Genomic DNA, 72089 nt, shown 5'->3' with positions numbered 1-72089 from the left:
TGCCACATACCCTGCTGCTGCTGCTAATGTTTTTGCAGTGGCACCTTGACGTTCCCAGAGTTGGAAGTCTAGAAATGCGATGCACACTGTGTGTCTCACTGCTGTCTTTGGGAAAACCACTCTTAAGATTGTCTATAAGCGTGTTTCGATACTCCAGCATGCGTGTGTCCCTTTTCAGGGGATAAAACATCTGGCTATATTTACTCTTGTACCGTGAATCTAACAGAGTGGCAACCCAGTAGTCACCACTATTTCTAACCATAAAAATGCAGGCAAGACACTGCAGCAAGAAGTCTCTCATTTGTTGGGCAGTTCCATGAGGCCCAAGTTCATGGTTTGTTGGTAGCGGGGTAACACTGGGTTGCTTCTTCCATCCCCTCTTACCAACCACGAACAACAGAAAAGGAATCATTATCCTTTTCATTTCCTGGCTGTTGTGCATGTCCCCTGCATCTCTGGCCTCTGGTTCGACATCTTTGCCCCCTGAAGAACCGTGTTACGGGGAAACGCGTCGGGGCGTTAATGGGCAGCTAAGTGGTTTTTTGGGGGGCTAACCCCCCTTTTGTTTGCTGTCCATGGCATTATCTAACTCTGCTTATTAGACTATGCATTAGTATCAGCAGCCATTGCTGGCCATCAGTATTCACCTATTGTTTCAGCCATTAACATCTTACCTACCAGGCCTCAGCTGTTGTGAATTCTGTGGCTGAATTCACTCCTGTGGTCACAAGTGGTACTGCAGCTTCTGAGCTTCCTCCCTCAGGTGTTCTGGTGAGCTCGTTAACTGCTTCATTACTTAACTCCGCCTGATGCTGCTATCCTTGCTCCTTGTCAATGTTTCAGTGTTGGATCTGAGCTTCTCCTGATTGTTCCTGTGCCCTGCTGCTCTGTATAGCTAAGTGCTTTTTGCTTTTTTGTTGCTTTTTTTCTGTCCAGCTTGTCTTTTGTTTTGCTGGAAGCTCTGAGACGCAAAGGGTGTACCGCCGTGCCGTTAGTTCGGCACGGTGGGTTTTTTTTGCCCCCTTTGCGTGGTTTTGCTTTAGGGTTTTTTGTAGACTGCAAAGTTCGCTTTACTGTCCTCGCTCTGTCCTAGAATATCGGGCCCCACTTTGCTGAATCTATTTCATCCCTACGTTTTGTCTTTTCATCTTACTCACAGTCATTATATGTGGGGGGCTGCCTTTTCCTTTGGGGAATTTCTCTGGGGCAAGTCAGGCCTATTTTTCTATCTTCAGGCTAGCTAGTTTCTTAGGCTGTGCCGAGTTGCCTAGGTAGTTGTTAGGCACAATCCACAGCCGCTTTTAGTTGTGTTTAGGATAGGATCAGGTGTGCAGTCTACAGAGTTTCCATGTCTCAGAGCTCGTTCTTGTATTTTTGGGTATTTGTCAGATCACTGTGTGCGCTCTGATCGCTAAGCACACTGTGTTTCTGGATTGCCTTCATAACACCTGTCATTAGCAAACATAACAGTACAAGGAGCCTAACTAATGATTCTCAATAGAGGGAAAGAAAAAGTTCTGACATCATTTTTTTTTTTCTGCTCTGTGTTCACTTTTTTTTTTTTTCCCCTAGACATTTGGGTGATTCTGGACACAGGTGTGGACATGGATATTCAGGGTCTGTGCTCTTCAATGGATAATCTCGTTATAAATGTACAAAAAATTCAAGATACTATTGATCAGAAATCTATGTTAGAACCAAGAATTCCTATTCCTGATTTGTTTTTTGGAGATAGAACTAAGTTTCTAAGTTTCAAAAATAATTGTAAGCTATTTCTGGCCTTGAAACCTCATTCTTCTGGTAATCCTATTCAACAGGTTTTGATTATTATTTCTTTTTTGCGCGGCGACCCTCAAGACTGGGCATTTTCTCTTGCGCCAGGAGACCCTGCATTGAGTAGTGTCGATGCGTTTTTCCTGGCGCTCGGATTGCTGTACGATGAGCCTAATTCAGTGGATCAGGCTGAGAAAAATTTGCTGGCTTTGTGTCAGGGTCAGGATGATATAGAAGTATATTGTCAGAAATTTAGGAAATGGTCAGTACTCACTCAGTGGAATGAATCTGCGCTGGCAGCTTTGTTCAGAAAGGGTCTCTCTGAGGCTCTTAAGGATGTCATGGTGGGATTTCCTATGCCTGCTGGTTTGAATGAGTCTTTGTCTTTGGCCATTCAGATCGGTCGACGCTTGCGCGAGCGTAAATCTGTGCACCATTTGGCGGTACTGCCTGAGGTTAAACCTGAGCCTATGCAGTGCGATAGGACTATGACTAGAGTTGAATGGCAGGAATACAGACGTCTGAATGGTCTGTGTTTCTACTGTGGTGATTCCACTCATGCTATTTCTGATTGTCCTAAGCGCACTAAGCGGTCCGCTAGGTCTGCCGTCATTGGTACTGTACAGTCCAAATTCCTTCTGTCCATTACCTTGATATGCTCTTTGTCGTCGTTTTCTGTCATGGCGTTTGTGGATTCGGGCGCTGCCCTGAATCTGATGGATTTGGATTATGCTAAACGTTGTGGGTTTTTCTTGGAGCCTTTGCGGTGTCCTATTCCATTGAGAGGAATTGATGCTACACCTTTGGCCAAGAATAAACCTCAATACTGGGCCCAGCTGACCATGTGCATGGCTCCTGCATATCAGGAAGTTATTCGCTTTCTGGTGTTGCATAATCTGCATGATGTGGTCGTGTTGGGGTTGCCATGGCTACAAACCCATAATCCAGTATTAGATTGGAATTCCATGTCGGTATCCAGCTGGGGTTGTCAGGGGGTACATGGTGATGTTCCATTTTTGTCGATTTCGTCATCCACCCCTTCTGAGGTCCCAGAGTTCTTGTCTGATTATCAGGATGTATTTGAAGAGCCCAAGTCCGATGCTCTACCTCCGCATAGGGATTGTGATTGTGCTATCAATTTGATTCCTGGTAGTAAATTCCCTAAAGGTCGATTATTTAATTTATCCGTGCCCGAACACGCCGCTATGCGCAGTTATGTGAAGGAATCCCTGGAGAAGGGACATATTCGCCCATCGTCATCACCACTGGGAGCAGGGTTCTTCTTTGTAGCCAAGAAGGATGGTTCGCTGAGACCGTGTATTGATTACCGCCTTCTTAATAAGATCACTGTTAAATTTCAGTATCCCTTGCCATTGTTATCTGACTTGTTTGCTCGGATTAAGGGGGCTAGTTGGTTCACTAAGATAGATCTTCGTGGTGCGTATAATCTGGTGAGAATAAGGCAAGGAGATGAATGGAAAACTGCATTCAATACGCCCGAGGGTCATTTTGAGTATCTAGTGATGCCGTTCGGACTTGCCAATGCTCCATCTGTGTTTCAGTCTTTTATGCATGACATCTTCCGTGAGTATCTGGATAAATTCCTGATTGTTTACTTGGATGACATTTTGATCTTCTCAGATGATTGGGAGTCTCATGTGAAGCAGGTCAGAATGGTTTTTCAGGTCCTGCGTGCTAACTCTTTGTTTGTGAAGGGATCAAAGTGTCTCTTCGGTGTGCAGAAAGTTTCATTTTTGGGGTTCATCTTTACCCCTTCTACTATCGAGATGGATCCAGTTAAGGTCCAAGCCATCCAGGATTGGATTCAGCCGACATCTCTGAAAAGTCTGCAAAAGTTCCTGGGCTTTGCTAATTTTTATCGTCGCTTCATCTGTAATTTTTCTAGCATTGCCAAACCATTGACCGATTTGACCAAGAAGGGTGCTGATTTGGTTAATTGGTCTTCTGCTGCTGTGGAAGCTTTTCAGGAATTGAAGCGTCGTTTTTGTTCTGCCCCTGTGTTGTGTCAGCCAGATGTTTCTCTTCCGTTCCAGGTCGAGGTTGATGCTTCTGAGATTGGAGCAGGGGCGGTTTTGTCACAGAGAGGTTCTGATTGCTCAGTGATGAAACCATGTGCTTTCTTTTCCAGGAAGTTTTCGCCCGCTGAGCGTAATTATGATGTGGGCAATCGAGAGTTGCTGGCCATGAAGTGGGCATTCGAGGAGTGGCGTCATTGGCTTGAAGGAGCTAAGCATCGCGTGGTGGTATTGACTGATCATAAGAACTTGACTTATCTCGAGTCTGCCAAGCGCTTGAATCCTAGACAGGCCCGTTGGTCGTTATTTTTTGCCCGCTTCGACTGTGTGATTTCGTACCTTCCGGGCTCTAAAAATGTGAAGGCGGATGCTCTGTCTAGGAGTTTTGTGCCCGACTCTCCGGGTTTATCTGAGCCAGCGGGTATCCTCAAGGAAGGAGTCATTGTGTCTGCCATCTCCCCTGATTTGCGGCGGGTGCTGCAAAAATTTCAGGCGAATAAACCTGATCGTTGTCCAGCAGAGAAACTGTTCGTCCCTGATAGGTGGACTAATAAACTTATCTCTGAACTTCATTGTTCGGTGTTGGCTGGTCATCCTGGAATCTTTGGTACCAGAGAGTTAGTGGCTAGATCCTTCTGGTGGCCATCTCTGTCACGGGATGTACGTACTTTTGTGCAGTCCTGTGGGATTTGTGCTAGGGCTAAGCCCTGCTGTTCTCGTGCCAGTGGGTTGCTTTTGCCCTTGCCGGTCCCAAAGAGGCCTTGGACACATATTTCGATGGATTTCATTTCTGACCTTCCCGTTTCTCAAAAGATGTCAGTCATTTGGGTGGTCTGTGATCGCTTTTCTAAAATGGTCCATCTGGTGCCCTTGGCTAAATTGCCTTCCTCCTCTGATTTGGTACCTTTGTTCTTTCAGCATGTGGTTCGGTTGCATGGCATTCCTGAGAATATTGTTTCTGACAGAGGTTCCCAGTTTGTTTTAAGGTTTTGGCGAGCCTTTTGTGGTAGGATGGGCATTGACCTATCCTTGTCCTCGGCTTTCCATCCTCAGACTAATGGCCAGACCGAACGAACCAATCAGACCTTGGAAACATATCTGAGATGTTTTGTTTCTGCAGACCAGGATGATTGGGTGTCCTTTTTGCCGTTGGCTGAGTTCGCCCTTAATAATCGGGCCAGCTCGGCTACCTTGGTTTCTCCAATTCTGGGTTCCATCCTCGTTTCTCTTCAGGACAGGTTGAGTCTTCGGACTGTCCTGGTGTGGATTCTGTGGTGGATAGGTTGCAGCAGATCTGGACTCAGGTAGTGGACAATTTGATCTTGTCCCAGGAGAAAGCTCAACTTTTCGCTAATCGCAGACGCCGTGTGGGTCCCCGACTTCGTGTTGGGGATCTGGTTTGGTTATCTTCTCGTCATATTCCTATGAAGGTTTCCTCTCCTAAATTTAAACCTCGTTTTATTGGTCCGTATAGGATTTCTGAGGTTCTCAATCCTGTGTCTTTTCGTTTGACCCTCCCAGACTCCTTTTCCATACATAATGTATTCCATAGGTCGTTGTTGCGGAGATACGTGGCACCTATGGTTCCATCTGTTGAGCCTCCTGCCCAGGTTTTGGTGGAGGGGGAATTGGAGTATATTGTGGAGAAGATTTTGGATTCTCGTGTTTCTAGACGGAAACTCCAGTATCTGGTTAAATGGAAGGGTTATGCTCAGGAAGATAATTCCTGGGTTTTTGCCTCTGATGTTCATGCTTCCGATCTTGTTCGTGCCTTTCATGCGGCTCATCCTGGTCGGCCTGGGGGCTCTGGTGAGGGTTCGGTGACCCCTCCTCAAGGGGGGGGTACTGTTGTGAATTCTGTGGCTGAATTCACTCCTGTGGTCACAAGTGGTACTGCAGCTTCTGAGCTTCCTCCCTCAGGTGTTCTGGTGAGCTCGTTAACTGCTTCATTACTTAACTCCGCCTGATGCTGCTATCCTTGCTCCTTGTCAATGTTTCAGTGTTGGATCTGAGCTTCTCCTGATTGTTCCTGTGCCCTGCTGCTCTGTATAGCTAAGTGCTTTTTGCTTTTTTGTTGCTTTTTTTCTGTCCAGCTTGTCTTTTGTTTTGCTGGAAGCTCTGAGACGCAAAGGGTGTACCGCCGTGCCGTTAGTTCGGCACGGTGGGTTTTTTTTGCCCCCTTTGCGTGGTTTTGCTTTAGGGTTTTTTGTAGACTGCAAAGTTCGCTTTACTGTCCTCGCTCTGTCCTAGAATATCGGGCCCCACTTTGCTGAATCTATTTCATCCCTACGTTTTGTCTTTTCATCTTACTCACAGTCATTATATGTGGGGGGCTGCCTTTTCCTTTGGGGAATTTCTCTTGGGCAAGTCAGGCCTATTTTTCTATCTTCAGGCTAGCTAGTTTCTTAGGCTGTGCCGAGTTGCCTAGGTAGTTGTTAGGCGCAATCCACAGCCGCTTTTAGTTGTGTTTAAGATAGGATCAGGTGTGCAGTCTACAGAGTTTCCACGTCTCAGAGCTCGTTCTTGTATTTTTGGGTATTTGTCAGATCACTGTGTGCGCTCTGATCGCTAAGCACACTGTGTTTCTGGATTGCCTTCATAACACCTGTCATTAGCAAACATAACACTCAGCTGAGTGCACTTTACTATTATTTTTTCATTTTCTGTGCAGTGTTATTAACCCTCACTAGATTATTAAGGCTGGTTGTCATGTTGAATTATGCTAACCTCGTTGAATGTTGCTAAATCTATTGAAATTTAATACTGCTAATGGCCTTTTGAGATTTGCTGCTATGCACAGTTTTATCGTATATTGAACCAGGTCATCTGTTGGTATACTTCCCCCTTGCTATCACTTTCCCGTTTATTATGCACACAGCTCTGTTATTATGCTATATGCAGTAATATTGAAGCATAAACGTTATGAGCATATAGCTTGTTTTTGCTGATAATTTTTTTTTTTTTTCAGCATTTTTGACTGTGCTATACGGGACTTGAATACAGGGGGTTGTTATATATACTTTTTGTGCACCTTAGTTTTTCTTACCTTACGCTTTCTTTCATCTCTTTTATATGCTCATTGTTTTCCCACCTATAGTTTGCTAGTCATTTAACAGGGTGAGCAGGTGAGAGCCGCCGCGGAGTGGGGGCACCAAAAATTCTATCAGGGTGCCAACCTCCACTGATAGGAAGGGATAGCAGTTAAGCATAGGGTCATTGTATTAGGCTAGGTGCATTATTAGATCTTTTTGAGTATTTTTTTTGTGTTTCACTGGGTATTGGTATTTTTAAGGTTATCTAATTAAAAATTATATTTTTTAAGGGGACAATATGTTACACAGTGTGTTGGTAGCGGGGTAACACTGGGTTGCTTCTTCCCTCCCCTCTTACCAACAACAAACAACAGAAAAGGAATCATTATCCTCTTCATTTCCTGGCTGTTGTGCATTCATCATCTCTTCCTCCTCCTCCTCCTCAATTTTCTCCCTGTTTCCTGCATTTTTACTAACAGTCTGTCCGGTAATATGAGCCTCTCGATTGCTGTAATCCACCCTCTCATGGAACATACCTGTGCAAATACAGTCCAGAATTTAGAGATATTTCAAAACTGTGCAGAAGCGTGCAGAGGTCCTTCATCTGTGCCCACTCTGCATGCATGATTTGCACCACGTCTGTACTGCATTAGCCCAAGCTATGCAAAAGGACATACCACACCAGGGCTCATTGCTGCTGCCACAGTCACTGCAACATGTGCAGAGTGCAATTTCACCACGTCGGAACTTTGCAAATCAAATGGTTAACTGGTAGGTAGGGTTGAGCGAAACGGATCGTTCATTTTCAAAAGTCGCCGACTTTTGGCACAGTCGGGGTTTCACGAAACCCGACCTGACCCCTGTGTGGGGTCGGCCATGCGGTACGCGACTTTCGCACCAAAGTCGCGTTTCAATGACGCTAAAAGCGCCATTTCTCAGCCAATGAAGGTGGACGCAGAGTGTGGGCAGCGTGATGACATAGGTCCTGGTCCCCACCATCTTAGAGAAGGGCATTGCAGTGATTGGCTTGCTGTCTGCGGCTTCACAGGGGCTATAAAGGGGCGTTCCCGCCGACCGCCACCTTACTGCTGCTGATCTGAGCATAGGGAGAGGTTGCTGCCGCTTCGTCAGAAGCAGGGATAGTGTTAGGCAGGGTCCATTAACCACCAAACCGCTTGTGCTGTAGCGATTTCCACTGTCCAACACCACCTTTTGTTTGCAGAGACAGTGGAAGCTACATTTTTTTTCCTCAGCGCTGTAGCTTATTAGGCTGCCCTAGATGGCTCCCTGATAGCTGCATTGCTGTGTGTATGCCGCTGTGCAAACCAACTGCTTTTTTCAAAGCACAAATCCTGTTGTTCCTTCCTTTCTGCACAGCTATCTTTTTTGTTTGTCCACACTTTTGATTTAATTTGTGCAGCAGTCCACTCCTTCTTATTGCTGCCTGCCATACCTGGCTGAGATTACTGCAGGGAGATAGTAATTGTAGGACAGTCCCTTTTTTTTTTTTTTTTAATTCTCCCTAAAAAAATAAGTTGTGGGTGATTAAGATTGGCATTTCTGCTAGAGTGCCAGTCCTGAGTGTGCCATCTCTCTTAAATAGTGGGCCATAGAAAGCCTTGTGTTTTTTTTTTTAAATTTGGTATCTAAATTCACCCTGAAAAATAAAAAAAACAGTGGGAGATTAATATTGGCCTTTTTGCTTGTTTGCCAGTCCTGAGTGTGCCATCTCTCTTAAATAGTGGGCCATAGAAAGCCTATTTTATTTGTTTTTAATTTGGTATCTAAATTCTCCCTGAAAAAAAAAAACAGTGGGAGATTAATATTGGCCTTTCTGCTTGTTTGCCAGTCCTGAGTGTGCCATCTGTCTTAAATAGTGGGCCATAGAAAGCCTAGCGTTTTTTTTTTTAAATTTGGTATCTAAATTCTCCCTGAAAAAAAAAACAGTGGGAGATTAATATTGGCCTTTCGGCTTGTGTGCCAGTCCTGAGTGTGCCATCTCTCTTAAATAGTGGGCCATAGAAAGCCTCGTGTTTTTTTTTTAAATTTGGTATCTAAATTCTCCCTGAAAAAAAAAACAGTGGGAGATTAATATTGGCCTTTCTGCTTGTTTGCCAGTCCTGAGTGTGCCATCTGTCTTAAATAGTGGGCCATAGAAAGCCTAGTGTTTTTTTTTTTAAATTTGGTATCTAAATTCTCCCTGAAAAAAAAAACAGTGGGAGATTAATATTGGCCTTTCTGCTTGTGTGCCAGTCCTGAGTGTGCCATCTCTCTTAAATAGTGGGCCATAGAAAGCCTATTTTTTTTTTATTTGGTATCTAAATTCTCCCTGAAAAAAAAAACCAGTGGGAGATTAATATTGGCCTTTTTGCTTGTTTGACAGTCCTGAGTGTGCCATCTCTCTTAAATAGTGGGCCATAGAAAGCCTAGTGTTTTTTTTTTTAAATTTGGTATCTAAATTCTCCCTGAAAAATAAAAAAAACAGTGGGAGATTAATATTGGCCTTTCTGCTTGTGTGCCAGTCCTGAGTGTGCCATCTGTCTTAAATAGTGGGCCATAGAAAGCCCATGTTTTTTTTTTAATTTGGTATCTAAATTCTCCCTGAAAAAAAAAACATTGGGAGATTAATATTGGCCTTTCTGCTTGTTTGCCAGTCCTGAGTGTGCCATCTCTCTTAAATAGTGGGCCATAGAAAGCCTAGTTGTTTTTTTTTAAATTTGGTATCAAAATTCTCCCTGAAAAAAAAAGAAAACAGTGGGAGATTAATATTGGCCTTTCTGCTTGTTTGCCAGTCCTGAGTGTGCCATCTCTCTTAAATAGTGGGCCATAGAAAGCCTAGTTTTTTTTTAAAATTTGGTATCTAAATTCTCCCTGAAAAAAAAAACAGTGGGAGATTAATATTGGCCTTTCTGCTTGTTTGCCAGTCCTGAGTGTGCCATCTCTCTTAAATAGTGGGCCATAGAATGCCTAGTGTTTTTTTTTAAATTTGGTATCTATATTCTCCCTGAAAAATAAAAAAAAACAGTGGGAGATTAATATTGGCCTTTCTGCTTGTGTGCCAGTCCTGAGTGTGCCATCTGTCTTAAATAGTGGGCCATAGAAAGCCTATTTTTTTATTTGGTATCTAAATTCTCCCTGAAAAAAAAAAACAGTGGGAGATTAATATTGGCCTTTCTGCTTGTTTGCCAGTCCTGAGTGTGCCATCTGTCTTAAATAGAGGGCCATAGAAAGCCTAGTGTTTTATTTTTTTAAAATTTGGTATCTAAATTCTCCCTGAAAAATAAAAAAACAGTGGGAGATTAATATTGGCCTTTCTGCTTGTGTGCCAGTCCTGAGTGTGCCATCTCTCTTAAATAGTGGGCTGTTGTGAATTCTGTTGTCAAGCTCCCTCCTGTGGTCATGAATGGTACTTCGGCTGGTTCTGCCCATGGGCTTCCTCTGTTGGGTGTGAGTGGGGCTGCGGTTCTGAGTTTCCTTCCACAGGTGACGAGGTTAATTCGTTAGCTGGCTGCTCTATTTAACTCCACTTAGATCATTGCTCCATGCCACCTGTCAATGTTCCAGTATTGGTCTAGTTCACTCCTGGATCGTTCTTGTGACCTGTCTTCCCAGCAGAAGCTAAGTTCCTGTTTGTTTTTCTTTAGTTTGCTATTTTTCTGTCCAGCTTGCTATTTTGATTTTTGTCTTGCTTGCTGGAAGCTCTGGGACGCAGAGGGAGCGCCTCCGCACCGTGAGTCGGTGCGGAGGGTCTTTTGCGCCCTCTGCGTAGTCTTTTTGTAGTTTTTTGTGCTGACCGCAAAGTTACCTTTTCTATCGTCAGTCTGTTCAGTAAGTCGGGCCTCACTTTGCTAAATCTATTTCATCTCTGTGTTTGTATTTTCATCTTTACTCACAGTCATTATATGAGGGGGGCTGCCTTTTCCTTTGGGGAATTTGTCTGAGGCAAGGTAGGCTTATTTTTATATCTTCAGGGCTAGCTAGTTCCTTAGGCTGTGTCGAGTTGCATAGGGAGCGTTAGGAGCAATCCACGGCTATTTCTAGTGTGTGATAGGATTAGGGATTGCGGTCAGCACAGTTCCCACGTCTCAGAGCTCGTCCTATATTATTTGTAACTATCAGGTCATTCCGTGTGCTCTTAACCAGCAGGTCCATTATTGTCCTTACCACCAGGTCATAACAGTACAGGTGGCCTAAAGTATTAATGCATCTCAATAGAGGGATAAGAGAAGTTCTGAGACCATTTTTTTTCTTTGCAGTGTGTTTTGTCTCTCTTTTCCCCTTTACCTCTGGGTGGTTCAGGATACAGGTGTAGATATGGACATTCAAGGTTTGTCCTCTTGTATGAATAATCTCACTGCAAGGGTACAAAACATTCAAGATTTTGTGGTTCAGAATCCGATGTTAGAGCCTAGGATTCCAATTCCTGATTTGTTTTTTGGGGATAGATCTAAGTTTCTGAATTTCAAAAATAATTGTAAATTGTTTCTTGCTTTGAAACCTCGCTCCTCAGGTGACCCTGTTCAACAAGTGAAAATCATTATTTCTTTGTTACGTGGCGACCCTCAAGACTGGGCATTTTCCCTTGCGCCAGGAGATCCGGCATTGCGTGATGTTGATGCGTTTTTTCTGGCGCTCGGATTGCTTTATGATTAACCTAATTCAGTGGATCAGGCAGAGAAAATCTTGCTGGCTCTGTGTCAGGGTCAGGATGAGGTAGAGATATATTGTCAGAAGTTTAGAAAGTGGTCTGTACTCACTCAGTGGAATGAATGTGCCCTGGCAGCAATTTTCAGAAAGGGTCTCTCTGAAGCCCTTAAGGATGTCATGGTGGGATTTCCCATGCCTGCTGGTCTGAATGAGTCTATGTCTTTGGCCATTCAGATCGATCGACGCTTGCGTGAGCGTAAAGCTGTGCACCATTTGGCGGTATTATCTGAGCATAGACCTGAGCCTATGCAATGTGATAGGACTTTGACCAGAGCTGAACGGCAAGAACACAGACGTCGGAATGGGCTGTGTTTTTACTGTGGGGATTCCACTCATGCTATCTCCGATTGTCCTAAGTGCACTAAGCGTTTCGCTAGGTCTGCCACCATTGGCACGGTACAGTCGAAATTTCTTTTGTCCGTTACTCTGATTTGCTCTTTGTCATCCTATTCTGTTATGGCATTTGTGGATTCAGGCGCTGCCCTGAATTTGATGGACTTGGAGTTTGCTAGGCGCTGTGGTTTTTTCTTGGAGCCCTTGCAGTATCCTATTCCATTGAGAGGAATTGATGCTACGCCTTTGGCCAAGAATAAGCCTCAGTACTGGACCCAATTGACCATGTGCATGGCTCCTGCACATAAGGAGGATATTCGCTTTTTGGTGTTGCATAATCTGCATGATGTGGTCGTTTTGGGGTTGCCATGGCTACAGGTCCATAATCCAGTATTGGATTGGAAATCAATGTCTGTGTCCAGCTGGGGTTGTCAGGGGGTACATGGTGATGTTCCATTTTTGTCTATTTCATCATCCACCCCTTCTGAAGTCCCGGAGAGTTTTTGTCGGATTACCGGGATGTATTTGATGAGCCCAAATCCAGTGCCCTACCTCCTCATAGGGATTGCGATTGTGCTATCAATTTGATTCCCGGTAGTAAGTTTCCTAAGGGCCGACTGTTCAATTTATCTGTGCCAGAGCACGCCGCTATGCGGAGTTATGTAAAGGAATCCTTGGAGAAGGGTCATATTCGCCCGTCGTCGTCACCATTGGGAGCAGGATTCTTTTTTGTGGCCAAGAAGGATGGTTCTTTGAGACCTTGTATTGATTACCGCCTTCTTAATAAGATCACAGTCAAATTTCAGTATCCTTTGCCGCTGCTGTCTGATTTGTTTGCTCGGATTAAGGGGGCTTGTTGGCTCACCAAGATAGATCTTCGTGGTGCGTATAATCTTGTGCGTATTAAACAGGGCGATGAATGGAAAACAGCATTTAATACGCCCGAGGGCCATTTTGAGTACCTGGTTATGCCATTCGGGCTTTCCAATGCTCCATCAGTATTTCAGTCCTTTATGCATGACATCTTCCGAGAGTACCTGGATAAATTCCTGATTGTATATTTGGATGATATTTTGGTCTTTTCGGATGAGTGGGAGTCTCACGTGAAACAGGTCAGAATGGTGTTCCAGGTCCTTCGTGCGAATTCTTTGTTTGTGAAGGGGTCAAAGTGTCCCTTTGGAGTTCAGAAGGTTTCATTTTTGGGTTTCATTTTTTCCCCTTCTACTATCGAGATGGACCCTGTTAAAGTCCAGGCCATTTATGATTGGACTCAGCCGACATCTGTGAAGAGTCTGCAAAAGTTCCTGGGCTTTGCTAATTTTTATCGTTGCTTCATTAGTAATTTTTCTAGTGTTGCTAAACCATTGACTGATTTGACCAAAAAGGGTGCTGATGTGGTCAATTGGTCTTCTGTGGCTGTGGAAGCTTTTCAGGAGTTAAAGCGTCGTTTTTCTTCTGCCTCTGTGTTGTGCCAGCCAGATGTTTCGCTCCCGTTTCAGGTCGAGGTTGATGCTTCTGAGATTGGAGCAGGGGCTGTTTTGTCGCAGAGAAGTTCTGATTGCTCGGTGATGAAACCATGCGCCTTCTTTTCCAGGAAGTTTTCACCTGCTGAGCGAAATTATGATGTTGGCAATCGAGAGTTGCTGGCCATGAAGTGGGCATTCGAGGAGTGGCGTCATTGGCTTGAAGGAGCCAAGCATCGCGTGGTGGTCTTGACGGATCACAAGAATTTGACTTATCTCGAGTCTGCCAATTGATTGAATCCTAGACAGGCTCATTGGTCGCTATTTTTCTCCCGCTTTGATTTTGTGGTTTCGTACCTTCCGGGCTTTAAGAATGTGAAGGCTGATGCCCTGTCAAGGAGTATTGTGCCCGACTCTCCGGGTGTTCCTGAGTCGGCGGGTATTCTCAAAGAGGGGGTAATTTTGTCTGCCATCTCCCCTGATTTGCGGCGGGTGCTGCAAAAATTTCAGGCTGATAGACCTGACCGTTGCCCAGCGGAGAAACTGTTTGTCCCTGATAAATGGACTAGTAGAGTTATCTCTGAGGTTCATTGTTTGGTGTTTGCTGGTCATCCTGGAATCTTTGGTACCAGAGATTTGGTGGCTAGATCCTTTTGGTGGCCTGTTATGAAAGGTAATTCAGTACCACAATGGACATAGAGGTCAGCGCACATACAGTGACCTGGCAATAACCCAAAAAACAAGAACGAGCTCTGAGATGTGGGAACTCTGTTGACCGCAATCCCTAATCCTCTCCAACCACACTAAAGGCAGCCGTGGATTGCGCCTAACGCTCCCTATGCAACTCGGCACGGCCAGAGAAACTAGCTAACCTGAAGATAGAAAGTAAGCCTACCTTGCCTCAGAGAAATACCCCAAAGGAAAAGGCAGCCCCCCACATATAATGACTGTGAGTTAAGATGAAAAGAGAAACGTAGAGATGAAATAGATTTAGCAAAGTGAGGCCCAACTTTCTGAACAGAGCGAGGATAGGAAAGGTAACTTTGCGGTCAACACAAAACCCTACAAAAACCACGCAAAGGGGGCAAAAAGACCCTCCGTACCGAATTAACGGCACGGAGGTACACCCTCTGCGTCCCAGAGCTTCCAGAAAGCAGAAAAAAACAAATTGACAAGCTGGACAGAAAAAAACAGCAAACAAATAGCAAAGAGGAACTTAGCTACGCAGAGCAGCAGGCCACAGGAACGATCCAGGAGGAAACAGGTCCAATACTAGAACATTGACTGGAGGCCAGGATCAAAGCACTAGGTGGAGTTAAATAGAGCAGCACCTAACGACTTCACCACATCACCTGAGGAAGGAAACTCAGAAGCCGCAGTACCACTTTCCTTCACCAACGGAAGCTCACAGAGAGAACCAGCCGAAGTACCACTTGTGACCACAGGAGGGAGCTCTGCCACATAATTCACAACAGTGGCCGTCTTTGTCGCGGGATGTGCGTTCTTTTGTGCAGTCCTGTGGGACTTGTGCTCGGGCTAAGCCCTGCTTTTCTCGTGCCAGTGGGTTGCTTTTGCCCTTACCGGTCCCGAAGAGGCCCTGGATGCATATCTCTATGGATTTTATTTCGGATCTCCCTGTCTCTCAAAAGATGTCGGTCATTTGGGTGGTTTGTGATCGCTTTTCTAAGATGGTCCATTTGGTACCCTTGTCTAAATTGCCTTCCTCCTCTGATTTGGTGCCATTGTTTTTCCAGCATGTGGTTCGTTTACATGGCATTCCGGAGAACATCGTTTCGGACAGAGGTTCCCAGTTTGTTTCGAGGTTTTGGCGAGCCTTTTGTGCTAGGATGGGCATTGATTTGTCTTTTTCCTCGGCTTTCCATCCTCAGACAAATGGCCAAACCGAACGAACTAATCAGACTTTGGAAACATATCTGAGATGCTTTGTTTCTGCTGATCAGGATGATTGGGTGTCCATTTTGCCTTTGGCTGAGTTCGCCCTTAATAATCGGGACTTTGGTTTCGCCGTTTTTCTGCAATTCTGGTTTCCATCCTCGTTTCTCTTCAGGGCAGGTTGAGTCTCCGGACTGTACTGGTGTAGATACTGTGGTGGATAGGTTGAAGCAGATTTGGACTCATGTGGTGGACAATTTAACATTGTCCCAGGAGAAGGCTCAATGTTTCGCTAACCACCGGCGCTGTGTGGGTCCCCGACTTCGTGTTGGGGATTTGGTTTGGTTGTCGTCTCGTTATGTTCATATGAAGGTTTCCTCTCCTAAGTTTAAGCCTCGTTTCATTGGTCCGTATAAGATTTCTGAGGTTCTCAATCCTGTGTCGTTTCGTTTGACCCTTCCAGCTTCTTTTGCCATCCATAATGTATTCCATAGGTCGTTGTTGCGGAGATACGTGGCGCCTGTGGTTCCATCCGTTGATCCTCCTGCCCCGGTGTTGCTTGAGGGGGAGTTGGAGTATGTGGTGGAGAAGATTTTAGATTCTCGTATTTTGAGACAGAAACTCCAGTACCTGGTCAAGTGGAAGGGTTATGGTCAGGAAGATAATTCCTGGGTCTTTGCCTCCGATGTTCATGCTGCCGATCTGGTTCGTGCCTTTCATTTGGCTCGTCCTGGTCGGCCTGGGGACTCTGGTGAGGGTTCGGTGACCCCTCATCAAGGGGGCGGGGGTACTGTTGTGAATTCTGTTGTCAAGCTCCCTCCTGTGGTCATGAATGGTACTTCGGCTGGTTCTGTCCATGGGCTTCCTCTGTTGGGTGTGAGTGGGGCTGCGGCTTCTGAGTTTCCTTCCACAGGTGACGAGGTTAATTCGTTAGCTGGCTGCTCTATTTAACTCCACTTAGATCATTGCTCCATGCCACCTGTCAATGTTCCAGTATTGGTCTAGTTCACTCCTGGATCGTTCTTGTGACCTGTCTTCCCAGCAGAAGCTAAGTTCCTTTTTGTTTTTCTTTAGTTTGCTATTTTTCTGTCCAGCTTGCTATTTTGATTTTTGTCTTGCTTGCTGGAAGCTCTGGGACGCAGAGGGAGCGCCTCCGCACCGTGAGTCGGTGCGGAGGGTCTTTTGCGCCCTCTGCGTGGTCTTTTTGTAGTTTTTTGTGCTGACCGCAAAGTTACCTTTTCTATCCTCAGTCTGTTCAGTAAGTCGGGCCTCACTTTGCTAAATCTATTTCATCTCTGTGTTTGTATTTTCATCTTTACTCACAGTCATTATATGTGGGGGGCTGCCTTTTCCTTTGGGGAATTTCTCTGAGGCAAGGTAGGCTTATTTTTCTATCTTTAGGGCTAGCTAGTTCCTTAGGCTGTGTCGAGTTGCATAGGGAGCGTTAGGAGCAATCCACGGCTATTTCTAGTGTGTGTGATAGGATTAGGGATTGCGGTCAGCACAGTTCCCACGTCTCAGAGCTCGTCCTATATTATTTGTAACTATCAGGTCATTCCGTGTGCTCTTAACCACCAGGTCCATTATTGTCCTTGCCACCAGGTCATAACAGTGGGCCATAGAAAGCCTAGTGGTTTTTTTTTTAAATTTGGTATCTAAATTCTCCCTGAAAAAGAAAAAACAGTGGGAGATTAATATTGGCCTTTCTGCTTGTATGCCAGTCCTGAGTGTGACATCCCTCTTAAATAGTGGGTGTTGTGAATTCTGTGGCAGAGCTCCCTCCTGTGGTCAAAAGTGGTACTTCGGCTGGTTCTCTCTGTGAGCTTCCGTTGGTGGAGGAAAGTGGTACTGCGGCTTCTGAGTTTCCTTCCTCAGGTGATGTGGTGAAGTCGTTAGGTGCTGCTCTATTTAACTCCACCTAGTGCTTTGATCCTGGCCTCCAGTCAATGTTCTAGTATTGGACCTGTTTCCTCCTGGATCGTTCCTGTGGCCTGCTGCTCGGCATAGCTAAGTTCCTCTTTGCTATTTGTTTGCTGTTTTTTTCTGTCCAGCTTGTCAATTTGTTTTTTACTGCTTGCTGGAAGCTCTGGGACGCAGAGGGTGTACCTCCGTGCCGTTAGTTCGGTATGGAGGGTCTTTTTGCCCCCTTTGCGTGGTTTTTGTAGGGTTTTGTGTTGACCGCAAAGTTACCTTTCCTATCCTCGCTCTGTTCAGAAAGTTGGGCCTCACTTTGCTAAATCTATTTCATCTCTACGTTTGTCTTTTCATCTTAACTCACAGTCATTATATGTGGGGGCTGCCTTTTCCTTTGGGGTATTTCTCTGAGGCAAGGTAGGCTTATTTTCTATCTTCAGGCTAGCTAGTTTCTCAGGCCGTGCCGAGTTGCATAGGGAGCGTTAGGCGCAATCCACGGCTGCCTTTAGTGTGGTTGGAGAGGATTAGGGATTGTGGTCAACAGAGTTCCCACGTCTCAGAGCTCGTTCTTGTTTTTTGGGTTATTGCCAGGTCACTGTATGTGCGCTGACCTCTATGTCCATTGTGGTACTGAATTACCTTTCATAACAGTACTGGAGGCCAAAAGTACTAATGATTCCCAATAGAGGGAAAAAAGAAGTTCTGAGACCATTTTTTTTTCTTTTTACTGTGTTTTGCCTTTTTTTTCCCCTAGACATTTGGGTGGTTCAGGACACAGGTGTAGCAATGGACATTAAAGGTCTGTCTTCATGTGTGGATCAGCTCACGGCAAGTGTACAAAGTATTCAAGACTTTGTGGTTCAGAATTCTATGTTAGAACCGAGAATTCCTATTCCTGATTTGTTTTTTGGAGATAGAACAAAATTTCTGAGTTTCAAAAATAATTGTAAACTATTTCTGGCTTTGAAACCTTGCTCCTCTGGTGACCCAGTTCAACAAGTTAGGATCGTTATTTCTTTTTTGCGTGGCGACCCTCAGGACTGGGCATTTTCTCTTGCGTCAGGAGATCCTGCATTAAGTAATATCGATGCATTTTTCCGGGCGCTCGGATTGCTGTACGATGAGCCTAATTCTGTGGATCAGGCAGAGAAGAATTTGCTGGCTCTGTGTCAGGGTCAGGATGAAATAGAGGTATATTGTCAGAAATTTAGAAAGTGGTCCGTACTCACTCAGTGGAATGAAGGTGCGCTCGCAGCTATTTTCAGAAAAGGTCTCTCTGAAGCCCTTAAGGATGTCATGGTGGGATTTCCTATGCCTGCTGGTCTGAATGAGTCTATGTCTTTGGCCATTCAGATCGGTCGACGCTTGCGCGAGCGTAAATCTGTGCACCATTTGGCAGTATTACCTGAGCTTAAACCTGAGCCTATGCAGTGCGATAGGACTTTGACCAGAGTTGAACGGCAAGAACACAGACGTCTGAATGGGCTGTGTTTCTACTGTGGTGATTCCACTCATGCTATCTCTGATTGTCCTAAGCGCACTAAGCGGTTCGCTAGGTCTGCCACCATTGGTACGGTACAGTCAAAATTTCTTCTGTCTGTTACCTTGATCTGCTCTTTGTCATCGTATTCTGTCATGGCATTTGTGGACTCAGGCGCTGCTCAGAATTTGATGGACTTGGAGTATGCTAGGCGTTGTGGGTTTTTCTTGGAGCCCTTGCAGTGTCCTATTCCATTGAGAGGAATTGATGCTACGCCTTTGGCCAAGAATAAGCCTCAGTACTGGACCCAGCTGACCATGTGCATGGCTCCTGCACATCAGGAGGTTATTCGCTTTCTGGTGTTGCATAATCTGCATGATGTGGTCGTGTTGGGGTTGCCATGGCTACAAGTCCATAATCCAGTATTAGATTGGAAATCCATGTCTGTGTCCAGCTGGGGTTGTCAGGGGGTACATGGTAATGTCCCATTTCTGACTATTTCGTCATTCACCCCTTCTGAGGTTCCTGAGTTCTTGTCTGATTACCGGGATTTATTTGATGAGCCCAAGTCCGATACCCTACCTCCGCATAGGGATTGTGATTGTGCTATCGATTTGATTCCTGGTAGTAAATTCCCAAAAGGTCGACTGTTTAATTTATCTGTGCCTGAGCACGCCTCTATGCGGAGTTATGTGAAGGAGTCTTTGGAGAAGGGGCATATTCGCCCGTCATCGTCGCCATTAGGAGCAGGGTTCTTTTTTGTAGCCAAGAAGGATGGTTCACTGAGACCTTGTATAGATTACCGCCTTCTAAATAAGATCACGGTTAAATTTCAGTACCCATTGCCATTGTTATCTGATTTGTTTGCTCGGATTAAGGGGGCTAGTTGGTTCACCAAGATAGATCTTCATGGTGCGTATAATCTTGTGCGTATTAAGCGAGGCGATGAGTGGAAAACTGCATTTAATACGCCCGAGGGCCATTTTGAGTATCTAGTAATGCCATTCGGACTTGCCAATGCTCCATCAGTGTTTCAGTCCTTTATGCATGACATCTTCCGAGAGTACCTGGATAAATTCCTGATTGTGTACTTAGATGACATTTTGATCTTCTCGGATGATTGGGAGTCTCATGTGAAGCAGGTCAGAACGGTGTTTCAGGTCCTGCGTGCTAATTCTTTGTTTGTGAAGGGATCAAAGTGTCTCTTTGGTGTTCAGAAGGTTTCATTTTTGGGGTTCATCTTTTCCCCTTCTACTATCGAGATGGACCCTGTTAAGGTCCAAGCCATCCATAATTGGACTCAGCCGACATCTCTGAAAAGTCTGCAAAAGTTCCTGGGCTTTGCTAATTTTTATCGTCGCTTCATCTGCATTTTTTCTAGTATTGCTAAACCATTGACCGATTTGACCAAGAAAGGTGCTGATTTGGTCAATTGGTCTTCTGCTGCGGTGGAAGCTTTTCAAGAGTTGAAGCGTCGTTTTTCTTCTGCCCCTGTGTTGTGTCAACCAGATGTTTCGCTTCCGTTCCAGGTCGAGGTTGATGCTTCTGAGATTGGAGCAGGGGCTGTTTTGTCGCAGAGAAGTTCTGATTGCTCGGTGATGAAACCATGCGCCTTCTTTTCCAGGAAGTTTTCGCCTGCTGAGCGAAATTATGATGTGGGCAATCGAGAGTTGCTGGCCATGAAGTGGGCATTCGAGGAGTGGCGTCATTGGCTTGAAGGAGCTAAGCATCGCGTGGTGGTCTTGACTGATCATAAGAACTTGACTTATCTCGAGTCCGCCAAGCGGTTGAATCCTAGACAAGCTCGTTGGTCATTGTTTTTTGCCCGTTTTGACTTTGTGATTTCATACCTTCCGGGCTCTAAAAATGTGAAGGCGGATGCTCTGTCTAGGAGTTTTGTGCCCGACTCTCCGGGTGTATCTGAGCCGGCGGGTATCCTCAAAGAGGGAGTAATTGTGTCTGCCATCTCTCCTGATTTGCGGCGGGTGCTGCAAAAATTTCAGGCTAATAAACCTGATCATTGCCCAGCGGAGAAACTGTTTGTCCCTGATAGGTGGACGAATAAAGTTATCTCTGAGGTTCATTGTTCGGTGTTGGCTGGTCATCCTGGAATCTTTGGTACCAGAGAGTTAGTGGCTAGATCCTTTTGGTGGCCATCTCTGTCGCGGGATGTGCGTACTTTTGTGCAGTCCTGTGGGATTTGTGCTCGGGCTAAGCCCTGCTGTTCTCGTGCCAGTGGGTTGCTTTTTCCCTTGCCGGTCCCGAAGAGGCCTTGGACACATATCTCTATGGATTTTATTTCAGATCTTCCCGTCTCTCAAAAGATGTAAGTCATTTGGGTGGTCTGTGATCGCTTCTCTAAGATGGTCCATTTGGTACCCTTGTCTAAATTGCCTTCCTCCTCTGATTTGGTGCCATTGTTTTTCCAGCATGTGGTTCGTTTACATGGCATTCCAGAGAATATCGTTTCTGACAGAGGTTCCCAGTTTGTTTCTAGGTTTTGGCGAGCCTTTTGTGCTAGGATGGGCATTGACTTGTCTTTTTCCTCGGCTTTCCATCCTCAGACTAATGGTCAGACCGAACGAACCAATCAGACCTTGGAAACATATCTGAGATGCTTTGTTTCTGCTGATCAGGATGATTGGGTGTGCTTTTTGCCTTTGGCTGAGTTCGCCCTTAATAATCGGGCCAGCTCGGCTACCTTGGTTTCACCGTTTTTCTGCAACTCTGGGTTCCATCCTCGTTTCTCTTCAGGGCAGGTTGAGTCTTCGGACTGTCCTGGTGTGGATACTGTGGTGGACAGGTTGCAGCAGATTTGGACTCATGTAGTGGACAATTTGACTTTGTCCCAGGAGAAGGCTCAACGTTTCGCTAATCGCAGACGCTGTGTGGGTCCCCGACTTCGGGTTGGTGACTTGGTTTGGTTATCTTCTCGTCATATTCCTATGAAGGTTTCCTCTCCTAAGTTTAAACCTCGTTTTATTGGTCCGTATAGGATTTCTGAGGTTCTTAATCCTGTGTCTTTTCGTCTGACCCTTCCAGATTTTTTTTCCATACATAACGTATTCCATAGGTCATTGTTGCGGAGATACGTGGCACCTATGGTTCCATCTGTTGATCCTCCTGCCCCGGTTTTGGTGGAGGGGAGTTGGAGTATATTGTGGAGAAGATTTTGGATTCTCGTGTTTCAAGGCGGAAACTCCAGTATCTGGTTAAGTGGAAGGGTTATGCTCAGGAAGATAATTCCTGGGTCTTTGCCTCTGATGTCCATGCTCCCGATCTTGTTCGTGCATTTCATATGGCTCATCCTGGTCGTCCTGGGAGCTCTGGTGAGGGTTCGGTGACCCCTCCTCAAGGGGGGGTACTGTTGTGAATTCTGTGGCAGAGCTCCCTCCTGTGGTCACAAGTGGTACTTCGGCTGGTTCTCTCTGTGAGCTTCCGTTGGTGGAGGAAAGTGGTACTGCGGCTTCTGAGTTTCCTTCCTCAGGTGATGTGGTGAAGTCGTTAGGTGCTGCTCTATTTAACTCCACCTAGTGCTTTGATCCTGGCCTCCAGTCAATGTTCTAGTATTGGACCTGTTTCCTCCTGGATCGTTCCTGTGGCCTGCTGCTCGGCATAGCTAAGTTCCTCTTTGCTATTTGTTTGCTGTTTTTTTCTGTCCAGCTTGTCAATTTGTTTTTTACTGCTTGCTGGAAGCTCTGGGACTCAGAGGGTGTACCTCCTTGCCGTTAGTTCGGTACGGAGGGTCTTTTTACCCCCTTTGCGTGGTTTTTGTAGGGTTTTGTGTTGACCGCAAAGTTACCTTTCCTATCCTCGCTCTGTTCAGAAAGTTGGGCCTCACTTTGCTAAATCTATTTCATCTCTACGTTTGTCTTTTCATCTTAACTCACAGTCATTATATGTGGGGGCTGCCTTTTCCTTTGGGGTATTTCTCTGAGGCAAGGTAGGCTTATTTTCTATCTTCAGGCTAGCCAGTTTCTCAGGCCGTGCCGAGTGGCATAGGGAGCGTTAGGCGCAATCCACGGCTGCCTTTAGTGTGGTTGGAGAGGATTAGGGATTGCGGTCAACAGAGTTCCCACGTCTCAGAGCTCGTTCTTGTTTTTGGGTTATTGCCAGGTCACTGTATGTGCGCTGACCTCTATGTCCATTGTGGTACTGAATTACCTTTCATAACAAGTGGGCCATAGAAAGCCTAGTGTTTTTTTTTTTTAATTTGGTATCTAAATTCTCCCTGAAAAATAAAAAAAAACAGTGGGAGATTAATATTGGCCTTTCTGCTTGTGTGCCAGTCCTGAGTGTGCCATCTGTCTTAAATAGTGGGCCATAGAAAGCCTAGTGTTTTTTTTTTAAATTTGGTATCTAAATTCTCCCTGAAAAAAAAAAACAGTGGGAGATTAATATTGGCCTTTCTGCTTGTGTGCCAGTCCTGAGTGTGCCATCTCTCTTAAATAGTGGGCCATAGAAAGCCTAGTTTTTTTTTTAAATTTGGTATCTAAATTCTCCCTGAAAAAATAAAAAAACAGTGGGAGATTAATATTGGCCTTTGTGCTTGAGTGACAGTCCTGCGTGTGTGGCATCTCTCTCATTTGGTGCCACAGAAAACAGAGTATGTGACATCGTGCCTGATTTTCCTTGCGGTCTCACCCACCTATAAAGGGATATCTAAATCATACAGAAGTTAGAGTTCACCTTGTAAGTTGTTTGACAGTAACAAATACCGTTAGTTTGGTGACGTTTTTAAAACAATCAGGAAGTCTGGTGGAAGAGGTCGTGGCCGTGGGCGTTCATTGCCAGCTGGTAATGATGGTAGTGGTAGTGGAGCATCGGGTGGTCGTGGGAAAAACAATATAGCACCTAAGTCTCGAGCTGTGGAGCCAGGTTCGTCGTCTGGCTACACAAGGCCTCGAACGCTCCCTTTTCTGGGAGTAGGAAAACCGCTTTTAAAGCCGGAGCAGCAAGAGCAAGTTTTGGCTTACCTTGCTGACTCAGCCTTTAGCTCTTTTGCCTCCTCTTCTGAAACTGGTAAATTTAAAAGCAGCGCGTCGATAGTGGATGTTCACGGTCAGGGACAAGTCGCTTCCTTGTCCTCTTCAGCAAAAACAGCAACAGAAAAGGATGCAGCAGGCGACACAACGGGTTACTCCATGGAGCTCTTTACACATACCGTCCCTGGCTTAGAAAGTGAAACAGTTAACAGGCCATGCCCATTACAAGTTGAATCTGACATGGAGTGCACTGATGCACAGCCACAGCCAGACTACTATGCTGGTCCTTTGACTCAGACCACAACATTGCCCTCGCAGGGTACTGATCCAGAATCAGACCCTGATGAGACTATGGTGCCCCGTCACTAACGCTATACCACCGACTTACACGGTGACACAGACGAAGTTGCACACGAGCTAGAAGAGGAGGTTATAGATGACCCAGTTGTTGACCCCGATTGGCAGCCATTGGGGGAACAGGGTGCAGGCGGCAGTAGTTCTGAAGCGGAGGAGGAGGGGCCGCAGCAGGCATCAACATCGCAACAGGTTCCATCTGCCGGGCCCGTATCTGGCCCAAAACGCGTGGCAAAGCCAAAACCTGTTGGAGGACAGCGTGGCCATCCGGTTAAAGCTCAGTCTGCAATGCCTGAAAAGGGATCCGATGCTAGAAAGAGTGCAGTCTGGCATTTTTTTAAACAACATCCAATTGATCAGCGCAAAGTCATCCGTCAAAAATATTCAACTACCTTAAGCAGAGGTCAGAATCTGAAAAGTCTAAATACAAGTTGCATGCATAGACATTTAACCACCATGCATTTGCAAGCCTGGACTAACTACCAAATGTCCCTTAAGGTTGTAGCACCCTCAGCCAATGAAGCTAGTCAGCAATGCTACATCCCTTCCGGCAGTGTAAGGCCACCAATTTCCGCACCACCTGCAGTATCTGTGCAGGTTTCTTTGCCAGGCCAAAGCAGTCAGGCTCAGGGTATCACCAGTTTCGTAGTAGGAAACCCTGCATCTAGGGCACCGGCGGCAACAATACTGTCTCCCACCGTCTCTCAGTCTGCCATGTCCACCGGCACCCCCGCTAGTTCCACGATCTCCAGCTCTCCAGACCAGCTCACCCTACATGAGACTATGGTTAGAAAAAGGAAGTACTTAGCCTCGCATCCGCGTACACAGGGTTTGAACGCCCACATAGCTAGACTAATCTCGTTAGAGATGATGCCCTACCGGTTAGTTGAAAGCAAAGCTTTCAAAGCCCTGATGGACTACGCTGTACCACACTACGAGCTACCCAGTCGACACTTCTTTTCGAGAAAAGCCATCCCAGCCCTCCACCAGCATGTTAAAGAGTGCATCGTCCATGCACTCAGGCAATCTGTGAGTACAAAGGTGCACCTGACAACAGATGCATGGACCAGTAGGCATGGCCAGGGACGTTACGTGTCCATCACGGCACACTGGGTGAATGTGGTGGATGCAGGGTCCACAGGGGACAGCAATTTTGGGACAGTTCTGCCTATCCCACGGTCTAGGAAACAGTTGGCTGTAGCCGTTCGCACCCCCTCCTCCTCCTCGTCCTCCTGCAGAAGCGAGAGCTCGTCCACAGACCGCAGTCGCCCAACCACTCCATCCGCAGCTGCCACTGTTGCACACCAGGTGTCCCATTATGGGGCAGCTACTGGCAAGCGTCAGCAGGCTGTATTGGCTATGAAGTGTTTGGGCGACAACAGACACACCGCGGAAGTTCTGTCCGAGTTCTTGCAGAAAGAAAAGCAGTCTTGGCTGGGCACTGTAGATCTTGAGGCAGGCAAGGTAGTGAGTGATAACGGAAGGAATTTCATGGCTGCCATCTCCCTTTCCCAACTGAAACACATTCCTTGCCTGGCTCACACCTTAAACCTGGTGGTGCAGTGCTTCCTGAAAAGTTATCCGGGGTAATCCGACCTGCTCCTCAAAGTGCGCGGACTTTGCTCGCATATCCGCCGTTCGCCCGTACACTCCAGCCGTATGCAGACCTATCAGCGGTCTTTGAACCTTCCCCAGCATCGCCTAATCATAGACGTTGCAACAAGGTGGAACTCAACACTGCACATGCTTCAGAGACTGTGCGAACAGAGGCGTGCTGTTATGTATTTGTGGGAGGATACTCATACACGGGCAGGCAGTAGGATGGCAGACATGGAGTTGTCAGGTGTGCAGTGTTCGAAGATACAAGACATGTGTCAAGTCCTTCAGTGTTTTGAGGAATGCACACGGCTGGTTAGTGCAGACAACGCCATAATAAGCATGAGCATCCCCCTAATGCGTCTGCTGATGCAAAGTTTGACGCACATAAAGGAGCAGGCGTCTGCAGCAGAGGAAGAGGAAAGCCTTGATGACAGTCAGCCATTGTCTGGTCAGGGCAGTGTACAGGACGAGGTAGCGGGCGAACAGGTGGAGGAGGATGAGGAGGATGATGGGGATGAGTATTTTTTTAATGAGGAAGCTTTTCTGGGGACACTGGAAATTGGTGGCGTGGCAAGGCCGGGTTCTGGGTTTTTGAGGGACACAAGTGACGTAGATTTGCCTGAAACAGCCCCTCAACCCAGCAAAACCGCAGACTGGAACTTTGGCCCACATGGCGGATTATGCCTTACGTATCCTCAAAAGGGACACACGCATTACTAAAATGATGAACGATGACGATTACTGGTTGGCCTGCCTCCTTGATCCTCGCAATAAAGGCAAATTGCAAAATATTATGCCACATGAGAACTTGGAACTAATATTAGCAACCAAACAATCAACTCTTGTTGACCGTTTGCTTCAGGCATTCCCAGCACACAGCGCCTGTGATCGTTCTCACACGAGTTGCAGGGGGCAGCAGACCAGAGGTGTTAGAGGTGCAGAAATCAGAAGTGGCGTTGGACAGAGGGGTTTTCTGACCAGGTTGTGGAGTGATATTGCTATGACCGCAGAGAGGACAGGTACTGCAGCATCAATTCAAAGTGACAGGAGACAACATTTGTCCAGTATGGTTACTAACTATTTTTCATCCCTTATCGATGTACTCCCTCAACCGTCATTCCCATTTGATTACTGGGCATCCAAATTAGACACCTGGCCAGAATTGGCAGAATATGCATTGCAGGAGCTTGCTTGCCCGGCAGCTAGTGTCCTATCAGAAAGAGTATTCAGTGCTGCAGGTTCAATATTAACCGAAAAAAGGACTCGTCTGGCTACCCAAAATGTTGATGATCTAACCTTCATTAAAATGAACCACAACTGGATTTCAAATTCTTTTGGCCCACCTTGCCTGGCTGACACCTAGCTTTCCTATGAAAAGGTCTTGCTTGTGGACTACTCTGAATGACTTTTCAAATTGCGTAATTTGCAGCAGCTGATTGTCCAGCATACGACATGTTTACACCTCCCTAAATGGCCAAACTCCCCACACGGGGCCGTGGTCTCGCCACTTGGCGCAAGCACCCGTGAGAGTGCCGTTTGTCTGAAGAGGTGGGTGTGCCCGCTTTTGGTCGACGGCACTGCCACTGGGTCCCTCATAGTACAATAAAGTGTCTCTGGCGGTGGTGGTGCGCACCCAATGTCAGACACACTGTTGTAACATGAGGGGCCCTGGGCCTGTACCGCCGGCCACAAGAGAGTTCCCCCCCCTGCTCAAACATTGCTCTACCACTTGCACAATTATCTCTCACAGCTCCACCAATGTTTAGTCTATGCGCTGACATCATTCAATGCCTGGCACTGACAATACCATTGTGTTGACATGTATGATGGTACTTAACATAGTCAGGGGCAGTGTCCTATATTTACACCATTAAATAATTAGCGGCAAATTACTAGGTCTAAAACTCAGTAGAGGAGCCCACCTGTTGTGAATTCTGTTGTCGGGCTCCCTCCTGTGGTCATGAATAGTACTTCGGCTGGTTCTGTCCATGGACTTCCTCTGGTGGGTGTTTCTGAGTTTCCTTCCACAGGTGACGAGGTTAATTCGTTAGCTGCTGCTCTATTTAACTCCACTTAGATCTTTGCTCCATGCCACCTGTCAATGTTCCAGTATTGGTCTAGTTCACTCCTGGATCGTTCTTGTGACCTGTCTTCCCAGCAGTAGCTAAGTTCCAGCTTGTATTTCTTTGGTTTGCTATTTTTCTGTCCAGCTTGCTATTTCTATTGTTGTCTTGCTTGCTGGAAGATCTGGGACGCAGAGGGAGCGCCTCCGCACCGTGAGTCGGTGCGGAGGGTCTTTTTGCGCCCTCTGCGTGGTCTTTTTTTAGGTTTTTGTGCTGACCACAAAGTAACCTTTCCTATCCTCGGTCTGTTCAGTAAGTCGGTCCTCACTTTGCTAAATCTATTTCATCTCTGTGTTTGTATTTTCATCTTTACTCACAGTCATTATATGTGGGGGGCTGTCCTTTCCTTTGGGGAATTTCTCTGAGGCAAGGTAGGCTTATTTTTCTACCTTCAGGGCTAGCTAATTCGTTAGGCTGTGCCGAGTTGCATAGGGAGCATTAGGCGCAATCCACGGCTATTTCTATTGTGTTTGATAGGATTAGGGATTGCGGTCAGCAGAGTTCCCACGTCCCAGAGCTCGTCCTTTATTATCAGTAACTATCAGGTTATTCCGTGTGCTCTTAACCACCATTGCCATTATTGTCCTGACCACCAGGTCATAACAGTACAGGTGGCCAAAAGTACTAATGCATCTCAATAGAGGGATAAGAGAAGTTCTGAGACCATTTTTTTTCTTTGCAGTGTGTTTTTTCTCTATTTTCCCCTTTACCTCTGGGTGGTTCAGGACGCAGGTGTAAACATGGACATTCAAGGTCTGTCCTCTTGGATGGATAATCTCAATACAAGGGTACAAAACATTCAAGATTTTGTGGTTCAGAATCCGATGTCAGAGCCTAGGATTCCAATTCCTGATTTGTTTTTTGGTGATAGATCTAAGTTCTTGAATTTCAAAAATAATTGTAAATTGTTTCTTGCCTTGAAACCTCGCTCCTCAGGTGACCCTGTTCAACAAGTAAAGATCATTATTTCTTTGTTACGTGGTGACCCTCAAGACTGGGCATTTTCCCTTGCGCCAGGAGATCCTGCATGATGTTGATGCGTTTTTCCTGGCGCTTGGATTGCTTTATGACGAACCTAATTCAGTGGATCAGGCAGAGAAAATCTTGCTGGCTCTGTGTCAGGGTCAGGATGAAGCGGAGATATATTGTCAGAAGTTTAGAAAGTGGTCTGTGCTCACTCAGTGGAATGAATGTGCCCTGGCAGCAATCTTCAGAAAGGGTCTCTCTGAAGCCCTTAAGGATGTCATGGTGGGATTTCCCATGCCTGCTGGTCTGAATGAGTCTATGTCCTTGGCCATTCAGATCGATCGACGCTTGCGTGAGCGTAAGGCTGTGCACCATTTGGCGGTACTATCTGAGAATGGGCCTGAGCCTATGCAGTGTGATAGGACTTTGACCAGAGCTGAACGGCAAGAACACAGATGTCGGAATGGGCTATGTTTTTACTGTGGTGATTCCACTCATGCTATCTCCGATTGTCCTAAGCGCACTAAGTGGTTCGCTAGGTCTGCCACCATTAGTACGGTACAGTCTAAATTTCTATTGTCCGTTACTCTGATTTGCTCTTTGTCATCCTATTCTGTTATGGCATTTGTGGATTCAGGCGCTGCCCTGAATTTGATGGACTTGGAGTATGCTAGGCGCTGTGGTTTTTTCTTGGAGCCCTTGCAGTATCCTATTCCATTGAGAGGAATTTATGCTACGCCTTTGGCCAAGAATAAGCCTCAGTACTGGACCCAATTGACCATGTGCATGGCTCCTGCACATCAGGAGGATATCCGCTTTCTGGTGTTGCATAATCTGCATGATGTGGTCGTTTTGGGGTTGCCATGGCTACAGGTTCATAATCCAGTATTGGACTGGAAATCTATGTCTGTGTCCAGCTGGGGTTGCCAGGGGGTACATGGTGATGTTCCATTTTTGTCTATTTCGTCTTCCACTCCTTCTGAAGTTCCAGAGTTTTTGTCAGATTATCGGGATGTATTTGATGAGCCCAAAGCCAGTGCCTTACCTCCTCATAGGGATTGCGATTGTGCAATTAATTTGATTCCTGGTAGTAAGTTTCCTAAGGGCCGATTGTTCAATTTATCTGTGCCAGAACACGCCGCTATGCGGAGTTATATAAAGGAATCCTTGGAGAAAGGCCATATTCGCCCGTCGTCATCACCGTTAGGAGCAGGGTTCTTTTTTGTGGCCAAGAAGGATGGTTCTTTGAGACCTTGTATTGATTACCGCCTTCTTAATAAAATTACAGTCAAATTTCAGTTTCCTTTGCCGTTGCTGTCTGATTTGTTTGCTCGTATTAAAGGGGCTAGTTGGTTCACCAAGATAGATCTTCGAGGGGCGTATAATCTTGTGCGTATTAAACAAGGCAATGAATGGAAAACAGCATTTAATACGCCCGAGGGCCATTTTGAGTACCTGGTTATGCCATTCGGGCTTTCCAATGCTCCATCAGTATTTCAGTCCTTTATGCATGACATCTTCCGAGAGTACCTGGATAAATTCCTGATTGTGTATTTGGATGATATTTTGGTCTTTTCGGATGATTGGGAGTCTCATGTGAAGCAGGTCAGAATGGTGTTCCAGGTCCTTCGTGCGAATTCCTTGTTTGTGAAGAAGTCAAAGTGTCTCTTTGGAGTTCAGAAGGTTTCATTTTTGGGGTTCATTTTTTCCCCTTCTACAATCGAGATGGACACTGCTAAAGTCCAGGCCATTTACGATTGGACTCAGCCGACATCTGTGAAGAGCCTGCAAAAGTTCCTGGGCTTTGCTAATTTTTATCGGCGCTTCATCGCTAATTTTTCTACTGTTGCTAAACCGTTGACTGATTTGACCAAGAAGGGTGCTGATGTGGTCAATTGGTCTTCTGCAGCTGTAGAGGCTTTTCAGGAGTTGAAGCGTCATTTTTCTTCTGCCCCTGTGTTGTGCCAGCCAGATGTTTTGCTCCCGTTTCAGGTTGAGGTTGATGCTTCTGAGATTGGAGCAGGGGCTGTTTTGTCGCAAAGAAGTTCTGATGGCTCGGTGATGAAGCCATGTGCTTTCTTTTCTAGAAAGTTTTTGCCTGCTGAGCGTAATTATGATGTTGGTAATCGTGAGTTGTTGGCCATGAAGTGGGCATTCGAGGAGTGGCGTCATTGGCTTGAAGGAGCCAAGCATCGCGTGGTGGTCTTGACAGATCACAAGAATTTGACTTATCTTGAGTCTGCCAAACGGTTGAATCCGAGACAGGCTCGATGGTCGTTATTTTTCTCCTGTTTTGATTTTGTGGTTTCGTACCTTCCGGGCTCTAAGAATGTGAAGACTGATGCCCTGTCAAGGAGTTTTGTGCCTGACTCTCCGGGTGTTCCTGAGCCGGCGGGTATTCTCAAAGAGGGGGTAATTTTGTCTGCCATCTCCCCTGATTTGCGGCGGGTGCTGCAAAAATTTCAGGCTGATAGACCTGACTGTTGCCCAGCGGAGAAACTGTTTGTCCCTGATAGATGGACTAGTAGAGTTATCTCTGAGATTCATTGTTCAGTGTTGGCTGGGCATCCTGGAATCTTTGGTACCAGAGATTTGGTGGCTAGATCCTTTTGGTGGCCTTCTTTGTCACGGGATGTGCGTTCTTTTGTGCAGTCCTGTGGGACTTGTGCTCGGGCTAAGCCCTGCTGTTCTCGTGCCAGTGGATTGCTTTTGCCCTTGCCGGTCCCGAAGAGACCCTGGACGCATATTTCTATGGATTTTATTTCGGATCTCCCCGTCTCTCAAAAGATGTCGGTCATTTGGGTGGTTTGTGATCGCTTTTCTAAGATGGTCCATTTGGTACCTTTGCCTAAATTGCCTTCCTCCTCTGATTTGGTGCCATTGTTTTTCCAGCATGTGGTTCGTTTACATGGCATCCCGGAGAACATCGTTTCGGACAGAGGTTCCCAGTTTGTTTCGAGGTTTTGGCGATCCTTTTGTGCTAGGATGGGCATTGATTTGTCTTTTTCCTCGGCTTTCCATCCTCAGACAAATGGCCAAACCGAACGAACTAATCAAACTTTGGAAACATATCTGAGATGCTTTGTTTCTGCTGATCAGGATGATTGGGTGTCCTTTGTGCCGTTGGCTGAGTTCACCCTTAATAATCGGGCCAGCTCGGCTAGTTTGGTTTCGCCGTTTTTCTGCAATTCTGGTTTCCATCCTCGTTTCTCTTCAGGGCAGGTTGAGTCTTCGGACTGTCCTGGTGTAGATACTGTGGTGGATAGGTTGCAGCAGATTTGGACTCATGTGGTGGACAATTTGACATTGTCCCAGGAGAAGGCTCAACGTTTCGCTAACCGCCGGCGCTGTGTGGGATCCCGACTTCGTGTTGGGGATTTGGTTTGGTTGTCATCTCGTTATGTTCCTATGAAGGTTTCCTCTCCTAAGTTTAAGCCTCGTTTCATTGGTCCGTATAAGATTTCTGAGGTTATCAATCCTGTGTCATTTCGTTTGGCCCTTCCTGCTTCTTTTGCCATCCATAATGTGTTCCATAGGTCGTTATTGCGGAGATATGTGGCGCCTGTGGTTCCATCTGTTGATCCTCCTGCCCCGGTGTTGGTTGAGGGGGAGTTGGAGTATGTGGTGGAGAAGATTTTGGATTCTCGTGTTTCGAGACGGAAACTCCAGTACCTGGTCAAGTGGAAGGGTTATGGTCAGGAAGATAATTCCTGGGTTTTTGCCTCTGATGTTCATGCTGCCGATCTGGTTCGTGCCTTTCATTTGGCTCATCCTGGTCGGCCTGGGGGCTCTGGTGAGGTTTCGGTGACCCCTCCTCAAGGGGGGGGGGTAGTGTTGTGAATTCTGTTGTCGGGCTCCCTCCTGTGGTCATGTATGGTACTTTGGCTGGTTCTGTCCATGGACTTCCTCTGGTGGGTGTTTCTGAGTTTCCTTCCACAGGTGACGAGGTTAATTCGTTAGCTGCTGCTCTATTTAACTCCACTTAGATCTTTGCTCCATGCCACCTGTCAATGTTCCAGTATTGGTCTAGTTCACTCCTGGATCGTTCTTGTGACCTGTCTTCCCAGCAGTAGCTAAGTTCCAGCTTGTATTTTTAGTTTGCTATTTTTCTGTCCAGCTTGCTATTTCTATTGTTGTCTTGCTTGCTGGAAGCTCTGGGACGCAGAGGGAGCGCCTCCGCACCGTGAGTCGGTGCGGAGGGTCTTTTTGCGCCCTCTGCGTGGTCTTTTTGTAGGTTTTTGTGCTGACCGCAAAGTTACCTTTCCTATCCTCGGTCTGTTCAGTAAGTCGGGCCTCACTTTGCTAAATCTATTTCATCTCTGTGTTTGTATTTTCATCTTTACTCACAGTCATTATATGTAGGGGCTGCCTTTTCCTTTGGGGAATTTCTCTGAGGCAAGGTAGGCTTTATTTTTATACCTTCAGGGCTAGCTAGTTCCTTAGGCTGTGCCGAGTTGCATAGGGAGCGTTAGGCGCAATCCACAGCTATTTCTAGAGTGTTTGATAGGATTAGGGATTGCGTCCCAGAGCTCGTGCTTTATTATCAGTAACTATCAGGTCATTCCGTGTGCTCTTAACCACCAGGTCCATTATTGTCCTGACCACCAGGTCATAACACCCACCCCTGTACCTAAGTATTCCACCCTTTTGTGTTTTGGTTTTGTTGTATTGTGAGACATTAACATCTATTTATTTTTTTGGAGTACTAAGTGGCAGACACTCATTACAATCGGCCTCCGCTGACAACAGCAATGCTGCCTGTGTACCCCTGCAAGAGAATTGCAAGTGCCTACAGACAAATTTTTTTATGTTAGGCCTACTACGCCTGTCTGCGGTCCCTGTTTCCACTAGTCCTCCAGTGACCTGTCCACTGCTGCCCGTGTACCCCTGGAACCAATTTTAAAGTGCCTACAGCCAAATTTTGTTATGTTAGGCCTACTACGCCTGTCTGCGGTCCCTCCTTCCACTGGTCCTCCAGTGACCTGTCCACTGCTGCCTGTGTACCCCTGGAACCAATTTTAAAGTGCCTACAGCCAAATTTTGTTATGTTAGGCCTACTACGCTTGTCTGCGGTCCCTCCTTCCACTAGTCCTCCAGTGACCTGTCCACTGCTGCCCATGTACCCCTGGAACCAATTTTAAAGTTCCTACAGCCAAATTTTGTTATGTTAGGCCTACTACGCCTGTCTGCGGTCCCTCCTTCCACTAGTCCTCCAGTGACCTGTCCACTGCTGCCCGTGTACCCCTGGAACCAATTTTAAAGTGCCTAGAGCCAAATTTTGTTATGTTAGGCCTACTACACCTGTCTGCGGTCCCTCCTTCCACTAGTCCTCCAGTGACCTGTCCACTGCTGCCCTTGTACCCCTGGAACCAATTTTAAAGTGCCTACAGCCAAATTTTGTTATGTTAGGCCTACTACGCCTGTCTGCGGTCCCTCCTTCCACTAGTCCTCCAGTGACCTGTCCACTGCTGCCCGTGTACCCCTGGAACCAATTTTAAAGTGCCTACAGCCAAATTTTGTTATGTTAGGCCTACTACGCCTGTCTGCGGTCTCTCCTTCCACTAGTCCTCCAGTGACCTGTCCACTGCTGCCCGTGTACCCCTGGAACCAATTTTAAAGTGCCTACAGCCAAATTTTGTTATGTTAGGCCTACTACGCCTGTCTGCGGTCCCTCCTTCCACTAGTCCTCCACTGACCAGACCACTTCTGCCCGTGTACCCCTGGAACCAATTTAAAAGTGCCTACAGCCAAATTTTGTTATGTTAGGCCTACTACGCCTGTCTGAGGTCTCTCCTTCCACTAGTCCTCCAGTGACCTGTCTACTGCTACCAGTGTACCCCTGGAACCTATTTTAAATTGCATAGAGCATCCTTTTTTTAATAGTAGGCATACAAACTCTGTTTGTGGTCCATAATTGAAATTGTCCTCCACTGAACAGACCAATGCTGCCTGTGTACCCCTGTAACCTTTTTTAAACTGCATTGAGCCAAATGTTGTGTTTAAGGCCTACTACCTGTGTCTGTGTGCGCCACTCAATACAGTTGTCCTCCTTTTAAAAAAGCTGAGCGTCAATAGTCTGGTTTTCAGCCTATAGGAATTTGAAAACTGCATTGGGGCTACTACTACTACTTCGGTAGGGCCTACTAACGGTTTCTGCCGCTCCAAGGTGTTCCCCAGGTTTCCTCTCCATAGCTTAGAGCTTCTAGCTCTCGTTTAGTAGTTGTTGAAAACAACACTGCATTAGGCCTACAAGTTGGGTCTGGGTTGTAGAGACGGTGTCTTCCGCTCCAAGGTGTTCCCCAGGTTGCCTCTCCATTGCTTCAATCTTCTGGCTCTCATTTAGTAGTTGTTGAAAACAACACTGCATTCGGCCTACAAGTTGGGTCTGGGGTGTAGAGACGGTGTGTTCTACTCCAAGGTGTTCCCCAGGTTGCCTCTCCATTGCTTCGATCTTCTGGCTCTTCTTAAGTAGTTGTTGAAAACAACACTGCATTCGGCCTACAAGTTGGGTCTGGGTTGTAGAGACGGTGTCTTCCGCTCCAAGGTGTTCCCCAGGTTGCCTCTCCATTGCTTCAATCTTCTGGCTCTCGTTTAGTAGTTGTTGAAAACAACACTGCATTCGGCCTACAAGTTGGGTCTGGGTTGTAGAGACGGTGTCTTCCGCTCCAAGGTGTTCCCCAGGTTGCCTCTCCATTGCTTCAATCTTAAAGCTCTTGTTTAGTAGTTGTTGAAAACAACACTGCATTCAGCCTACAAGTTGGGTCAAGGGTGTAGAGACGGTGTGTTCCACTCCAAGGTGTTCCCCAGGTTGCCTCTCCATTGCTTCAATCTTCTGGCTCTTCTTAAGTAGTTGTTGAAAACAACACTGCATTCGGCCTACAAGTTGGGTCTGGGGTGTAGAGACGGTGTGTTCCACTCCAAGGTGTTCCCCAGGTTGCCTCTCCATTGCTTCAATCTTCTGGCTCTCGTTTAGTAGTTGTTGAAAACAACACTGCATTCGGCCTATAAGTTGGGTCTGGTGTGTAGAGACGGTGTGTTCCACTCCAAGGTGTTCCCCAGGTTGCCTCTCCATAGCTTCAATCTTCATTCTCGTCTTAAGTAGTTGTTGAAACAACACTACATTAGGCCTACAAGTTGGGTCTGGGTCGTAGAGACATTTTCTGCCGCTCCAAGGTGTTCTCCAGGTTGCCACATAATCGAAGCTGCATATAGTCTATTATGTAATTTTACGCCTACAAAGTCTTTCTGCGGTCCCTCCTTCCAATTGTCCTCCACTGAGCACAACAATGCAGAACGTGTACCCATGTAACCTTTTTTAAACCAGCGTCTAGCCAACTTTGTGGTTTAAGGCCTACTTGTAGTGTCTGGCTGCGCCACTCAATACAGCTGTCCTCTTTACAAAAAATGACCTACAATTATCTGGTTTTCAGCCTATCGGAATTTTAAAACTGCAGTGGGCCTACTAGTTGGGTTGGGGCCTTCTATCTGTGTCTGCCGCTCCTTGCTGTTCTCCTACAGTGAACAAAGCTGTGCCGCCTGTTTACTACTCTTGCCAATTTTGAACTGCATTTAGACTACTTACAGATTTGGGCCTACTCTCTGTGACAGCCTCTCATTCCAGTTGTCCTCCACTGAACAAAACAATGCCCCTTGGTTAGTCATGTTACCAATTTTGAACTGCATTTAGCCAACTTTATTCTTTGGGCCTATATCTGTGTTTCCTCCTCATCCTGCCCATTGCCCAGCCAGTGATAGATGAGTCTGCTGGTACATTGACCCATAACGCAACATTCTCCGTGCACGCTACACTGCAAGATTGTGACCCTGCTGAAAGTCAGGTCCCCCTTCCCGCATACCATACCACCTTACACGGGGACAAAGAGGAAGGTGCAGATGAAGGTGCAGGTTCCTTCATCAGGTGGGGGGAGGAATACTCATTGGCGACATCACTGGCACAGGGCCCCTCATAGTACGCAAAAGTGTTGCTGCCGGTGGGAGGCGCCCCCGCCGTGCAAACACACCGCTGTACTTTGAGGGGCCCTGTGCCAGTGCCAATGCCAACGAGGGGGCCCCCCCTGCTTGCTCAGGATCACAGTACTTGCAAAGTTGAAATACTTATCTCTCTCTGCTCCACTGCCGTGACGTGGTCCAGATTTACTGGGCCCACTAATTACTTGAACCGGCCCTACCCCCCACAACTTTAGCCAAATGACCCCCAATTTCAAATGACTTACAATTATTATAAGCTAAATTAAGATTGACAAGCTTCAGTAACAAGAATGGATGTTTTTGCCATTAAAATGGGCTCTGTACATGTTTTCCTGGCCTCTACTCACTGCCGACTATGCTCCCCCATTGACTTGCATTGGGTTTCGTGTTTCGGTCGATCCCCGACTTTTCGCGATAATCGGCCGATTCCACTCGACTCGACTTTTGAGATAGTCGGGTTTCGTGAAACCCGACTCGACTCTAAAAAGGTCAAGGTCGCTCAACCCTACTGGTAGGCTGAAAGAGTCTGTAGAGATGCAAATTTATGACCTGTGGGGTGCAATGGTCTGAAGTGAGCACACAGCGCCGGTGCTTGTGGAGCAGCCCCTTGACCGCTTGCCCCCACAGCAATCATAGTTGCCCAATCAGCGAGATGTTGCGCCCTTGCCCATGTTTGCTCGTCCAGGTGTCAGTTGTGAAATGCACCCTGGCAGACATAGATTTTTTCAGGGAATGGGAGATGTCGTCTATGATACGCTGGTGAAGTGAAGGCACAGCTTCCTTAGAAAAGTAATGGCGACTGGGCAACTAGCGCAGGGGGACTGTGATGTCCATAAACTTTCAGAAACCGTCTTTATCCACCAGGCAGAAAGGCAACATTTCCATGGCTAACAGATTGGAGATGGTGGAGTTCAAGCTCTTAGCTTTCACATTTGCAGAAGGAAACATTCTCTTACATGATCACAACTGTGGGACCAAGGGCTGGCTGCTGTGTTGAGAGAGGGTAGAGTAGGGTGAAAGGATGCTGCTGGAGTGTGAGTGAGGTGCAGGTGGAGATGTTATGGTGGGTTGAGAAAGATGTGCTGTGCTCAGCGAAACAAAAACAGCAGGCATGTCCACTTCCGTAAGAGCTGATGGGCTCTTTCTCTCCCCGACTGTGGAGGGTAAACAAGTGGAGTTTCTGCATCCAGAAATGTGTGAGAACACTTGACACGGTGACGGAGGAGGAAGAAGCAGCAGATGCAGTTGATGGGACAGCCGGTGGTTGGCAAGACCCGTTAGTCCGCATTTTAGTACAGTGAGACTCCCAGACTAAGGTATGTTTATCGCGCATGTGCCTATTTATGCATGTAGTAGTCAAATTATTGCAATTTTTGCCTCTACTGAGTCTTTTTTTGCATATTAGGCAGATAACGTGAATTGGGTCATCCTTTGTGGTCTAAAAAAGGCCCAGGCTAGGCAACCCTGGCTGCACCTGCGAACTGCAGACTCACGACCGGTGCTGGCCACAGCCATAGTTGTGGCAAAGGATGCAGTGCTTGTCATGGTTGCATCACTCTGTATCTGAGTGGCAAGCTGCAAAGTAACTACCTCGTCTTCCTCCTCTTCCAACTCCTCTATTGTTGTACTCAGTTGCATGCCTCTGGGTTCACACCAAGTAGCATCTACATCCTCATTGTCATCCTCTCTGGTCTCCCACTTCTCGCCCTCAGAGTCACCCTTCTCTTCCTGCCCTGACACCACAGTACAGTCCGTGTGTGCCTCTGGTATCTTTGTCTGATCACAATCACCTCCAAACCTGGGTGTTAACATCTGGTGATTAGGGTCTGTATTTTACTCGGACCCTATTTTGTCCAGACCCAAAACCAACATGAAAAAATTTTGGGCATCGGTGAAGATGCTTTCCTCCTCTGGATTCTGTGGATCTTTGGAGCAGACCCCTGTTGCCCATGGAATAGAATGTGTGAACAGCTCTGCAGAATGGCCTATCTATTGTTTTCCTCTCTAATTCCCTTAACCCTCTGGCTACTACAGAAACCTGGATCCAGCATTCAGACACCACCGCCGCTCCCGCTCTCTCGTTTGGTGAGATGAAATTTTCACATACCGTCAGACCTGAGAACAGACAGGGTGGAGGTGTTGGTTTGCTTCTTTCATCACAATGTGCTTTCCAGATCATCCCCCTTGGTTGCCTCACTTACATTTCCTTCCTTTGAAGTCCACGCCGTCAGACTCTTTAAGCCCTTCTCCTTGCGAGTGTCGGTTGTTTATTGCCCTTCAGGCTCCTCCCACCAGTTTCACTTTGCCACCTGGCTTACTCACTTTCTATCCTGTGACATCCCCACCCTCATCATGAGAGACTTTAACATCCCCATCAATGATCCCCTCTCCCAATCTGCCTCTCATCTTCTTTCTCTAACTTCTTCATTCGGCCTCTCACAGTTTACTAATTCTCCTACGCATGAGGATGAGAATACTCTGGACCTAGTTTTCTCCTGTCCTGGCTCGCTGCACAACTTTACTAGTCCCCTCTCCGTCTCTTGGACCACTACCTTCTTTCCTTCTCTGTCAAGAATTGTCTCCTCACCAGGGACACCCCCACTTACCACACTTATCGGAATACACATGTTATGGAAATTTGGTTTGGATAAATCTATCCCTGTGTGTGCTACGGCTGTTCTCAATAAGACTGAATATTTTGAGAGCTCATCAAGAATGGACTGTACACTATGGTGACAGAATAACATTCCATCAATACTGATGATTTATTGTACATACATGGTTTTATAATTGAATATAGAAAAGGGGTGGTTAGTTAATTTTCATATTGTCAAGCTCCTCTGTTATTGGTTATCTAAATACAGTTAGGTCCATATATATTTGGACAGAGACAACATTTTTCTAATTTTGGTTATAGACATTACCACAATGAATTTTAAACAAAACAATTCAGATGCAGTTGAAGTTCAGACTTTCAGCTTTCATTTGAGGGTATCCACATTAAAATTGGATGAAGGGTTTAGGAGTTTCAGCTCCTTAACATGTGCCACCCTGTTTTTAAAGGAACCAAAAGTAATTGGACAATTGACTCCAAGGCTATTTCATGGACAGGTGTCCCTTTGTTATGTAATTCTCAATTAAGCAGATAAAAGGCCTGGAGTTGATTTGAGGTGTGGTGCTTGCATTTAGAAGGTTTTGCTGTGAAGTAAACATGTGGTCAAAGGAGCTCTCCATGTAAGTGAAACAAGCCATCCTTAAGGGGCGAAAAAAAAAAAACCCATCCGAGAAATTGCTATAATATTAGGAGTGGCAAAATCTACAATTTGGTACATCCTGAGAAAGAAAGAAAGCACTGGTGAACTCATCAATGCAAAAAGACTTGGGTGCCCACGGAAGACAACAGTGGTGGATGATCGCAGAATAATCTCCATGGTGAATTGAAACCCCTTCACAACAGCCAACAAAGTGAACAACACTTTCCAGGAGGTAGGCGTATCAATATCCAAATCTACCTTAAAGAGAAGACTGCATGAAAGTAAATACAGAGGGTTCACTGCACGGTGCAAGCCACTCATAAGCATCAAGAATAAAAACGCTAGACTGGACTTTGCTAAAAAACATCTAAAAAAGCCAGCACAGTTCTGGAAGAACATTCTTTGGACAGATGAAACCAAGATCAACCTCTACCACAATGATGGAAAGAGAAAAGTATGGCGAAGGCGTGGTACAGCTCATGATCCAAAGCATACCACATCATCTGTAAAACACGGCGGAGGCAGTGTGATCGCTTGGGCATGCATGGCTTCCAGTGGCACTGGGTCACTAGTGTTTATTGATGATGTGACACAGGACAGAAGCAGCCGAATGAATTCTGATGTATTCAGATACATACTGTGTGCTCAGATCCAGCCAAATGCAGCCAAACTGATTGGTCGTCGTTTCAAACTACAGATGGACAATGACCCAAAACATAAAGCCAAAGCAACCCAGGAGTTTATTAAAGCAAAGAAGTGGAATATTCTTGAATGGCCTAGTCAGTCACCTGATCTCAACACAATTGAGCATGCATTTCACTTGTTAAAGACTAAACTTCAGATAGAAAGGCCCACAAACAAACAGCAACTGAAAACAACCGCAGTGTAGGCCTGGCAGAGCATCAAAAAGGAGGAAACACAGCGTCTGGTGATGTCCATGAGTTCAAGACTTCAGGCAGTCATTGCCAACAAAGGATTTTCAACCAAGTACTAAAAATTAACATTTTATTTAAAATATTGAATCTGTCCAATTACTTTTGGTCCTTTTGAAAACAGGGTGGCACATGTTAAGGAGCTGAAACTTCTAAACCCTTCCTCCAGTTTCAATTTGGATACCCTCAAATGAAAGCTGAAAGTCTGTACTACAACTGCATCTGAATTGTTTTGTTTAAAATTCATTGTGGTAATGCCTATAACCAAAATTAGAAAAATATTGTCTCTGTCCAAATATATATGGACCTAACTGTATATATGAAATATTGTGATTAATGCACATATGAATGCTGATTAAGCAACTAAAGTGTAGTTGTCTCCGTTTTCTGCATCTAGGACAAAGTTGAGACATCTGATCATCACTTAGTACATCTGGTGCTGTTCCGCTTTTTGCTTGGAAAGCCCCAAACAGTCTGTCTGGCTTATATCAGTTTATGTCAGCCATTTTAAGCAATTGATTATAGTGTATATATTAGCTGTGAGTATATATGAGTTTATATGCAAGTGAGATCTATATGAAATATATATATATTTCCATCACAATCCCCCTTAGATATCACTTGCCCTAATCCTAACCTCCTGTCCCAAAGCACTGCAACTCTTTTGTTCCGCCAGTGAGCTGATGCATGCCTAGCGCATACACCCCACTCTGTACAGACTTTCGCAAATGGGTGGTCAGGAGATCTGCCCCTAACAGGGGCTCATGGCATTGTAATTATAGTCTCTTAGTCAACAGCATGTGTAGTCAGCGGTGTGTATTCTTTATCTGGTAGGTCATCTATCCGGTCAGGCAGGGCATCCACAACATCATTCTGGCTTGGGTGTATCTTCGGGTATGGGAGCTTTCTTGCAGTGTGATGCGTGGATCCAAGTGGGTCTTCCCTCCAGTTTCACAGAGGTTGTTGTCATCAGTAGCACTTTGGAAAGGACCATCAAATCTGGAATCGAATGGTGTTCTCCTTACAAACATATTCACCAACACCCAGCCTTCTGGCTTCAAGGAGTGCGCACCGGATACTGAATCTGGATCTGGCAATGAAGAAAAAACTCGAGAATGGATATCAGCAAGTTTCTTGGTGAGTTCATCTACATAAGCATAGTATCATATTGCATAGTCAGCTGCTAAGGGAAGAATACCCCTAACCTGGGACTAGACCCAAACAAAATTTCATAAGGTAACAGCTTTTCTGGGCCTCTGGGAGTGTGCCTTACACTAAATAGTGTGATTGGGAGTGTCTCATGCCATGGTTTATTTGTCTCTGGGGCAACTTTCAACACCCTGTTCTCAAGTGTACCGTTTAGTCTTTCCACTTTCACCTCTACTCTGGGGGTGGTAGGTAGGGAGTGTGTAGGCTTAAATTAACCCTACTGCTGACCAGATCTCTCGTGTTAGATTTGCTGTGAATGTGGGTCCCTCATCACTCTCTATCACTAGGGTTGAGCGAAACGGGTCGGCCAGATTCAGAAGTCGCCGACTTTTGGCAAAGTCGGGTTTCATGAAACCCGACCCGACCCCTGTGTGGGGTCGGCCATGAGGTCGGCGATCTTCTGATCTGGAATCGGAATTCCGATACCGAGTTCCGATATGTTTAAGATATCGGGAATCGGTATCGGAATTCATATTTAAGTGTAAAATAAAGAATAAAAATAAAAAAATATTGATATACTCACCCTTGGACGCGCCCTGGTTCTCACCGGCAGCCTTCCTCCTAAGAATGAGCGCCTGAAGGGCCTTCGATGACGCTGCGGCTTGTGATTGGTCGCGTGAGCGGTCACATGGGCGGTCACGCGACCAATCACAAGCCGTGACGTCATCTAAGGTCCTTCAGGCGCTAATTCTTAAGAAGGAAGCGTCTGAGGGCGCGTCTGAGGGTGAGTATATTCCTAATAGGTATATACTCACCCTCGGACGCGCCCTGGTTCTAACCCGCGGCCTTCCTTCCTAAGAATCAGCGCCTGAAGGACCTTAGATGACATCGCGGCTTGTGATTAGTCGTGTGACGCCCATGTGGCCGCTCACGCGACCAATCACAAGCCGCGACGTCATCGAAGGTCCTTCAGGCGCTCATTCTTAGGAAGGAAGGCTGCCGGTCAGAACCAGGGCGCGTCCGAGGGTAAGTATATCAATATTTTTTATTTTGATTCTTTATTTTACACTTAAATATGGATCCCAGGGCCTGAAGGAGAGTTTCCTCTCCTTCAGACCCTGGGAACCATTAGAAACCCAATGCACTGCATTGGGTTTCGTCTTTCGGCCGACCCCGACCCCGACTTTTCTATAGGATCGGCCGATTTCACTCGACCCAACTTTTGAAAAAGTCGGGTTTCGTGAAACCCGACCCGATCCTATAAAAAGAAAAGTCGCTCAACCCTATCTATCACTTCTGGAACCCCATATCTGCACACTATCTCTGAGAGTAGCTTCTTTGCAGTAGTCTTCGTCGACTGGTTTCTTGCTGGAAAAGCTTCTGGCCATCCTGAGAACACATCCACGACCACAAGGGCGTAAATGAATCCTCCACTTGGCGGCATCTGGATGTGATCTATCTGGATCCTCTGGAAGGGGTACAGTGGTCTTGCAAGATGGTGTGTGGGAACTTTCTCCACTCGTCCAGGGTTGCATTTGCCGCAGGTCAAACAGCTGCTAGTGAATTTGGCTGTTAGGGTGGAGATCCCTGGAGCGAACCAGTAGGCACCTATCAGATCATTCATCTGTGTCTTTGATCTGTGTGTGGGCCCATGTGCCCATTGAACCACTGAGGGTACATGCTTCGGGGTAAACAGGGTTTGTAGTACATTGAGTATACCCTTCCTTCTTGATGTGTTGCACCCTTCCGCATCCAACTCTCCTTCTCCTCCTTTGGAGCTTGCTCCTGCAACTTCTTAAACAGGTCCCAGGACGTCATCTTGTCAGGTGTCTTGTCTTCAGTTGCCATGTAGTAGCCATCCGGCTCTACGACCTCTCCCACTTCTCCATATTGTCTTCCTTTGGCTGCTTCTTTGGCTGCCATATCCGCCATGTTGTTGCCCCATGCCTCCACTGTGTTCAGTTTTCCATGCGCTTTGACTTTTAGTACTGCCACCATTTTGGAAGTTGGAGTGCGTCCAGGAGGTCCTTAATGGCTCCATGATGCTTTACAGTTGTTCCGCTTGCTGTGATGAAGTCTCTTACAGCCCAGACGGGTCCAAAGTCATGTGCTATGCCATGCGAGTACGTTGAATCGGTATATATGTTCGCAGTTTTGCCTTCTGCAATCTGGCAGGCCTTCGTCAGCGCTAACAATTCTGCTTCCTGGGCTGACAGGCTAGACGGCAGACTTCTGGACCACAGGATTTCTTGATTGCTGGTCACTGCACATCCCGTGTGGAATCTTCCTTCATCATCTGCAAATCTGGAGCCATCTACATAGATGATCAACTCTGGGTTGGTCAGTGGCTCTTCTGACGCATTGGGTAGTCCTGCTGTTTCCTGCTGCATGATTCTGAAGCAATCAGGGTCATCAGTCTGGAGCGAATCCAGATCCTTATGAAAGGTATCATGCAGATTTTGATCTGAAGGGTCCGTATCCACATCCCCTCTTGGGAGTGGGAGTAGAGTGGCTGGTTTGAGGACTGTGCATCTGGAGATGGTGAAATTGTCAGGCAGGAGTAGAGAGCACTGAAGACGAAGCTGCCTGGAGGTGGAGAGATGTTTCGGCTGGGTTTGGTTGAGAATTGCTGTGATGTCATGCGGAGCAAGGATTTCCAGTGGATGTCCAAGAATGATGTCAGAGGTTGTCCAGGAGGGCGTGTGCTGCAAATACTGATCTCATGCAGGAGGGGGCTCCCCTTGTAACTGAATCCAGGCAAGCTTAAAAGTAGCCTAGAGGTCTCTGCTTTCCCCCGTGAAGCTGCATCAGGACTCCAGTAGCATGGCCTTCTTTTTCCATGAAGTAGAGGTGGAATGGCTTCTCGTAGTCAGGTAGGCCTACTGCTGGCGCTGAGACTACAGAGTCTTTTAACTTCTTGAACAAGTTGAAGGCTGCATCTGTCAGGAGGAACAGGGTTACACTGATGCAATCGTACAGAGGCTGCATTTGGACTGAGGCATCAGGGATCCAGGCTCTGCAATACGAAACTAGGCCAAGGAAGGCCTGTAGCGCCTTTGGAGTTGCTGGAGGAGCCATCTTCTCCACTGTGTTCTTCCGGTCATCGGTCAGGTGTTTCGTCTGGTGAGCAATACAGTGCCCCAGGAACGTAACTCGCTTCAGACACCACTGGACTTTGTTCTTTGAGGCCTAGCAGTGCTGCTCCACCAGGTAGAGTAGGAGAGACACGGAATGTGCATTACACGTGTCAAAGTCAACTGCACAAAGGAGTAGATCGTCCACATATTGTAGCAGGGTTACTTCTGCATGTTCTGTTGTCTAGTTGGCGGGACTGTGGTCATTACCTTGGTGAATTGTGAGGGGCTGTTCCTGGCACCCTGGGGCATCACCGCCCATGTGTACTGTGCCCCCTGGTGTAGACACAAGAGAACAATTAAGGAAACAGGAACACATGGGCTACTTGCACAGTGAACAAGTCTGTATGATCATGTTCACACACTCTGCTCTGATAAGGGTATACCGTGAAGATTGGTAGAGCAGCTTAGTATACATTTTTTGCAAAAAACGTATCAACCAAATACCCTGTTTTTTACATCTTTTACTAGCACTTGCGGATTACTGCAACATTTTTTCAAACTGAGTGTTTTTGGTTTTACTATTCTCTTTTGTGTCTTCAGGTTTCTTGGTGGTGTGTGAACATGATCATACAGACTTGTTCACTGTGCAAGTAGCCCATGTGTTCCTGTTTCCATAATTGTTCTCTTGTGTCTACAAGACTGGGGAGTTCCACCACTCCTCTTGGGCTATCTGCACAAAAGCTGTTCTACCCTGTATGCACACATGGATTTTTCCTCTCTGAACCCTGTTCACACAGGTTATATACAGATGATCAGGTTTTTAAATACATCAGATAGGGATTGCATACATTAGTTAGGACTGCTCTGATAAGGGTATACCGTGAAGATTGGTAGAGCAGCTTAGTATACATTTTTTGCAAAAAACGTATCAACCAAATACCCTGTTTTTTACATCTTTTACTAGCACTTGCGGATTACTGCAACATTTTTTCAAACTGAGTGTTTTTGGTTTTACTATTCTCTTTTGTGTCTTCAGGTTTCTTGGTGGTGTGTGAACATGATCATACAGACTTGTTCACTGTGCAAGTAGCCCATGTGTTCCTGTTTCCATAATTGTTCTCTTGTGTCTACAAGACTGGGGAGTTCCACCACTCCTCTTGGGCTATCTGCACAAAAGCTGTTCTACCCTGTATGCACACATGGATTTTTCCTCTCTGAACCCTGTTCACACAGGTTATATACAGATGATCAGGTTTTTAAATACATCAGATAGGGATTGCATACATTAGTTAGGACTGCTCTGATAAGGGTATACCGTGAAGATTGGTAGAGCAGCTTAGTATACATTTTTTGCAAAAAACATATCAACCAAATACCCTGTTTTTTACATCTTTTACTAGCACTTGCGGATTACTGCAACATTTTTTCAAACTGAGTGTTTTTGGTTTTACTATTCTCTTTTGTGTCTTCAGGTTTCTTGGTGGTGTGTGAACATGATCATACAGACTTGTTCACTGTGCAAGTAGCCCATGTGTTCCTGTTTCCATAATTGTTCTCTTGTGTCTACAAGACTGGGGAGTTCCACCACTCCTCTTGGGCTATCTGCACAAAAGCTGTTCTACCCTGTATGCACACATGGATTTTTCCTCTCTGAACCCTGTTCACACAGGTTATATACAGATGATCAGGTTTTTAAATACATCAGATAGGGATTGCATACATTAGTTAGGACTGCTCTGATAAGGGTATACCGTGAAGATTGGTAGAGCAGCTTAGTATACATTTTTTGCAAAAAACGTATCAACCAAATACCCTGTTTTTTACATCTTTTACTAGCACTTGCGGATTACTGCAACATTTTTTCAAACTGAGTGTTTTTGGTTTTACTATTCTCTTTTGTGTCTTCAGGTTTCTTGGTGGTGTGTGAACATGATCATACAGACTTGTTCACTGTGCAAGTAGCCCATGTGTTCCTGTTTCCATAATTGTTCTCTTGTGTCTACAAGACTGGGGAGTTCCACCACTCCTCTTGGGCTATCTGCACAAAAGCTGTTCTACCCTGTATGCACACATGGATTTTTCCTCTCTGAACCCTGTTCACACAGGTTATATACAGATGATCAGGTTTTTAAATACATCAGATAGGGATTGCATACATTAGTTAGGACTGCTCTGATAAGGGTATACCGTGAAGATTGGTAGAGCAGCTTAGTATACATTTTTTGCAAAAAACGTATCAACCAAATACCCTGTTTTTTACATCTTTTACTAGCACTTGCGGATTACTGCAACATTTTTTCAAACTGAGTGTTTTTGGTTTTACTATTCTCTTTTGTGTCTTCAGGTTTCTTGGTGGTGTGTGAACATGATCATACAGACTTGTTCACTGTGCAAGTAGCCCATGTGTTCCTGTTTCCATAATTGTTCTCTTGTGTCTACAAGACTGGGGAGTTCCACCACTCCTCTTGGGCTATCTGCACAAAAGCTGTTCTACCCTGTATGCACACATGGATTTTTCCTCTCTGAACCCTGTTCACACAGGTTATATACAGATGATCAGGTTTTTAAATACATCAGATAGGGATTGCATACATTAGTTAGGACTGCTCTGATAAGGGTATACCGTGAAGATTGGTAGAGCAGCTTAGTATACATTTTTTGCAAAAAACGTATCAACCAAATACCCTGTTTTTTACATCTTTTACTAGCACTTGCGGATTACTGCAACATTTTTTCAAACTGAGTGTTTTTGGTTTTACTATTCTCTTTTGTGTCTTCAGGTTTCTTGGTGGTGTGTGAACATGATCATACAGACTTGTTCACTGTGCAAGTAGCCCATGTGTTCCTGTTTCCATAATTGTTCTCTTGTGTCTACAAGACTGGGGAGTTCCACCACTCCTCTTGGGCTATCTGCACAAAAGCTGTTCTACCCTGTATGCACACATGGATTTTTCCTCTCTGAACCCTGTTCACACAGGTTATATACAGATGATCAGGTTTTTAAATACATCAGATAGGGATTGCATACATTAGTTAGGACTGCTCTGATAAGGGTATACCGTGAAGATTGGTAGAGCAGCTTAGTATACATTTTTTGCAAAAAACGTATCAACCAAATACCCTGTTTTTTACATCTTTTACTAGCACTTGCGGATTACTGCAACATTTTTTCAAACTGAGTGTTTTTGGTTTTACTATTCTCTTTTGTGTCTTCAGGTTTCTTGGTGGTGTGTGAACATGATCATACAGACTTGTTCACTGTGCAAGTAGCCCATGTGTTCCTGTTTCCATAATTGTTCTCTTGTGTCTACAAGACTGGGGAGTTCCACCACTCCTCTTGGGCTATCTGCACAAAAGCTGTTCTACCCTGTATGCACACATGGATTTTTCCTCTCTGAACCCTGTTCACACAGGTTATATACAGATGATCAGGTTTTTAAATACATCAGATAGGGATTGCATACATTAGTTAGGACTGCTCTGATAAGGGTATACCGTGAAGATTGGTAGAGCAGCTTAGTATACATTTTTTGCAAAAAACGTATCAACCAAATACCCTGTTTTTTACATCTTTTACTAGCACTTGCGGATTACTGCAACATTTTTTCAAACTGAGTGTTTTTGGTTTTACTATTCTCTTTTGTGTCTTCAGGTTTCTTGGTGGTGTGTGAACATGATCATACAGACTTGTTCACTGTGCAAGTAGCCCATGTGTTCCTGTTTCCATAATTGTTCTCTTGTGTCTACAAGACTGGGGAGTTCCACCACTCCTCTTGGGCTATCTGCACAAAAGCTGTTCTACCCTGTATGCACACATGGATTTTTCCTCTCTGAACCCTGTTCACACAGGTTATTGTTGTGAGTTCTGTTTTTGGGCTCCCTCTGGTGGTTACTGATGGTACTGGGTGACTTGTCTTTCCTGGGTTTCTGGGTTCCACCTGTTCCATCAGCATATGGGAGTTTCCTATTTAACCTGGCTTTGCTGGCATTTCCTCGCCGGTTATCAATGTATCCAGTGTGTCTTGTTACCTCTGCTCCCTGCTCCTAGAACCTTCTGGTCAAGCTAAGTTTGGATTTTCCTGTTTTGGTGTTTTGCTTTATTTGGTTTTTAGTCCAGCCTGCAGATATGTGATTCTTGCTGCTGGTTGCTCTAGTGGGCTGAAATTGCTCCTCATGTACCATGAGTTGGCACATGAGTTCAAGTAATTTCAGGATGGTTTTTTGAAGGGTTTTTCGCTGACCGCGCAGTTCACTTTTGTATCCTCTGCTATCTAGCTTTAGCGGGCCTCATTTTGCTGAAACTGTTTTCATACTGCGTTTGTGCTTTCCTCTCATTTCACCGTCATTATATGTGGGGGGCTGCTATTTCTGTGGGGGATTTCTCTGGAGGCAAGAGAGGTCTGTGTTTCTACTAATAGGGGAAGTTAGATCTTCGGCTGGAGCGAGACGTCTAGGATCATCGTAGGCACGTTCCCCGGCTACTTTTATTTGTGTGTTAGGTTCAGGGTCGCGGTCAGCTCAGGTTCCATCGCCCTAGAGCTTGTTTGTATCTGTGCTTGTCCTTTGGTGATCCCCTGCCATTGGGATCATGACAGTATAACCGGCCCACAAAGTGTTAATTGTATTGGCTGAAGTAGGAGGATAAGTAGTCTGAGGAAGTTTTTTTTTTTTTTTTTTTCCTTCTCTTTCCCTCAGAGTTTGCTGCCTAGCCTTATTGCAGCCTGGCTACTTCCTCCTCCTCTTAATCTTTGAATGGCTCTGATCCCAGCTGTTTATCGTGGACGTCCAGAGTTTGGCTTCCAGCCTGAATAATCTTGCCACTAAGGTTCAAAATATACAGGATTTTGTTGTACATGTTCCTATGTCTGAACCTAGAATTCCTGTCCCAGAGTTTTTTTCTGGAGATAGATCTCGTTTTCTGAATTTTAGGAACAATTGCAAGTTGTTTCTTTCTCTGAAATCTCGCTCCTCTGGAGACCCTGCTCAGCAAGTCAAGATAATTATATCTTTCCTGCGGGGTGACCCTCAGGATTGGGCATTTGCATTGGCACCAGGGGACCCTGCGTTGCTTAATGCGGATGCGTTTTTTCTGGCATTGGGTTTGCTCTATGAGGAACCTAACCAAGAGATTCAGGCTGAAAAAGCTTTGTTGGCCCTCTCTCAGGGGCAAGATGAAGCAGAAATTTATTGTCAAAAATTTCGGAAGTGGTCGGTGCTTACTCAGTGGAATGAGTGCGCTCTGGCTGCAAAGTTCAGAGATGGCCTTTCTGAGGCCATTAAAGATGTTATGGTGGGGTTCCCTGCGCCTGCTGGTCTGAATGAGTCTATGACTATGGCTGTTCAGATTGATCGGCGTTTACGGGAGCGCAAACCTGTGCATCATTTGGCGGTGTCGTCTGAACCGTCACCTGAGATAATGCAATGTGATAGAATTCAGTCCAGAAGTGAACGGCAAAAGTATAGGCGGAAAAAAGGGTTGTGCTTTTATTGTGGTGATTCAGCTCATGTTATATCAGCATGCTCTAAACGCACAAAAAAGGTTGATAAGTCTGTTGCCATTAGTACTTTACAGTCTAAGTTCATTCTGTCTGTGACTCTGATTTGTTCATTATCATCCATTTCCGTCGATGCCTATGTGGATTCAGGCGCTGCCCTGAGTCTTATGGATTGGTCATTTGCCAATCGCTGTGGGTTTAGTCTGGAGCCTCTGGAAGTCCCTATTCCTTTGAAGGGAATTGACTCTACACCTTTGGTTATGAATAAACCTCAGTACTGGACACAAGTGACCATGCGTATGACTCCCGTTCATCAGGAGGTGATTCGCTTCCTGGTACTGTATAATTTGCATGATGTTCTAGTACTTGGTCTGCCATGGTTACAAACTCATAATCCAGTCCTTGACTGGAAAAAAATGTCTGTGTTAAGCTGGGGTTGTCAGGGGGTTCATGATGATGCACCTCCGATTTCTATCGCTTCATCTACTCCTTCTGAGATTCCTGTGTTTTTGTCTGACTATTGGGATGTTTTTGAGGAGCCTAAGCTCAGTTCGCTTCCTCCTCACAGGGATTGCGATTGTGCTATAAATTTAATTCCAGGCAGTAAATTTCCTAAAGGTCGTTTGTTCAATCTGTCAGTGCCAGAGCATACTGCTATGCGGGATTATGTTAAGGAGTCCTTGGAAAAGGGACATATTCGTCCATCTTTGTCCCCTTTGGGAGCAGGTTTTTTTTTCGTGGCCAAAAAAGATGGTTCCTTGAGGCCTTGTATAGATTATCGTCTTTTGAATAAGATTACCGTAAAATATCAGTATCCTTTGCCATTGTTGACTGATTTGTTTGCTCGCATTAAGGGGGCTAAATGGTTCACTAAGATTGATCTTCGGGGTGCGTATAATCTTATACGAATAAAGCAAGGTGATGAGTGGAAAACCGCATTTAATACGCCTGAGGGCCATTTTGAGTATTTGGTAATGCCTTTTGGACTTTCTAATGCTCCTTCAGTCTTCCAGTCCTTTATGCACGATATTTTCCGTGAATATCTGGATAAATTTATGATTGTGTATTTGGATGATATTTTGGTTTTTTCTGATGACTGGGAGTCTCATGTTCAGCAGGTCAGGAAGGTGTTTCAGGTCCTGCGGGCCAATTCCTTGTTTGTAAAAGGCTCAAAGTGTCTCTTTGGAGTCCAGAAGATTTCTTTCTTGGGGTATATTTTTTCCCCTTCTACTATTGAGATGGATCCCGTTAAGGTTCAGGCTATTTGTGACTGGACGCAGCCTACATCTCTTAAGAGTCTACAGAAGTTCTTGGGCTTTGCTAATTTCTATCGTCGTTTTATAACTAATTTTTCTAGTGTTGTTAAGCCTTTGACGGATTTGACTAAGAAGGGTGCTGATGTTGCTAATTGGTCTCCTGCGGCTGTGGAGGCCTTTCAGGAACTTAAGCGCCGGTTTTCTTCTGCTCCTGTGTTGCGTCAGCCAGATGTTTCGCTCCCTTTTCAGGTTGAGGTTGATGCTTCCGAGATTGGAGCGGGGGCGGTTTTGTCACAGAGAAGCTCCGATGGCTCAGTGATGAAGCCATGCGCGTTTTTTTCTAGAAAGTTTTCGCCGGCTGAGCGGAATTATGATGTTGGTAATCGGGAACTTTTGGCCATGAAGTGGGCATTTGAGGAGTGGCGTCATTGGCTAGAGGGTGCTAGACATCGTGTGGTGGTCTTGACTGATCACAAAAATTTGATTTACCTTAAGTCTGCCAGGCGTCTGAATCCTAGACAGGCTCGTTGGTCACTGTTTTTCTCTCGTTTCAATTTTGTGGTTTCATACCTGCCAGGTTCAAAGAATGTGAAGGCGGATGCTCTTTCTAGGAGTTTTGTGCCTGACTCCCTTGGAAATTCTGAGCCCTCTGGTATCCTTAGGGATGGGGTGATTTTGTCTGCTGTCTCCCCAGACTTGCGACGTGCTTTGCAGGAGTTTCAGGCGGGTAAACCTGATCGTTGTCCGCCTGAGAGACTGTTTGTTCCGGATAATTGGACCAGTAGAGTCATCTCCGAGGTCCATTCTTCTGCGTTGGCAGGTCATCCTGGAATATTTGGTACTAGAGACTTGGTGGCCAGGTCTTTTTGGTGGCCTTCCTTCTCGAGGGATGTGCGTTCTTTTGTGCAGTCTTGTGAGGTTTGTGCTCGGGCTAAGCCTTGCTGTTCTCGGGCCAGTGGATTGTTGTCACCTTTGCCTATCCCGAAGAGGCCTTGGACGCACATTTCCATGGACTTTATTTCGGATCTCCCTGTCTCTCAAAAAATGTCCGTCATCTGGGTTGTGTGTGATCGCTTTTCATAGGGCTCATCCTGGTCGCCCTGGTGGTTCTCGTGAGGGTTCGGTGACCCCTCCTCAAGGGGGGGGTACTGTTGTGAGTTCTGTTTTTGGGCTCCCTCTGGTGGTTACTGATGGTACTGGGTGACTTGTCTTTCCTGGGTTTCTGGGTTCCACCTGTTCCATCAGCATATGGGAGTTTCCTATTTAACCTGGCTTTGCTGGCATTTCCTCGCCGGTTATCAATGTATCCAGTGTGTCTTGTTACCTCTGCTCCCTGCTCCTAGAACCTTCTGGTCAAGCTAAGTTTGGATTTTCCTGTTTTGGTGTTTTGCTTTATTTGGTTTTTAGTCCAGCCTGCAGATATGTGATTCTTGCTGCTGGTTGCTCTAGTGGGCTGAAATTGCTCCTCATGTACCATGAGTTGGCACATGAGTTCAAGTAATTTTAGGATGGTTTTTTGAAGGGTTTTTCGCTGACCGCGCAGTTCACTTTTGTATCCTCTGCTATCTAGCTTTAGCGGGCCTCATTTTGCTGAAACTGTTTTCATACTGCGTATGTGCTTTCCTCTCATTTCACCGTCATTATATGTGGGGGGCTGCTATTTCTGTGGGGGATTTCTCTGGAGGCAAGAGAGGTCTGTGTTTCTACTAATAGGGGAAGTTAGATCTTCGGCTGGAGCGAGACGTCTAGGATCATCGCAGGCACGTTCCCCGGCTACTTTTATTTGTGTGTTAGGTTCAGGGTCGCGGTCAGCTCAGGTTCCATCGCCCTAGAGCTTGTTTGTATCTGTGCTTGTCCTTTGGTGATCCCCTGCCATTGGGATCATGACAGGTTATATACAGATGATCAGGTTTTTAAATACATCAGATAGGGATTGCATACATTAGTTAGGACTGCTCTGATAAGGGTATACCGTGAAGATTGGTAGAGCAGCTTAGTATACATTTTTTGCAAAAAACGTATCAACCAAATACCCTGTTTTCTACATCTTTTACTAGCACTTGCGGATTACTGCAACATTTTTTCAAACTGAGTGTTTTTGGTTTTACTATTCTCTTTTGTGTCTTCAGGTTTCTTGGTGGTGTGTGAACATGATCATACAGACTTGTTCACTGTGCAAGTAGCCCATGTGTTCCTGTTTCCATAATTGTTCTCTTGTGTCTACAAGACTGGGGAGTTCCACCACTCCTCTTGGGCTATCTGCACAAAAGCTGTTCTACCCTGTATGCACACATGGATTTTTCCTCTCTGAACCCTGTTCACACAGGTTATATACAGATGATCAGGTTTTTAAATACATCAGATAGGGATTGCATACATTAGTTAGGACTGCTCTGATAAGGGTATACCGTGAAGATTGGTAGAGCAGCTTAGTATACATTTTTTGCAAAAAACGTATCAACCAAATACCCTGTTTTTTACATCTTTTACTAGCACTTGCGGATTACTGCAACATTTTTTCAAACTGAGTGTTTTTGGTTTTACTATTCTCTTTTGTGTCTTCAGGTTTCTTGGTGGTGTGTGAACATGATCATACAGACTTGTTCACTGTGCAAGTAGCCCATGTGTTCCTGTTTCCATAATTGTTCTCTTGTGTCTACAAGACTGGGGAGTTCCACCACTCCTCTTGGGCTATCTGCACAAAAGCTGTTCTACCCTGTATGCACACTTGGATTTTTCCTCTCTGAACCCTGTTCACACAGGTTATATACAGATGATCAGGTTTTTAAATACATCAGATAGGGATTGCATACATTAGTTAGGACTGCTCTGATAAGGGTATACCGTGAAGATTGGTAGAGCAGCTTAGTATACATTTTTTGCAAAAAACGTATCAACCAAATACCCTGTTTTTTACATCTTTTACTAGCACTTGCGGATTACTGCAACATTTTTTCAAACTGAGTGTTTTTGGTTTTACTATTCTCTTTTGTGTCTTCAGGTTTCTTGGTGGTGTGTGAACATGATCATACAGACTTGTTCACTGTGCAAGTAGCCCATGTGTTCCTGTTTCCATAATTGTTCTCTTGTGTATACAAGACTGGGGAGTTCCACCACTCCTCTTGGGCTATCTGCACAAAAGCTGTTCTACCCTGTATGCACACATGGATTTTTCCTCTCTGAACCCTGTTCACACAGGTTATATACAGATGATCAGGTTTTTAAATACATCAGATAGGGATTGCATACATTAGTTAGGACTGCTCTGATAAGGGTATACCGTGAAGATTGGTAGAGCAGCTTAGTATACATTTTTTGCAAAAAACGTATCAACCAAATACCCTGTTTTTTACATCTTTTACTAGCACTTGCGGATTACTGCAACATTTTTTCAAACTGAGTGTTTTTGGTTTTACTATTCTCTTTTGTGTCTTCAGGTTTCTTGGTGGTGTGTGAACATGATCATACAGACTTGTTCACTGTGCAAGTAGCCCATGTGTTCCTGTTTCCATAATTGTTCTCTTGTGTCTACAAGACTGGGGAGTTCCACCACTCCTCTTGGGCTATCTGCACAAAAGCTGTTCTACCCTGTATGCACACATGGATTTTTCCTCTCTGAACCCTGTTCACACAGGTTATATACAGATGATCAGGTTTTTAAATACATCAGATAGGGATTGCATACATTAGTTAGGACTGCTCTGATAAGGGTATACCGTGAAGATTGGTAGAGCAGCTTAGTATACATTTTTTGCAAAAAACGTATCAACCAAATACCCTGTTTTTTACATCTTTTACTAGCACTTGCGGATTACTGCAACATTTTTTCAAACTGAGTGTTTTTGGTTTTACTATTCTCTTTTGTGTCTTGAGCTGTCCATTGCCTGATGTGTCTGGGGGCGGCCTGCTGCGGCCTTTCTACAAGGGGATTGCCATCTTCTTCTCCCAAGATCATGACTGGCAAAGGTTGGACTGTATTTGAGACATAGAAGGTGCCTTGTACTGTGAGCACTGGATACAGAGACACCACATTGTTTGAATTTGGAATTTGCTGGACTGGCAACAAGAAGAAGAAGAAGAGGAGTGTGGAAAAGGAGGAGATAGGTGATGCAGAGAAGAAAGAGGAGGAGGTGATGAGAGGGGTGAAGGATGTGGAGAAGAAAGAACAGAAGAAGATAGGTGTGGCAGGGAAAGAGAAGGAGTGAGAGGTGAAGAGGAAAGAGAAGGAGGAGGAGAGAGAGGTGTGGTGAAGGAAGAGAATGAGGAGGGAGAGGTGGAGAGGAAAGAGGTGGAGAGAGAGGTGAAGACGAAAGAGATGAAGAGGGAGGAGGAGATGAAGGGCGCTGAGAAGATAGAGGAGGTGGAGGAGAGGGGTGTGGTGAAGAAAGAGAAGGAGTGAAGTGGGAGAGAGAAGGAGGAGATAGAAATTAAAAATGAGGAGAGGGGAGCGACAGAGGAGGGGAAGGATGAGAGAGTTCCTCCCCTTTTGCGCAACCTGAGAGGCATGGTTGGAACAATGATGCCTTCTCCCTGTAGGGATGGGCGGGGCGCGCCACATACTGCACAAGTCTCCCTATACAATGGATTCTGCTGAGAGCAGACTGAACACGTCCAATAACTCCCGTCCCCGTATGGGGGAGGCGCTGATGGCTTAACACCTTTTCCCATCTTGTACACACAAAAATCACTTCCTGATTTGTTCACATATCTTTCTGTACCTCCTAAATGATGTAGCTCTACTGGCATCCAGCAATTTAACATCAACTAACTTCCCTGTTTTATCTTTCTCAATACGTCATGCCATTCCACAGCCTAAAGTTTGCCATTCTTATGAATCCCACATACTTTATACCTTCGAAAATTCTTCACATACTTAACACAGTTCTGCCACTATCTGGGGTCTGTTTTCTCATCAGAAAGTAAGAGACCCTCCTGCAGCTTGGCCACCTTATTCCTCATGGCAAAAAAACAAAAATGAAAAAACATACAAAAAAGGAAAAACAACAACAAAAAATTCAAAAAGGTTGGTATAGAAAAATAAAAAAACTTCCAAAAAGGTTGGTACAAAAAAACAACAAACTTAAAAGTTTTAAAAGTTTGTTACAGAAGGAAAATCTTCAAAAACTAAAAAAAGTCTTAACAGCTTCTAACACTTCAGTTTGTGTCCAGATGCAAACACACACTTCCCCTTTCTTATGCTGGTGTATTCAAAGTCACTAAAATGACATATCTAAAAACAAGTAGCTCACAGCAATAGTGATAGATACCACTCAGTTTCAGTTCCTCAATATTCCTAAGCTAACACTTATCTCAGAGTGCAAGAACAGGAAACCAAGCAAAAACAGATGTGACAGTGTGATTTACAATGGATATATCCTTGCCAACAGCAAAAGGGAAGTGCAGAAAAGAGAAAAAACCTTTCTTTTGCAACTTTATGCACTTAAAGCAACAGTACGTGTCATGAACAAGAACAGATAGGCAGATGTCCGTGAGAAATCGATGCCCTCTTTATTATTCTGTGACACGTGCAGGCCGCTCTGGGAACAGACAACTGTCAATCGCACTGGGCACACCTCTGCCCGGGTCGCCTGGGTGACAAGCAAGACAAGCGGGGATCCTATCACCCCAGACCGGTTGTCCTGACTGGCTCGCCGGCTATGGGAATCTGTGGTAGCCCTCTAAGTTATCACCATCCGAGCCTGGATGCTGGGACTGCCTGTCCCTCCTATGCATGGGAATCCTGTGATAACTTATCGAGCGATTTGACCTCCTGTCATCTGTATCCCAGCAACCACAAACAAAACAGTCACTGTTCCAACTATCTCCCGAATCTACACAAACACAGAACACATACACGGCACAGAGCAGACACCTTGGCTTATATCCCAGGGTTTGGATATGGGTGTGGACTTTTTACACTACCTGGGAATGCGGTGGTGACCACATCTGATCGGCAAGAGTTATAGACCCAGACTGGGCACAGGGGACATTCAGGTAAGATGACAAGATTTTCTTACCTTACTTATGGGGCTGCACAGTCTCCGTCCCGTGAGCCGAGGCTGTGGCCAACACCTCTGTCGCTCCGGTCAGCAGGGTCCCTGTGTGTTTCGCCTACTGCCCCACATTGGGCGCCAGATGTTATGGAAATTTGGTTTGGATAAATCTATCCCTGTGTGTGTTGCAGCCATTCCCAATAAGACTGAGTATTTTGAGCGCTCATTAAGAATGGACTGTACACTATGGTGACAGAATAACAGTCCATCAATACTGATGATTTATTGTACATACATGGTTTTATAATTGCTTATAGAAAGGGGGTGGTTAGTTAATTACCATATTGTCAAGCTCCACTGTTATTGGTTATCTAAATATACATGGAATATTGTGATTAATGCACATATGAATGCTGATTAAGCAACTAAATTGTAGCTGTCTCCGTTTTCTGCATCTAGGACAAAGTTGAGACAATTGGTCATCAATTAGTACATCTGGTGCTGTTCCGCTTTTTGCTTGGAAAGCCCCAAACAGTCTGTCTGGCTTATATCAGTTTATGTCAGCCATTTTAAGCAATTGATTATAGTGTATATATTAGCTCTGAGTATATATGAGTTTATATGCAAGTGAGATCTAAATATATATATATATATATATGTATATATATATATATATATATATATGTATATATATATATATATATATACAGTGCCTACAAGTAGTATTCAACCCCCTGCAGATTTAGCAGGTTTACACATTTGGAATTAACTTGGCATTGTGACATTTGGATTGTAGATCAGCCTGGAAGTGTGAAATGCACTGCAGCAAAAAAGAATGTTATTTCTTTGTTTATTTTTTTTTTTAAATTGTGAAAAGTCTTTTCAGAGGGTCATTTATTATTCAACCCCTCAACCCACCAGAATTCTGTTTGGTTCCCCTAAAGTATTAAGAAGTAGTTCAGGCACAAAGAACAATGAGCTTCACATGTTTGGATTAATTATCTCTTTTTCCAGCCTTTTCTGACTATTTAAGACCCTCCCCAAACTTGTGAACAGCACTCATACATGGTCAACATGGAAAGACAAAGGAGCATTCCAAGGCCATCAGAGACAAGATCGTGGAGGGTCACAAGGCTGGCAAGGGGTACAAAACCCTTTCCAAGGAGTTGGGCCTACCTGTCTCCACTGTTGGGAGCATCATCTGGAAGTGGAAGGCTTATGGAACTACTGTTAGCCTTCCACGGCCTGGACAGCCTTTGAAAGTTTCCTCCCGTGCCGAGGCCAGGCTTGTCCGAAGAGTCAAGGCTAACCCAAGGACAACAAGGAAGGAGCTCCGGGAAGATCTCATGGCAGTGGGGACATTGGTTTCAGTCAATACCATAAGTAACGTACTCCACCGCAATGGTCTCCATTCCAGACGAGCCCGTAAGGTACCTTTACTTTCAAAGCGTCATGTCAAGGCTCGTCTACAGTTTGCTCATGATCACTTGGAGGACTCTCAGACTGACTGGTTCAAGGTTCTCTGGTCTGATGACACCAAGATCAAGATCTTTGGTGCCAACCACACACGTGACGTTTGGAGACTGGATGGCACTGCATGCAACCCCAAGAATACCATCCCTACAGTCAAGCATGGTGGTGGCAGCATCATGCTGTGGAGCTGTTTCTCAGCCAAGGGGCCTGGCCATCTGGTCCGCATCCATGGGAAGATGGATAGCACGGCCTACCTGGAGATTTTGGCCAAGAACCTCCACTCCTCTATCAAGGATCTTAAGATGGGTCGTCACTTCATCTTCCAACAACACAACGACCCAAAGCACACAGCCAAGAAAACCAAGGCCTGGTTCAAGAGGCAAAAAATCAAGGTGTTGCAGTGGCCTTAACCCAATCGAAAACTTGTGGAAGGAGCTCAAGATTAAAGTCCACATGAGACACCCAAAGAACCTAGATAACTTGGAGAAGATCTGCATGGAGGAGTGGGCCAAGATAACTCCAGAGACCTGTGCCGGCCTGATCAGGTCTTATAAAAGACGATTATTAGCTGTAATTGCAAACAAAGGTTATTCCACAAAATATTAAACCTAGGGGTTGATTAATAATTGACCCACACTTTTATGTTTAAAATTTATAAAAATTTAACTGAGCAACAAAACTTTTTGGTTTGTAAGATTTATGCATCTGTTAATAAATCCTGCTCTTGTTTGAAGTTTGAAGGCTCTAACTTATTTGCATCTCATTAAACCTGCTAAATCTGCAGAGGGTTGAATACTACTTGTAGGCATTGTATATATATATATATATATATATCCATCACACATGTACCATTAATACCAAGCAGCTTAAGGACAATCTCAGCACATCTTTGGCCCCATCTCCTCCCTCTCCTGTCCAGACTTAGCATTGTCACACTTCAATAATACACTGAAGAATACTCTGCAAGCAGCACCTTCTACACGGAGAAAGACCCGACACCGACAATGGCAGCCCTGGCACACAATGCAAACACGCTTTATTCAGCTTTGCTCAGGGTGTGCAGAGCGGCAGTGGAGAAAATCTCTCTTAGCAGAAGACTTCATCCACTATAACTTCATGCTCAAAACCTATAACTATGCCCTTCATCTGGCCAAACAATCCTAATTCACCTCACTATCCAACAATCCAAAATGACTTTTTGAAACCTTAAACTCCCTCCTGAAGCCTAAAGTACAGGCCCCCATCACCAACCTCAGCGGTGAGGATCTGGCCACTTATTTCATAGAAAAAAATAAACCACATCCATCAGCATATCTCAGCCCAATCTCCTCAGTGCCTGGATCCCCTTCCCTGCCGCACCTCAAGCTTACTAGACATCTTTGAGCCTGTTTCAGAAAAAGAAGTTTCCAAGTTCCTCGCTTCTGCACGGCCTACAACCTGCAATAGTGACCCCATTCCTTCACTTCTCCTGCAGTCTCTCTCACCAGTGGTCACCACTCACCTGACTAAAATGTTTAACCTCTCTCTTTCTTCAGGTATCTTTCCCTCCTCATTTAAACATGCCATCATAACCCCTTTACGTAAAAAGCCATCCCTGGACCAGAACTGCACTGCTAACTACAGACCTGTCTCTAGCCTTTCCTTCATCTCTAAACTCATGGTCTCTGAACGCTTGCTTCACTCCCATCTGATCCACTATCTCTCAGTAACTCTCTTCTCGACCCCTTACAATCTGGTTTCCGCTCTTTACACTCCATTGAAACTGCCCTCACTAAAGTCTCTAATGATCTAATAACAGCTAAATCCAAAGATCATTGCTCCCTGCTGATTCTCCTGGATCTCTCTGCCGCATTTGACACTGTGGATCACCAGCTCCTCCTCACTATGCTCCGCTGTATAGGCCTCAAGGACACAGCCCTCTCCTGGTTCTCCTCCTACCTCTATGACCGCTCCTTCACTGTGTATTTTGCCTGCTCCTCTTCCTCTCCTCGTCCCCTTACTATCGGGGTTCCGCAGGGTTCAGTCCTAGGCCCCCTGTTGTGGATTCTGTTTTTGGGCTCCCTCTGGTGGTTACAGATGGTACTGGGTGACTTGTGTTCTCTGCGGTCTCTGGTGTCCACCTGTTCTATCAGGATATGGGAGTTTCCTATTTAACCTGGCTTTCTTGTCATTTCCTCGCCGGCGATCAATGTAATCAGTGTGTCTTGTTACCTCTGCTTCCCGCTTCTGTAATCTTCAGGACAAGCTAAGTTTTTGATTTTCCTGTTCCACGTTTTGTTTTATTTTTGTTTTAGTCCAGCTTGCAGTTATTTGATTCCTTGTTGCTGGTTGCTCTAGTGGGCTGATATTACTCCTCATGTTCCATGAGTTGGCACATGAGTTCAGGTAATTTCAGGATGGTTTTTTGTAGGGTTTTTCGCTGACCGCGCAGTTCACTTTTGTATCCTCTGCTATCTAGTTTTAGCGGGCCTCATTTTGCTGAATCTGTTTTCATTACTACGTATGTGCTTTCCTCTCATTTCACCATCATTACATGTGGGGGGCTGCTATTTCTGTGGGGTGTTTCTCTGGAGGCAAGAGAGGTCTTTGTTTCTTCTAATAGGGGAAGCTAGTCCTTCGGCTGGCGCGAGACATCTAGAATCATCGTAGGCACGTTCCCCGGCTACTGCTAGTGTTGTGAATTAGGTTCAGGATCGCGGTCAGCTCAGTTTCCATCACCCTAGAGCTAGTTCTGTTTTTTGTGTGCTTGTCCTTTTGTGATCCCCTGCCATTGGGATCATGACAGCCCCCTCCTCTTCTCTCTATACACTGCCTCTATTGGACAAAGAATCAATAGATTTGGATTCCAGTGTCATCTCTATACTGACGACACCCAATTATACACTTCTTCCCCTGACATCACCCCTACCCTAATTCAAAATACCAAGGATTGTCTGTGTGCTGTTTCTAACATCATGTCCTCCCTCTATCTGAAGCTAAATCTTTCCAAAACGGAACTTCTTGTGTTTCTCCCCTCTACTAACCTCACTCTACCTAACATCAAAATTACCTTGGAGGGTTCAACCATAACTCCCAAGCAGCATGCCCGCTGTCTTGGGGTCATATTCGACACCGAACTCAGCTCAGTTTCCATCACCCTAGAGCTAGTTCTGTTTTTTGTGTGCTTGTCCTTTTGTGATCCCCTGCCATTGGGATCATGACAGTATCGCCGGCCTGAAAGTGGTAATCGTATTGGCTGAAGTAGGAGGAAAAGTAGTCTGAGGAAGTTTTTTTTTTTTCCTTCCCTCAGAGTTTGCTGCCTAGCCTTAATTGCAGCCTGGCTGCGTCTTACCTCCTCTTAATCCTTGAATGGCTCTGACCTCAGCTGTTTATCATGGACGTCCAGAGTTTGGCTTCCAGCCTGAATAATCTTGCTGCTAAGGTTCAAAATATACAAGATTTTGTTGTACATGCTCCTATGTCTGAACCTAGAATTCCTATCCCAGAGTTTTTTTTCTGGAGATAGATCTAGTTTTCTGAATTTTAGGAACAGTTGCAAGTTGTTTCTTTCTTTGAAATCTCGCTCCTCTGGAGACCCTGCTCAGCAAGTCAAAATTGTAATATCTTTCCTGCGGGGTGACCCTCAGAATTGGGCATTTGCATTGGCACCAGGGGATCCTGCGTTGCTCAATGTGGATGCGTTTTTTCTGGCATTGGGTTTGCTCTATGAGGAACCTAACCTAGAGATTCAGGCTGAAAAAGCTTTATTGGCTCTCTCTCAGGGACAAGATGAAGCAGAAATATATTGTCAGAAATTTCGGAAATGGTCGGTGCTTACTCAGTGGAATTAGTGCGCTCTGGCTGCAAAATTCAGAGATGGCCTTTCTGAGGCCATTAAAGATGTTATGGTGGGGTTCCCGGCGCCTACAGGTCTGAATGAGTCTATGACTATGGCTATTCAGATTGATCGGCGTTTACGGAAGCGCAAACCTGTGCACCATTTGGCGGTGTCTTCTGAACAGGCACCTGAGACAATGCAATGTGATAGAATTCAGTCCAGAAGTGAACGGCAAAACTATAGGCGGAAAAATGGGTTGTGTTTTTATTGTGGTGATTCATCTCATGTTATATCAGCATGCTCTAAACGCACAAAAAAGGTTGATAAGTCTGTTGCCATTAGTACTTTACAGTCTAAGTTCATTCTGTCTGTGACTCTGATTTGTTCATTATCAGCCATTTCCGTCGATGCCTATGTGGATTCAGGCGCTGCCCTGAGTCTTATGGATTGGTCATTTGCCAACCGCTGTGGGTTTAGTCTGGAGCCTCTGGAAGTCCCTATTCCTTTGAAAGGAATTGACTCTACACCTTTGGCTATGAATAAACCTCAGTACTGGACACACGTGGCCATGCGTATGACTCCCGTTCATCAGGAGGTGATTCGCTTCCTGGTACTGTATAATTTACATGATGTCTTAGTGCTTGGTCTGCCATGGTTACAAACTCATAACCCAGTCTTGGACTGGAAGGCGATGTCTGTGTTAAGCTGGGGATGTCAGGGGGTTCATGATGATGCACCTCCGATTTCTATCGCTTCATCTACTCCTTCTGAGGTTCCTGTCTTTTTGTCTGATTATCGGGATGTTTTTGAGGAGCCTAAGCTCAATTCGCTTCCTCCTCACAGGGATTGCGATTGTGCTATAGATTTGATTCCTGGCAGTAAATTTCCTAAAGGTCGTTTGTTCAATCTGTCAGTGCCAGAGCATACTGCTATGCGGGATTATGTTAAGGAATCCTTGGAAAAGGGACATATCCGTCCATCTTCATCTCCTTTGGGAGCAGGTTTTTTTTTCGTGGCCAAAAAAGATGGTTCCTTGAGGCCTTGTATAGATTACCGTCTTTTGAATAAGATTACGATCAAATATCAGTATCCTTTGCCATTGTTGACTGATTTGTTCGCTCGCATTAAGGAGGCTAAATGGTTCACTAAGATTGATCTTCGGGGTGCGTATAATCTTGTGCGGATTAAGCAGGGTGATGAGTGGAAAACCACATTTAATACGCCTGAGGGCCATTTTGAGTATTTGGTGATGCCTTTTGGACTTTCTAATGCTTCTTCTGTCTTCCAGTCCTTTATGCACGATATTTTCCGTGAATATCTGGATAAATTTATGATTGTGTATTTGGATGATGTTTTGGTTTTTTCTGATGACTGGGAGTCCCATGTTCAGCAGGTCAGGAAAGTGTTTCAGGTCCTGCGGGCCAATTCTTTGTTTGTAAAAGGTTCAAAGTGTCTCTTTGGAGTCCAGAAGATTTCTTTTTTGGGGTATATTTTTTCCCCTTCTACTATTGAGATGGATCCCGTCAAGGTTCAAGCTATTTGTGACTGGACGCAGCCTACATCTCTTAAGAGTCTACAGAAGTTCTTGGGCTTTGCTAATTTTTATCGTCGTTTCATAACTGGTTTTTCTAGTGTTGTTAAGCCTTTGACGGATCTGACTAAGAAGGGTGCTGATGTTGCTGATTGGTCTCCTGCGGCTGTGGAGGCCTTTCAGGAACTTAAGCGCCGGTTTTCTTCTGCTCCTGTGTTGCGTCAGCCAGATGTTTCGCTTCCTTTTCAGGTTGAGGTTGATGCTTCTGAGATTGGAGCGGGGGCGGTTTTGTCACAGAGAAGCTCCGATTGCTCGGTGATGAAGCCATGTGAGTTCTTTTCTAGAAAGTTTTCGCCCACTGAGCGGAATTATGATGTTGGTAATCGGGAGCTTTTGGCCATGAAGTGGGCATTTGAGGGTGGCGTCATTGGCTTGAGGGTGCTAGACATCGTGTGGTGGTCTTGACTGATCACAAAAATCTGATTTACCTTGAGTCTGCCAAGCGTCTGAATCCTAGACAGGCTCGTTGGTCACTGTTTTTCTCCCGTTTCGATTTTGTGGTTTCATACCTGCCAGGTTCAAAGAATGTAAAGGCGGATGCTCTTTCTAGGAGTTTTGTGCCTGATTCCCCTGGAAATTCTGAGCCCACTGGTATCCTTAGGGATGGGGTGATTTTGTCGGCTGTCTTCCCAGACTTGCGACGTGCTTTGCAGGAGTTTCAGGCGGATAAACCTGATCGTTGTCCGCCTGAAAGACTGTTTGTTCCGGATAATTGGACCAGTAGAGTCATCTCCGAGGTCCATTCTTCTGCGTTGGCAGGTCATCCTGGAATATTTGGTACTAGAGACTTGGTGGCCAGGTCTTTTTGGTGGCCTTCCTTGTCGAGGGATGTGCGTTCTTTTGTGCAGTCTTGTGAAGTTTGCGCTCGGGCTAAGCCTTGCTGTTCTCGGGCCAGTGGATTGTTGTCACCTTTGCCTATCCCGAAGAGGCCTTGGACGCACATTTCCATGGACTTTATTTCGGATCTCCCTGTCTCTCAAAAAATGTCCGTCATCTGGGTTGTGTGTGACCGCTTTTCTAAGATGGTTCATCTGGTCCCCTTGCCTAAGTTACCTTCCTCCTCTGAGTTGGTCCCTCTGTTTTTTCAGAACGTGGTTCGTTTGCATGGGATTCCGGAGAACATTGTTTCTGACAGGGGATCCCAGTTTGTGTCTAGATTTTGGCGGACGTTCTGTGCTAAGATGGGCATTGATTTGTCCTTTTCGTCTGCATTCCATCCTCAGACGAATGGCCAGACGGATCGAACTAATCAGACCTTGGAAACTTATTTAAGGTGTTTTGTTTCTGCTGATCAAGATGACTGGGTTACCTTTTTGCCGCTTGCCGAATTTGCCCTTAATAATCGGGCTAGTTCTGCTACCTTGGTTTCTCCTTTCTTTTGTAATTCGGGGTTTCATCCTCGTTTTTCCTCTGGTCAGGTGGAGCCTTCTGATTGTCCTGGAGTGGACATGGTGGTGGATAGGTTGCATCAGATTTGGAGTCATGTGGTGGACAATTTGAAGTTGTCCCAGGAGAGGGCTCAGCAGTTTGCTAATCGCCGTCGCCGCGTGGGTCCTCGACTTCGTGTTGGGGACTTGGTGTGGTTGTCTTCTCGTTTTGTTCCTATGAAGGTCTCTTCTCCTAAGTTCAAGCCTCGGTTTATCGGTCCCTATAGGATCTTGGAAATTCTTAACCCTGTGTCGTTTCGTTTGGATCTCCCGACATCGTTTGCTATTCATAATGTGTTCCATCGGTCGTTGTTGCGGAAGTATGAGGTACCTGTTGTTCCTTCGCTTGAGCCTCCTGCTCCGGTGCTGGTGGAGGGAGAATTGGAGTATGTTGTGGAGAAGATCTTGGATTCTCGTATTTCCAGACGGAAACTTCAGTATTTGGTCAAGTGGAAGGGTTATGGTCAGGAGGATAATTCTTGGGTGGTTGCCTCTGATGTTCATGCTGCTGATTTGGTCCGTGCATTTCATAGGGCTCATCCTGGTCGCCCTGGTGGTTCTCGTGAGGGTTCGGTGACCCCTCCTCAAGGGGGGGGTACTGTTGTGGATTCTGTTTTTGGGCTCCCTCTGGTGGTTACAGATGGTACTGGGTGACTTGTGTTCTCTGCGGTCTCTGGTGTCCACCTGTTCTATCAGGATATGGGAGTTTCCTATTTAACCTGGCTTTCTTGTCATTTCCTCGCCGGCGATCAATGTAATCAGTGTGTCTTGTTACCTCTGCTTCCCGCTTCTGTAATCTTCAGGACAAGCTAAGTTTTTGATTTTCCTGTTCCACGTTTTGCTTTATTTTTGTTTTAGTCCAGCTTGCAGTTATTTGATTCCTTGTTGCTGGTTGCTCTAGTGGGCTGATATTACTCCTCATGTTCCATGAGTTGGCACATGAGTTCAGGTAATTTCAGGATGGTTTTTTGTAGGGTTTTTCGCTGACCGCGCAGTTCACTTTTGTATCCTCTGCTATCTAGTTTTAGCGGGCCTCATTTTGCTGAATCTGTTTTCATTACTACGTATGTGCTTTCCTCTCATTTCACCGTCATTACATGTGGGGGGCTGCTATTTCTGTGGGGTGTTTCTCTGGAGGCAAGAGAGGTCTTTGTTTCTTCTAATAGGGGAAGCTAGTCCTTCGGCTGGCGCGAGACATCTAGAATCATCGTAGGCACGTTCCCCGGCTACTGCTAGTGTTGTGAATTAGGTTCAGGATCGCGGTCAGCTCAGTTTCCATCACCCTAGAGCTAGTTCTGTTTTTTGTGTGCTTGTCCTTTTGTGATCCCCTGCCATTGGGATCATGACAGCCCCCTCCTCTTCTCTCTATACACTGCCTCTATTGGACAAAGAATCAATAGATTTGGATTCCAGTGTCATCTCTATACTGACGACACCCAATTATACACTTCTTCCCCTGACATCACCCCTACCCTAATTCAAAATACCAAGGATTGTCTGTGTGCTGTTTCTAACATCATGTCCTCCCTCTATCTGAAGCTAAATCTTTCCAAAACGGAACTTCTTGTGTTTCTCCCCTCTACTAACCTCACTCTACCTAACATCAAAATTACCTTGGAGGGTTCAACCATAACTCCCAAGCAGCATGCCCGCTGTCTTGGGGTCATATTCGACACCGAACTTTCCTTTACTCTCTATATCCGATCACTCACTCGCTTTTGTCACCTGCATCTTAAAAACATCTCCAGAATCCGACCTTTTCTCACCTTTGAAACTACTAAGACTCTTACTGTCGCTCTTATTCATCCTCGTCTGGACTACTGCAACTCTCTTCTGATCGGTCTCCCTCTTACCAAACTTTCTCCTCTCCAATCCAACTTGAATGCGGCAGCCAGGGTCATATTTCTGTCCAGCCGCTTCACCGATGCCTCTATCTTGTGCCAGTCATTACACTGGCTACCCATTCGCTACAGGATCCAATATAAACTCATCTCTCTCACCCACAAAGCTCTCCACAGTTCTGCACCGCCTTATATCTCCTCTCTCATCTCTGTCTATCGCCCTACATGTGTGCCCTCTATTCTACAAATGACCTAAGACTAGCATCCCCTGTAATCCGAACCTCGCACCTCCGCCTCCAAGACTTCTCTCATGCTGCACCAACTCCCTGGAATGCACTTCCCCAGACGATCAGACTGATACCTAGCCCTGACCTATACAAGCGCGCTTTGAAAAACCCATCTCTTCAAACAAGCCTACCACATCAACTACTCAGTAAACTAACTTTGCCCTGTTCCCTCCTTCCAAATATTATACTGAATCTGCACCCTACTATTCATCTGTCTCCACACCCTCCATGCACACGATTACTGCATTTGATACTTGACTATTGCACTTAACACATGGGCTGATGACCGGATCATGCAGCTTTATATGAAAATCCCTATTTGTTATAATTGACAGACCTGAAATAACAAGCACTTTTCACTTATTGTGTCCCCCCATTTCATTGTAGATTGTAAGCTTGCGAGCAGGGACCCCACTCCTAATGTCACTGTTTAAATTGTCTTAACTTGTATTGAATTTATTGTCTGTACATGTCCCCGCTTAATTGTAAAGTGCTATGGAATATGTTGGCGCTATATAAATAAATTTTATTATTATTATTATTGTTCCCCACAGTCAGTTGGGCGGTTAGAAATTTGTGACATGGGGGAAACAGGGGTGATTCAGGTGCCACCTCTGAGGATTGACTGTATCTGATGCTAAGGTAGAGGAAGAGGAGGAGAGGCCACTTGATGCAGCGCTTGCCATTCACTGGAGCACATGCTCTTTCTGACCCTCATCTACAAGACAGACCGCTGTGTGGCTGCCAAAGAAAGGGAGTCGAGTAACCCGTCCAGTAAGAAATGTTGTCAGTGGTCTTTCGACGGTGTTTGTTCAGTTGAGCTTTCATTAACATTAACACCTAACCCACGTACACTTCGAACATCAAGCCTATTCCCCCTTCCACCATGACCCCACTTTTTCCCACTCATGTTGTATATATCCTTCCCCTCTATTAACCTGCTGTTTCACAACCTTAGGCCTACAACTGTCAGTCACCTGTTACTAAATGAACAATCACTATTTATTTTCTTAGAGTGCCTGAACAACACTCTTAGATTTTGATGAGCAAATGGGGCCTTCTGATTCCTCACTGCAACACAGTTTTAACCTAAACTATTTAAATTAGCAAATAGGGTCTCCTGGCTGAACGCCTATATTAGGACTAACAATTTCTAAGAACAAATGGTACCTTCTGAATACTCACTACAACACAGTTTTAGCCCAAATGACTTGGATTAGAAAATAGGGCATCCTGGCTGAACCCATATGTTAGGCCTAACAATTTTTAAGAACAAATGTGGCCTTCTGATTTCTCACTGCAACACAGTTTTAGCCTAAATGGTTTGGATTAGCAAATAGGGCCTCCTAGCTGAACCCAAATATTAGGACTAACGATTTTGATAAGTAAATGGTGCCTCCTGATTCCTCAATGCAACAAAGTTTTAGCCCAAATGATTTGGATTAGCAAATAGGGCCTCCTGGCTGAACCTCTATTTTAGGCCTAATGATTCTTAAGTGCAAATGTGGCATCCTGATTCCTCACTGCAACACAGTTTTAGCCTAAATGGTTTGGATTAGCAAATAGGACCTCCTGGCTGAACCCAAATATTAGGACTAACAATTTTAATGAGTAAATGGTGCCTCCTGATTCATCATTGCAACACAGTTTTAGCCCAAATGATTTGGATTAGCAAATAAAGCCTCCTGGCTGAACCCAAATATTAAGATTATCTATTTTGATGAGCAAATGGGGCCTCCTGATTCCTCACTGCAACACAATTTTAACCTAAAAAATTTGGAATAGCAGATCGGGCCTCCTGGCTGAACCCCATATTAGGCCTAACGATTAGGCCTAATGATTCTTAAAAGCAAATGGGGCCTACTGATTCCTCACTGCAACAGTTTTATGCCAAACGATTTGGATTAGCAAACAGGGCCTCCTGGCTGAACCCCTTTATTAGGCCTAACGATTTTGAAAAGCAAACGGGGCCTCCTGATTCCTCACTGCAACACAGTTTTAAGCCAAATGATTTGAATTAGCAAATAGGGCCTTCTGGCTGAACCCATATATTAGGTCTAATAATTTTTAAGAGCAAAGGAGGACCCCTTATTCCTCACTGCAACACAGTTTTAGCCCAAACAATTTGGATTAGAAAATAAGGTCTCCTGGCCGTAACCCTTTATTAGGACTAACAAATTTTAGGAGCGAATATGGCCTTCTGATTCTTTACTGCAACAGAGTTTTATCCCAAACTATTTGGATTAGCAAATAGGGCCTCCTGACTGGTCCCCTATGTTAGGGTCTACTGGCTGAATTCCTATATTAGTACTAACAATTTTGAGGAACAATTGGGGCCTCTTGATTCCTCACTGCAACACAGTTTTAACCCAAACAATTTGGATTAGCAAATAGGTCATCCTGGCTAGTGTTGAGCCACCTCCCTAGTGTTCCGGTTCGGTTCGGTTCATCGAACAAGGAGGTGTTCGCCGAACTGTTCATCGAACGTTCGAAGAACACTGTCGAACCTCATTGAAACCAATGGCAGGCAAACACAAACACATACAAACACATAGAAAACACGTTAAAAGTTGTCCAAAAGCTGACAAACTGCTCAGAAGACACAACAAACATGGAAAAGTCACAACTACATATAGTCATGCGAAAAGAAAAGAGGTGGAGGAGTAAAAGGAGGAGGAGACACAGATATGGGCATGTCATGCCCTTCTAAAATCAAGAAAGGCTGGAGTAAAAATCTAAACTCACTCTACCAACACCCAGACGTCTTGACAAAAAAATAAAAAAAGAAATATCTTTAGGTAGAATGGCGGCGGGTCCATTCAGAACACTTTCCTTAGAAGACGCAGTGGTACCCCCGTTGGGAGTTGTGCCAAAAAATGAACCCAATACATTCAGACTTATCCACCATTTGTCATATTCAAGGGGCAGGTCAGTAAACGACAACATCGACAACGACCTCCTTTGATGAGGCAATCAGGCGGGTCAAGAAGTTGGTAAGGGGCACCCTAATGGCCAAAACAGACATTGAGGGGGTGTTCTGGTTACCACCTGTGCCTCCGAATAGTGTCCTCCCATTGGGCTGCTTCTGTGAAGGAGCATACTACATAGATCGCTGTTTGCCCATTGGGTGCTCCATATCCTGCTCACTATTTTAGGCGTTTAGTTGCTTCCTCGAATGTGTCGTCATGGACGTTTGTAAGGTGGCACATATCCATTAACTCGACGACTTCTTATGCCTGGGCCCAAAAGATCACATGCCCTTGCTTGTGTGCATCACATGCACATTGCTGTGTGTGTGTGCACTGCTGATAGGCTGAGAGACTGCAACGCCTCACTGTAAATGCGGGAAAGAAAAAAAAATGGAGATCGGCGTTATTTCAGCGAAGATCTATCCCACGCCCCCCCGCCCACTATACACTGAAACAGTCTATTAACAATGATAAACAGTTTTAATGTGGAAATCAAGCGAGGCTTTTGCTGAACGAACAGTTATCGAACAGAAACTCGAACAGCCGAATTTTAAGCAAATTGTTCGGGTTCGTCGAACGACTCGAACAACGCCCAAAACAGCTCGAATTTGAGATTGGCTAACAGTTCGACTCGAACACCGCTCATCTCTAATCCTGGCCAAACCCCTATATTAGGCCTAATGATTTATAAGAGCAAATAAGGCCTCCTGACTCCTCAGTGCAACGCAATCTTAGACTAAATGATTTGGATTAACAAATAGGACCTCCTGGCTGAATTCCTATATTAGGACTAACGATTCTGAGGAGCAAATGAGGCCTCCTGTTTCCTCACTGTAACAGAGTTTTATCTTCAAATTTTTGTATTAGCAAATAGGGCTTCC

This window comes from Ranitomeya imitator, chromosome 3, assembly GCF_032444005.1.
Source record: "Ranitomeya imitator isolate aRanImi1 chromosome 3, aRanImi1.pri, whole genome shotgun sequence".
NCBI lineage: Eukaryota > Metazoa > Chordata > Amphibia > Anura > Dendrobatidae > Ranitomeya > Ranitomeya imitator.
This window is presented reverse-complemented; position numbering follows the sequence as displayed.